Genomic DNA, 72,089 nt, shown 5'->3' on the forward strand with positions numbered 1-72,089 from the left:
GGATTTCTCATCTTGCCTCCTACTTGTGACCTTCGTGCTCCTGCACTAGTGTTAGCCAACAATTGGAAAATTTGTGTTATTGATTGAGCTACTAGATCTTGTCATTTTTATTTTCATTGAAGACACCAAGGACTAAGGATCCAATGGACTTCTAATATAGGGAGACTCTACCTTGCAAGTGGACTCCACTTCACAAGCCCAATCCTCAAACTTAGGGTACTCAAACAACTTGGATCAACACCTAGGAACTCCCTGCCACCAATAGGCCTACAAAGGAAAATACTTCTTAAATGGTTTCAACACTCAACTTTTCAAATGGAAATGGTTATTATAGACTCAAAACAACAAGAAAAATCCAAAACTTGAGGTTTCTCAACACTCAACAATCAAATTTCAAAACTCTTACTAGTACTTCCTACTAGGACAATTTCTAGTTTTAATGGTCAAACTCCCAAACCATACAAAGGACCCCCAACTATTTTTGCATTTTAAAATATTCTTCAACAACCCCTAAGATATTCCAAAATATTAACCACCAACTCAGCTCCTACATCAAGTTATGCCCACTTTGTGTCACAATCCTAAATGGCCAGTTTAGGCTGGGTTACAAGGAAAACATAAACAAATAGGTTTACAGACTTGGTTCAACCCCTTGGATCTCTGCTATACATCAAACTTTTCCTTCTACACCCTTCACCTATGTCAGATTAATCAGTTTGGGAGCCTGATCTTTCTTTGTCCTTCAAATCTAGACTAGACATAAGATTATGTTCAGTCTAGGGCTTGCTGGTAAAAATAAATGCCATGCTCCTACAGCCATAAATCTATTCCATCTCAAAGAACCCTCTCCTAACTTTTATTCCACAAAGAAGCATTGAAATCCCACTATGGGTTTGCAAATTAGGATTCCATCTTGCTGAAACTCTCAAATTTGGAGTAAATCTGACCTATCTGCACTAAAAATGATATAACTTTTGTTGTATACAAGATAAATACCTCAAACCAATTGAAATGGAATCCTAACTAAACCCTCTATCCAAAATATAAGACTTTTACCACCAAAAATCTATACAGGCCATACAGAATTGAAAAAATAGTAAAAAAGGCATAAAATTTGAGTTTTTTATTCACCAATGTTGTCCACCATCTATACAATGACCTTTCTCACGTGTGGGGATCTTAAGTACATGCCTTAAAATAGTTATAACTTCCATTTTGATGGTTGGAACACCATACAACCTCATTTTCAGTTTGACAACTATTATTTGCAAAAATAGCTCTTTAGCAACTTTTTGCATTTTGCAATTTTTTGCACTTTTTTGCAATTTCTTGTATTTTTTAAGTTTGGTTTAGTGGTTTTGAGTCCTATAATAATCATTGATATTGATTAGGATTCATTTCGGTTGTATCTTAGTAGAAATTCCAAAAAGTGCAAAAATTGCAAAGTTGCATTTGCAACTTTTGCAACAATTTAGCAACTTTTAGGAAATAACCATAAAACTATCTTTGGACGGTTGAAAATAATTTTAAATGCCTTTATATGCCCTTTGCACTTTAATGAGAGGCATATAAGGAGTTTGATGTTTTTTGCTTCCAAGAATCTAATAAAAAACCCACTATTCCAGCATTTTATGACTGTTTTTGGCTGTATAGTACAGATTTTTAAGATTGAAAGGGTGATGTTTTGCATTGATTAGTTAGTGTATCTAATTTGAAGAATTTTGGAGGTGTTTTTAAGGAGAGATCAATTTCCATTTGGAAGCTATACATTTTTCCTTCCTTACTGCCTGTGAAACCTTGGAACCTAGGGTTTGGCCAAAGAAATGGCACCAGTTTGAGTTCCCTAGTTGGAATTTCTTCAAAACTTGCATGGGGTAGGCTAGGGCTATTTATTTTCATATTTTTATGGTTTTGGAATAGGGGGTTGAATTGGGAATAAATGGGAGCAAGCCCTAGGTCTAATAAGACCCATGTATTAGACCTAGATTTGATGTTTTGGTTAAGTAATGAAAAGAATAGGAGTTGAGGACTTGTCAAATCAGGAAAAAACCCTCATCTAACCAGGAATAATGGTTTGGAGTTGAAGAATGAATTCCATGAACCCATTTCTTGGTCTTTTCTTTGTAAACCATGCCTAAACTTGCTAATTAGGCCTGTGTGCAAGGTAGGGTTAGTGTATGCTGGAGTGGAGTGGAGTTTTGAAACTGTGGTTTCTATGGTGTCAGTTTTCATTAGATGTTGCATATTGAGGTTCCAACCATTGATACACCTTGTTTTGGTCACTTTAAATTTTCTTTAAACCATCTTTAAGTGTGTGGGGAATCTTGAAGTTGCAAAGTCTCATTCTTGTCAGTTTGTGTGAAGAATAATGCCAATTGTTGCATTACTGGTCTATAAATAATAACAGTAAATTTGACCACTATTTTACAGTTTGGATTATGTTGGATGGTTTTAGGTCTCTATTGATGTAGGGGAGGTTGCAATTGCTGATGTCACATTGTGTTAAGGTTGAGTGAATGAGATTTTGGTTGGTACAAGTGCGCAGTAGTTTGTATTCAGTCTTGAATGAAAATATCTATACCAAACAAAGTACCCCATATCTATAGTCAGATCTTACTTCGTACATGTGTATCACTTAGAATATGAAAATATATCAAACTTCCAAATATATTGAAGTGACTAATATATTCAAGAAATTAAGATGCTTTTTCACTTGTTAGAGATTCCAAAAGATCAAACTCCAACTCTGTCCCAACGTAAAGTTGCCAACTACCAAATCTCTCTCACCTTTCATTGTGGGATCGAACTGTCTACTTTGTTAGCTCTGGGTGGCTAGGTAAACCCTATCCCCAACCTCTTCCTATCCTCTTCAGTGCTCAAACATTCTTGGGCACACTAAATCAGAATGTCCCTAAGGGTCGCTAAATGCTATAGGGCTTCGATCTTTGACAGGGCATATCTCGGAGCTCGTGTGAGGTATGGATGCGATTTTAGTTCCTATAGGATTGTGTTTTGGATGCCTACAATAATTTCTCTCACTTTTTGGAGATCACACTCTATTTTAATTTTACGATGCCATCTTGGGTGATGCTAAAACTTGTAGTGTTGGCTAGTACAAAGTTGCCAACTACCAAATCTCTCTCACCCTTTTTCATGGGATCAAACTATCTTCTTTGTTAGCTTCGAGTGACTAGGTAAACCCTATCGCCAACCTCATCCTATCCCCTTCAGCACTCAAACATTCTCGGGCACGCCGAATTGGAACATCCCTAAGAGTCACTAAATGCCATAGGGCTGCGATCTTTGACGGGGTATATCTCAAATCTCGTGTGAGGTATGGATGTAATTCTAGTTCCTAAAAGATCATGTTGCAAAGGCCTACAATAACCTCTCTCACTTTTTGGAGATCAAACTCCATTTTCATTTTATGATGCCATCTCAGGTGATGCTAAAATTTGCAGTGTTGGCCAGTACAAAGTTGCCAACTACCAAATCTCTCTCACCTTTCATCATGGGATCAAACTGTCTACTCCATTAGCTCCAAGTGCACAGTAAACCATATCCCCAACCTCATCCTATCCCCTTTAGTGCTCGAACGTTCTTGGGCACGCCGAATCGAAATGTCCCTAAGGGTCACTAAATGCTATAGGGTTGTGATCTTTGATGGGGCATATCTCAGAGCTCGTGTGAGGTATGGATGCGATTCTAGTTCCTACAAGACCACATTGTGAAGGCCTACAATAACCTTTCTCACTTTTTGGAGATCACACTCCATTTCATTTTAAGATGCCATCTTGGGTGATGCTAAAACTTGCAGTGTTGGCTAGTACAAAGTTACCAACTGCCAAATCTCTCTCACCTTTCGTTGTGGGATCGAATTGTCTACTCCGTTAGCTCTAGGTGGCTGAGTAAACCCTATCCCTAACCTCATCCTATCCCCTTCAACACTTGAACGTTCTAGGGCATGCCGAATCGAAATGTCCCTAAGGGTCACTAAATGCTATAGAGTTGCGATCTTTGACGAGACATATCTCAGAGCTCCTGTGAGGAATGGATACGATTCTAGTTCCTCCAAAATTGGGTTTTGGAGGCCTACAATAACCTCTCTCACTTTTTGGAGGTCACACTCTGTTTTCATTTTACGATGTCATTTTGGGTGATGTTGAAGCTTGCAGTGTTGGCTAGTACAAAGTTGTCAACTGCCAAATCTCTCTCACCTTTTATCGTGGGATTGAACTGTCTACTTTGTTAGCTCTATGTGGCTAAGTAAATCCTATCCCCAACCTTGTCCTATCCCCTTCATCACTTGAACGTTCTCGGGCACACCAAACTGGACTGTCCCTAAGGATCACTAAATGCTATAGGGTTGCGATATTTTATGGGGTATATCTCAAAGCTCGTGTGAGGTATGGATAAAACTCTAGTTCCTACAAGACTGTGTAATGGAGGCCTACAATAACCTCTCTTACCTTTTGGAGATCATACTCCATTTTTTTTATAATGCCATCTTGGGTGATGTTAAAACTTGCAATATTGGCCAGTACAAAGTTGCCAACTGCCAAATGTCTCTCGCCTTTCATTGTGGGATCAAACTATCTACTTTGTTAGCTCTGAGTGGTCAGGTAAACCCTATCCCCAACCTCGTCCTATCTCTTTTAGTGCTCAAATGTTCTCGAGCATGCTGAACCAGAACATCCCTAAGGGTCACTAAATGCTATAGGGTTGCAATCTTTGATGGGGCATATCTTGGAGCTTGTGTGAGATATGGATGCGATTCTAGTTCCTACAAGACTATGTTGTGGAGGCCTACAATAATGTCTCTCACTTTTTGGAGATCACACTCCATTTTTATTTTACAATTCCATCTTGGATAATGTTGAAACTTGCAGTGTTGGCCAGTACAAAGTTGCCAATTGCCAAATCTTTCTCACCTTTCATCGTGGGATCAAACTATCTGCTCCATTAGCTTTGGTTGGCTGGATAAACCCTATCCCCAACCTCATCCTATCACCTTCAGTGGTCGAACATTCTCAGGCACGTCAAATCGGAATGTCCCTAAGGGTCACTAAATGCTATAGGGCTGCAATCTTTGACGAGGCATATCTTGGAGCTTGTGTGAGGTATGCATGTGATTCTACTTCCCACAAGACCATGTTGCAAAGCCCTACAATAAGTTCTCTCACTTTTTGGAAATCACACTCCATTTTCATTTTACGATGCCATCTCGGGTGATGCTGAAACTTGTAGTGTTGGCCAGTACAAAGTTGCCAATTGCCAAATCTCTCTCACCTTTCATCGTGGGATCAAATTTTCTATTCCATTAGCTTCGGGTGGCTAGGTAAACCCTATCTCCAACCTTTTCCTACCCCTTTCAGTGCTCGAACGTTCTTGGGCATGCCGAACCGAAACATCCCTAAGGGTCACTAAATGCTATAGGGTTGCGATCTTTGATGGGGCATATCTCGAAGCTCATGTGAGGTATGGATGTGATTCTAGTTCCTACAAGATCATGTTGTAGAGGCCTACAATAACCCCTCTCATTTTTTAGAAATCACACTCCATTTTCATTTTACGATGCCATCTCGGGTGGTACTGAAACTTGCAATGTTGGCCAATACAAAGTTGTCAACTGCCAAATGTCTCTCACCTTATGTCATGGGATCAAACTATGTGCTCTGTTAGCTTCAAGTGTCTGGCTAAATTCTATCCCCAACCTCATCCTCTCCCCTTCAATGCTCAAACATTCTCAAACATGCCAAACTAGAATGTTCCTAAGGGTCACTAAATGCCATAGGGCTACGATCTTTGATAGGGCATATCTCAAAGATCATGTGAGGTATGGATGTGATTCTAGTTCCTACAGGACCATGTTATGGAGGCCTACAATAACCTCTCTTTCTTTTTGGAGATCACACACCATTTTCATTTTATGACGCCATCTCGGGTGATGCTAAAACTTGCAGTGTTGGCCAATACAAAGTTGCCAACTTCCAAATCTCTCTCACCTTTCATCGTGGGATCGAACTGTCTTCTCTGTTAGCTCCAGGTGGCTAGGTAAATTCCAAAAGGGTGTCTAAATCTACCCATACAATAGTTAAATTTCAACATAAGAAGAATTTAAGTCCAGAAAATCAGAGTAGGAGACCTATAAGGAAATTTATGATAGTCAATATTTTGTACCATATGAAAATTGGAGGGTTAAACCAAGAGTTGATTCTCAATCAGTTCAACATTAGGAAGGTGTCCCAATAGAAACTTGGGGTTGGTGAAGCCATTGCTGAAGAGTTACTGTTATTGGCTTGGAATAGGGCTAGTGTCCCTAAAACAAAAAGGTGCAAGATCTTGATTGGAGAAGTACTCACCTTGGAGGAGTTCACAAATGACCCTACCACTTTGGATAGGCCACAAAAATGATATCCTAAAGGAGTAAGATATTAGGAAGGCCACAAGTTTAGTTTGGTAGGTTAGGAAGAAGAAAGTGCTTAAACCTCACTTCTTGCTCAACATCTCTGCATTAGTGAGGGGGAGATAAAGAGGATAGATGGCTGCATAGATATGGAAAAAAAAAATAGATATGGAAAAATAGAAATATAAAGAGGGGGGAAACAAGAGAGAGTGAGATACAAGGATAGAGTGAGATATTTAGAGAAAAGTTGTATCCATTAAAATTTTTAATAATAAATTAAATCAAAATCAATACAATTTATTACTTAAAGATATTCATAGTTCCATCTAACCACCTCCCAAATCAAAACATCATGGAGCCAAGATTGTAATCAAGGGACAAAAATAGACTTATCCAGAATAGCATTTACATATGTATTGTCATATAGCATAAGACTGCAATGAGCTCTACCTTAGACAACCTCCATGTAAATGTGTTGATCATTAGCATCATCATAATAAAACATCCACTTATCAACCATTAAATCATCCTCAGCTTCTAACTTACAGTACACCCTTATTTTCACCTTCTCACCTCTCTTTGCAACATAAGCATGTTTCTTAACACTATACCTATAACTCCAACGCTTGTTGAACATGGAGAAGATGCATAGAGATAGAGGGAAACAAAAGAAGGTGTAGGTAGACATGAAGATTAAAGGAAATAAAAACATAGTGATAAATGAATAGAGATATAAGAAGAGGATGAATGTGAGATAAAATAGAGAGAGTTAGGGAGATGAAGAGAGACATCTAGATGGTGATATAGATTCATAGAGATCGTCATATTAATAATTAGTTTTCTCTAATTCAAAAAATATTGAAGATATCATGCTAGAACTCTCTAATTGATTCTATATTGACTTCATACTTAATTTGTCTTCTTTAGGTCATCCTTTTTAGGTTTAAGTTTATGTGCATACATTAATTATTATTAGCAATTATAAAACTTGATCTTCTTCTTATGTAACAATATTTCTATGCTTAGATGAATACACTATTTATTTGATTATATATCTATAAAATTGGTCTGTACAATGAAGGCTAGCCATCTACAATCCAAGGTTTTAATTTAGCTAATAAATGGAGAACTTCTCAAGCTACTAATTTCTTTCATGGAGTTCCTAATAAATCTCAAGGTTCTCATTTAGGTGACCAATTCCTAGGAGGTCCACGAATGTTGCCTGATAAAGTTTATTGCCAGGAGGTCCTAATCGATCTTGACTAATAAAGTTTATTGCCAATCAATATTGTATCAAAAATTCAAACTAATTAGGTATTGAATTAAACTTGATAAACAAATGATAGAGAAGGAAAACTTTAAACATGAACAAGATCATAAATCATATGACGATGACATATTGCAAGTGATTAACTTATGCTTAAATAGTGATAAAGTTTAAAGTTTAACCAATAACGTTGATTATGAACAAACATATCATATATTAACCAATAATGTCATAAGTTGAATAATGTCATACATCAAATAAATGTCATACATCAAATATAAAATGTCGTATACATCAAATGTGTATCGAATATGTCCACTGATGCCTATATATATACATGTCTAGATCAACTATATCTTTTCCTTCCCACGAGGGGAAGGAAACAAATCTCTCGACATCTTCTGTCATCATGTGGAGGGAGACGGTGGAGATGATGGGGTCCTCCTGACATGCTCGCTTGTCCTCTTGTTGAGGCTCTTCTCTAACTCAAGCTAATACGAACAAAGTAGATATGAATCAATATTTATTATATGTTGAAATAAAATATATGTACACACAAAATCAATTATTTTCTTACCACCATCAAATAGTCACTCTGTAAGTCCACCTCGAAGGCTTGTGGACGATAGGCATGATGAGACCCTACAACAATTCAATAAATATAATCACTTCTAAATAACATTAGAAATTTTGAGACTAACTATTATAAACAACAACTAAAATGAAGAAAATTCTTTCATACCTCAGTCAATGGCTATGAGCTAGCCATAGCTACAGCCACTTCACGATCAATAGATTGTTGGAGATGAGGAGGGGTGTCCGACATCATGAGCTACATGTCATACAATACATGTTACAGGTAACATGAAACATGAAACAAATATTATCAAATGAATTAAATTAACATGAAACAAATGTACCTGTACATAGCTTGTATGATGTCTATGCTCGGAGTCCATAGTAAAGGTTGATAGTCCAGTAGAGAACTAAAGCACATGCATAATTTTTTCATCAATCCTTAATATGGTTACTTAATAAATATATGTATTAATTTAAATGATTAAATCAACACATACCTCTAGACTTGTGGGGGGGACAAAAAATGAGGCCAAAGGATCGCTGCTAGGCCCGAAAATAGTCTAACCCTCAATTTTGAACAATGTCAATAGATGCTAATTAATTAATCATTCACTATACATATGAAATGTGATCAAATTAGTAAATTATAATTGTAATTTACCTATGTGTCAATGCCAAATGTTTCGTTTAGGAATTGATTAGTGACGAGCCCATCATCCGCACCATCTCTAGCATGAGTGCCAAATGTGCATAGGGATTTGAATGAAGTGCACATGTGACCATGATGCACAGAAGGCTCCCCCTCAACTAATGTGCTCGTGGAATGGATGAGGGTTTATGTTAAAGCATTAATGGTCCCTAGAGCACTGGCCTGTACATGTTCCTTCACAAGTGAAGGAATAGTCACATGCTCATGATGTGGCTTGACCATAGGTGCCCTAACTACATTAGGGTCATGACGTGCTCCCAACCTCTTAAATGATGACCCCACACCTCTACCCTAGGAGTCTAATATATCAAAATAATTGGGGATCTCCCCAAGGATAAAGTCACAATATAATTTCTTCAAAAAATACATGGGAACCTCGTAATTGTTGCAAGGAGGGGCATCAAAAACCATCTGCCATCTATCCCAAAAATTATTTCTAATAGCATCGTGTATGCACCAATGGATGGGGAACCATTTAGTACCCTCTCTAACAATATTTTTCTCACCGAGTTTTCTAAATAATGCACATATTCTACCTTTTGGTATTTATTTATTTTTAACATCTTCATATGACAATTTATTTCCATAAAATCTTTTTTTTTCATCCCTCTTAACTAGCCAAATATCTAACTGACCACTAACTGAGGCTATCTGAGTCTTAATGGATTGAAGGGATGATGTCAATTGAGCCCTCATTGGATTGGTTTGTCTAAATTCTTTCAACCAAGCAATGAGTCCTTCTAATTCAGTTTTGCCTCTCTTTATTTCATTTATTATATTTTCTTGTGTGCTTGGCAGAGGTCTTGCAATTGGTTCAGGTTGTGGAATTTGTTGTTCTTCTTGGGGAGGGTTTTAGTTTTGAGGGTTTTGAGGTTCTTATGGATTTTTCAATTGATTATGGACATTTCTTGATAAAAAATCAATTGAGATCCAAATAACTAAACAAATTTAAATAAAAATTGTAAAAACCCTACAAAACAATATAAAAAACCTACAAAACAATATGAAAAACATATCAAACAATGCAAAATGAAGTTAAGATCACATACAACGTTGACATGGGTGTGCTTGTGATCTCAAATTTTGCCAGCGAGGAGGCATATTGGCAATCAGGATAGCGAAACCCTTTGTTTCTTGAACCCGTATACGCACTACTAGTGTTGGAATGCAAAAAAATAGAGATGAAAATGATGGGTTGTGGGTATGCAGCCCATCTATAAAAATTCACTTTTTTTAAAGCATGTACCCACTATAGTGTGTACATGCTATAGCACGTAAGCACTATTTAAAATAGAGAAAAAAAAAGAGTTGTCACCTTTTTGGCACCATAACTTGGTGCATATACCCAATTAGATTGTTAGTTAGTTTGTTAAGGTTAAAGATTGGATTAAATATTAGAGTTAGTAAGTTATTTGTTTTAATGTTAATATCATATTAGTTAAGGTGTTAATATTTTTAATTAGTTAGTAATATTTTGAATTAGGATTTTAATGGTTAGTAGATTGTTGAATTTCTTTTGGATTGTTTGAAGAGTAAATTTAAAAAATATATATATTTCTTAAATTTAATTCAATTTAATTAAAATTTATATTATTTATCTTGTGATATTAATTAGTATTGGTAATGCTTGAGTTAAGATCGACAACATTAATCTTATCAATACTAATGTTGTGGAATTAAAATCGACCTTAAGGAGATGAGTTAGTTACCAAAGATAGTTAGTGAGAGTGTTATATTAGGGTCAAATTTAAATGTGAACAAATGTTGAAATCAAATAAATTACGAATGTTCAAATTTAATGATCTATTCCTACACATTGATTATAAACTGAAATGAAGTGTTAAGGTGTTGTTAGATGAACCTATATCTATCCTTTAGTGTACCTATACTTTAACTTGTGAAATAAACATATCGATTACATCGAAACCTAATGGATCATGTAAGTTGTAGTCAACCATTTATCAAAATTAGTGGATGTAATTAATCTTTATAAAAAAAAAATACGTGTGTTTTGCCCATGTACTTTAGGCATGACATTTTGGTATTAGAGCCAGTTTCATGACACTTGAGCAACAATGGGTCCATGTAAGTTGTGGTCATTTTACCTTACGAAGTAGGGATTCTCCTTGTAGAATTTTTAGAAGCTAATGTATTCTTCCTAAAACAATGATATTGATGACTAAACCTAAGCAAAACCTACAATTTGTATTAGCGATTATAAATGGTCAACCATAAATAGATAATACCATCTCAATGATTGGAAACAACTGATTAGATGCAGCAATTTTATATTTATATTAAGGTAGATTATGATCTCATAAAGAATTCAAAATTGTATTGAACATGATCACCTTGAGGGAAAACTAAATTAAGAACCCTAAAACATCTTTCAATCATGCAAGTGGAAATGATTAAATAACCTAGAAAAAAAAGAGACAGTGTCTCTCATCATCTTTAGTAGAAATTAAATTTTGTCTAACTCGATCACTGGTGGAAGAATTGTAGTTTGTGTCAAGTATGGAAGTGATCAAGTAGACCAGTATTGATTTAGACATTACAACATAAGTAAACGAAAGTTGCGATCTTCATAATCTAATTTTGTACCTTCAAGTTGAGATATTGAATTGATTAAATGAATGGTGAATAAAAAGAAAAGTAACACTTGAAAGGTATGCCATGTTACCAAGCTATTGGGATACCTCTAACCTACTACAAATTTAAAATTTATTGTTCCATTAATCCTTGGAAAGGAAACAAGAACTCAATTGGAATCTGCAAGTAACCTTTGGGAACCTTGAATGATAGGATTAATAATGCGAGAAGCTATTCAACAAGCAAGATAGCTAGGAACACACAAAGAAAGGGAGTATCTTAGTCTATTATGAGAAATAAAACCCTAATCAAGGAATAAATCTATCTAAATATGGTGGTAAGAACAAAGTTAAATGGTGAGGAGTTTGTAACATATAGTATCAAACTGGTAAGATAAAAGTGCAAACTTCTAAGATAGGGTTATGTGAGTCTAATTATGTTAGCAGGCTCATTGTATAAGCATGGATAATACCAAATTTTAACTATCAAGTGAATACTCATACACTCTAATATTGAAATTATTGGATTGATTATAACCATACAATATATAGGAAGTAAAGTCATGCTAAGGTCATCAACCCAATACAAACTAAAGGTTCAAGTATCAAAGTTAAGTAATAAGAGGATAATAAGCCACGAGGCATGATAAGAACAATGATGATGACCTATATTGTTGGTAAGGAGATAGTTGTAAGAGTGAATTTAAGTAAACATTGACATTTGGATAAGTAAACATTGACAACATCCTAATAATAGATTTATACATACGTAGTTCCAAACCTACAACCTAAGGATGAATTCATAAGTCATTTATGACTAGGAAAATGTGAAGTATGAATTATTGATAAGAACAATAGCATTTAGTACATTCTCATATGATAATTAGAACTTGTGTAAATTGTGGAATAATACAAGTAGTGATGTGTGTGTGTGTGTGTGTGTGTGTGTGTGTGTGTGTGTGTGTGTGTGTGTGTGTGTAGATATATGTATGTATATATGTACATATATATGTATAGAGTATCATACCATTTGGTGAGAGTGATAACACAACTTCAATCAGTATATTATGGTGGATTTGACCTAAGAAAGATTATGGGTAGGAGCCTTAGTATGTAATTATAAGTGAATTAAGGATAAGAGATTTGGTTTTGCAATTTTAACTCAAAGTACAACTCTACTAACACTAATGTCCCCACATGTTTAAATTCTTCAAAAAGAAACCAATGTAACAATAAGACGATGGATCCTCACATTTGTCCTTTTTGACTAAGTTTTGATCAAGACAAACCCCTTAGTATAGTAAACCCTAGCCATAGGGAAATGTTGATAAAGATAGATATGCAGTTAGTATGTGGGAGAAATCATCGGTTGAGTAACATGGCTATCAGACCACCATCTAATTTCAATTCAAGATCTTTGCAATGTATTTGGAAGACCTAAGATTTCTCCTTTCCTTTAGAGACCTTGGTACAACCACATTATGTTAGTAATCCAAATTTTGTAAGTAATTGGATTTATGTCCATATTTGTCTAATTTCAGATTTTGGTACTTTGAATATTTTTAACTTTTTGAAAACAATGTGATCCAGGGCTATTTAGCCAACTTTATTATTGATGATTCTATTTTACCTCTAGGTCATGTCTTTATTTCTTGACTAAAGTTTTACTATAGTGGCCACTCTTTATTTCTTTTGTTTCTGACTTTTGCATTGGATTTTTCATCCTTGATGTTAAATTTAAATTTTGAGGCAGTTTCTTTTGAATTTTGTTGGAAAAGTTATATATGATGGGCCTACCAAAGGGATTCCTAATAGTTAAGTGGATGTATAACACTAGGGTATGGTGTTATTAGTAAGAGTATTCATGCCCCACCCTCTTCCAAGACTTTGAGAATAGGACTAGTGAATAATTATGGACTGTTATGAGTAATGAAATTGCACCCAAGCATACAACTAGACAAGATTACAAGTTAATTTAATGGACTTTTAGATGCAAAAGGTGCACATGTAGTAATGGACTTGTTTTGTGGCATATTAAAGAATTGGTATGTCATGGAAGCTCTAAAGGAAAAGTGATTAACCCTACAAAAAGAACCAAGTTGCATTATACAAAACCTCATTTGAGGCAGACTCGTACAACTGTTACCTCGATGAGTGGGTATGTGGAAATTTGAATACCTTATGTTATTATTATTAGAGAATCAATAGGTATTATATGGTAGATTAGAATGTTCTTTATATGTGACCTATAAGTTTTAAGGAGTGTTTGACCCTAGAAAATGTAACCATGTTAGAGTTTTGGATTGAACTTCTCTTTTAGTAATGATAATTAGGAAATTAGGTTATCATCCCTCAGTATGTAAAATAATTATTTTTATAGGAGTAAAGTTTGGTATAAGTTTAGACAACATTTATCTTGGAACAAAAATTTTAGTTGTGCGACTTCTAGGAGGAATAAAGGCTAGTGGACGAGGATGTAAGGTCCCTCCTTGCTTGTAAATTTTAAACATGAATTTCTCTATTAAATCCATTATAGGATATTAGAATGGATGTGAAGTAATTTTTTATGGTTTAGATGTCCTAATAGAAACTAAGATCAGCTAATATATCCATTTTTTAAATACTTAGTGATTTGAGACCTACTATGTTATCTCAACTATGTAAACATTAATTTGCACTAATGATGACACAAGGTGTTTTTACTTGATGATGATGATGTTGATTAGGTTATATGCATTCAAATAGTTCAATATTCCTTAATTGGTGATGTTTATGATGTTAGGTATATGCATGCCTAACGATGATTATTCTAGTATTTTAATCCAAATTAATGAATACGTTATGTTATATTGGTTATGTAATTACTGATGTTTAAATGTGAGCAGAAATGAATTAAACAATTAATTATAGGAAAGATTTATGTTTTTATTTATGTGACTATTTAGATGAGTTTTGAATATATGCATGTGATTTTTTCTTAAACTACTGATGTGTGAACTTAGTGTACAGGATTATTAGCTAGGAAATCTAACAGAGAATCAAAACTAGACCCTATGTAATATTTGTGAAAACTAGGGTTGAGTCTAATTAAAGATGCAAACCCAGTTGTTTCATATTTCTTTTGTATCATAAAGTGAATGTGTATCATTCTATAATTGTTAAGTGTTAATGTTTTGTAACAGTGATTTTATATTGTCATTTGACACTCGTAATTCATATATGCATTTCAACATGTTAATTAGGGTTAGTTGAGTAACCTAAGAATTTGAGTTGGACTAGGTTAGTGATTTAATACTAATTATTTAGTAATCAAGATTAATTACCCTAATGATGGTTTACTTGTAAATTTTCATTCTTAGCATTTTTAGAAAGTTTAAATATTTCAAGCAATTTAATAGGTCCCTATTTAGTCCTAGAGGCAAAAAATTATGAAATCTAAGCACCTAGGGGGTATATGTATGGGTTGGGGGCATTTTCCAACCGCCTAGCCACTTTTTTTGACTTTGGTGACCACCCAAATATCCCATTTTTTTGTTATTGCCAAAATTGAAGTTTAACCATGAGTTTGATAAGTTAAACTCCACCATGAGGTTTGCCTTAATGTCAGGATTAAGTTAGAAGTCTCTAGAAACCTTAGTCAAGTAAGAGACTTATTACATTTTGTAGGTGGTTGAGTTGGGATCCTATTCAATGGATGATTTGAGGGTAGAAGATTGTTCACCCAACCCTTTAGTTTTAGAGAGTAAATTCAGGATTGAAGGAGAAGGAAGGATAGCTCTTCTCAAATTTTAGTTTCCATAACCATATTATGAAGGTAGGAAATCCTTCAAGTTCGTGTGTTCGTGTTGTGTTGCATTCTTAAGTAGTTTCTTTTGCATATGTATGTTCATGTTTTTCATGAACATGTTTGATATGGATTGTAATGGGTTTCCTTTAAATGCTTTCCTTCATATTCTACATTTGATTTTCGAAGGGATTGTATGGGTTAAGTTGGAATTACTCACCCTTGAACAGGGTAGAAGGGGCCATGTACAGGAGGATGGATTTAGTTGGACTCTGGTAGTACAGAGTCTCTCCTTAGGATGAGGAGAGGGAGAGAGTAGGGTCTTATGGGCCCCTACTTGTCAATACAAACCATGTTTTGTGTTTTAGAAATTGAGAAATGGAAGAATAGAAGTTCTTATGATTATAGCCCTGAAAGGGCACCTATTATGGTGTTGTGACTAACATCTCCTATATAGAAAAATCCACCTTCTCCCTCATCTGGTTCAGTGATGAACCTAATGTGTAAATTGTGATGGAGGTAAATGTTTGATTTTGTCTTCATGTTAAAATGTTTATCTCCCAGTCAATTTCAATCTCTCCATGGTTACCTTGATGTGTTTGTAGATTTTCATAATGGCTACCCTGTTGTGGAGTCAAACATGAAATTTAGAGTTGTTATTTAAATTTAAATGTGTAGGGAGATTTCTCATTGGGATTAAGATCTTGTTTTAAAAATGTTATTGATAAACTTACCTTTGAAACGATCATGATCTTGTGTTTTCTTCCCTAGTTCTTTCCCGAGGGAGTCCTTGAATTAGATAAATGAATAAAAAGTTGGAATACTTTCCATTCTTGTGATTTTTCCATGTGATTAAATTTATGTGCATATATTTGTTGGAAATGGATGCAATGATGTTTTATGTTTTCTATGACAATCTTAAAGTTCAAATTTGTATTCATGGATTAAATTGTAATTAGAGGAAGTGATGATAAAATAGAGTTATGCAAAATTGATCCCAAATTATGTTAAGAAACTTGACATTATGATTGGTACTTTATTGGTATTTTTTGTGATTGTTAGGAATAACAATATTCCTACATTATTGTATCGACATAACCATTAACCATTATTATAATCAACTTTAGAAAAGAATAATGTCTCCTTTGGTTAATTAAGTAGATTTAAAAATTCAATACATAGAGAAATAAGAGACAATTTTTTTTTTTTTTAAAATCCCCTTGCCATGAAAATATCACTTGCATTCAAATTTTCAACACTTAGAAAAAAAATAGACTTAAATTTTTTTTTTACATCCCAAGAGCATAAGCTCTCTAGAATTTGTATTGAAAAATAAATTTAAATCCCCCCTTTGGATAGAGCATATTCTTTGAAGATTCCTTTTAAAATCCATTTTAATTCATTAAATTAATAAATGTAAAATAAATTGTCAAAGAAAAATAGATAAATAAATAAAATATCCTACCCTATGTCTATCCAAACAATCCTTTCACCAACTAAACTTTTAAACTTTACTCCCTCCTTACCATGACATCACATCGGACATAACCCATTTGCTCCTTCATTATAGTCATTGCATTGCTTGAAAAAGGTAAATATTTAAGTCATGTCATGTTTTAAAGTTGTCTTGGTTATTGTTTAAAACCATTCCCACTTTCCCCTTAGTGGTGACATCGACTCTTGGAGTAGAAGATAAAAAGGGGAGAAAGAAGTTTAAGTAAAACAACTTTAATATTTTATTTTTCTTTTCTCCTTGTATCTTAGCTACCATCCTTTTTGAACATGTATCTTGGTCTTGAGGCCATGTGCCTTGCTTGATCGCTGGGGTTAGGGAGGAGTTAGGGTGTGGGTTGGGTTAGAAAGGTTAAATTAGTAAAAGTTTTAAGTTATTTGTTAAATTAGTATAGTAGTTTTTTATTTTAAATTTTTGTATTTAATATAGTTATTTAGTTATTATATTTTCTTGTAATATTATAGTTAAAGTTTTAATGTTAGGATATGTTAGTTTATTTTTAGAAATTGTTATTTTTTTTTTAAGGATATTAGAAATTTTGCAACATTTAAATTATAAAGTTAGTTTTAATTTAAGTGATTTAATTTAGTATGTTTTAAATGTGGGAATATTGTTAAATGTTAGTAGTTAGTTAGTGAGTTAATAATTAGTTTTTATTTTGTTTTAAATAATTAAAGTTAGGTAGTTTTATTATGTTATTTTAAATTATAATTTATTTATTTTTAAGATAGTTGTTAAATATTAATGTTAGAACAATTTTAATGTTAGAATTAGATTGTTAGTTAGTTTGTTAAGGTTAAAGATTGGATTAAATATTAGAGTTAGTAAGTTATTTGTTTTAATGTTAATATCATATTAGTTAAGGGTGTTAATATTTTTAATTAGTTAGTAATATTTTGAATTAGGATTTTAATGGTTAGTAGATTGTTGATTTTTGTATGGGTTATTTGAAGAGTAAATAAAAATAATATAATGTTTTAAATTAAATTAAATTTAATTGAAATGTATATTACTTATCTTGTGATATTAATTAGTATTGGTAATGCTTGATTTAAGATAGATGACATTAATCTTATTAATATTAATATTGTGGAATTAAAATTGATCTTAAGGGGATGAGTTAGTTACTAAAGATGGTTAGTGAGAGCGTTATAATAGGGTCGAATTTAAATGTGAACAAATGTTGAAATCAATTAAATTACGAGTGTTCAAATTTAACAATCTACTCCTACACGTTGATTATAAACTAAAATGAAGTGTTAAGGTGTTGTTAGAGGAACCTGTATCTGTCCATTAGCGTACCTATACTTTAAGTTGTGAAACAAACATATCGATTATACCAAAACCTAATGGCTCATGTAAGTCGTAGTCAAATATTTATCAAACTTAGTGGATGTAACTAATCTTCAAAAAAAATAAAAAATTACATGTGTTTTGCCCACATATTTTGGGCATGATAGGATTACCCTTTGGTTGTGCCTAGGGTTAAACCCCCGCCTAAAGAGGTTCTTGCCAAACTTGTAGAAGGGAAAAAATAAAAAGAATGAACTTTTGTTAGGTGTAAGGCAAAGGCTCCCTTGGCTCGTAAATAGTCATATGTAGCTGTTATTTTAGTTCCTCCTATCACAATAGGAACACAAAGCCCTGCCAGTGTAGGGATGCAAGTGATGTTTTGGAACCAAACCCTGGTGTTTCACAGGTTTCAAAGCTTGGTTCACAAAGGATTAAGGAAATTGCATAGCTAACACCTCAGTTGTGATTCATACCCCTATTGCTACTTCTTCCAAATTGACTCAGAATGTGCGATGTTCTCACAGTCCTCCCGAACATGTTGAGAAACCAAAGGAGAAATGTGGGGCCATTAGTCCAAAGGATTTTCCTTTTGGATTTAACCCAGTTTCAACTTTCTTGCAGAATAGCTACTACTTTCTCAAGGATGAGGAAGATATGGAAGAATTTTCATGAATTTTTTATCATAGAATGTGTGAGGTCTTACAAACCTCTCTCGACAGTCCTATGTCAAGGATACCTATCATGGACTTGGAAATTTAGATTTTCTCTAAATGCAAGAAGTTACAATCTCTGGTTTCATACTTTCATCTGCATGTTGTGTCATTTGGCTAGATGACATTATGTTTCCCTTTGAACACAATTATGGTAGGGGTGGTGTAATTTCTCTCTTGTCACCTCATCTTCATTCTACTATTATTTCAAATGGTTTTGAACCCATGCGTAGAACCATTTGGCTTTTTGTTTTCATTAACAATCATTCATTTGGAGTGATTAATGTTTATGCTCCCAATGATGCTATGGAAAGATCTCAATCGTGGGGCTTGCTGGCTAACAATTTGCCTCCAGCTACTTGGGTTATGTGTGGTGACTTCAATATGGTTGAGCTAGCCTCTCACAAAGATGGTATTTTATGTTTTCACTAGATAGTTGGGGAAAGGGAAGCCTTGTACTACATGCACAATAAATTGGGCCTTTTTTATCCTAATACTAACCACTGCCAACATAGTGGGATTTGGCACACCTGGTCCAACTTTCGAATTGGCTTTGACTGCATTTTAAAATGTCTCGATCATGCCATGATTAATGCACAATATGTTTTCTCTTTTCTTGAGGATTGAGATTTACCTATCATTCCCTTGTCAGATGAGATGTTATCTGACCACTATCCCATCTAGTTTGCCATTTTGTAGCACATAGCCATCTAGACGGTTGTTAGATATCAATTTTTTCTCAACATGTCACTATTGATGCATGCTTCCACTATTGCTTATATCCTACATGCCTAGAATTTGGAGCCGCATCTGCATTCCCAGATAGGGTGAATTCAGTGGTGGAATGATGCCATTACCAGAACCACTCACTTTTTGCACATCTATGGGCAGCAGTTGGTAGATTATAGAAGGTGGTATTATGAATCCACTACCATTGATCTCAAAAAAGCCTCTAAGGCTCTCACTCGTAACCTATTTGATGTTGGTTTGCAAATTCAACTTGCCAAACTTTGTCATGACAAATAGGTTGTAGATAATTATGTTGCTCAAGGGGCCCAAATCAAAGCTTGCCTCCATTGGTTGGAGGTTGGTGATAAAGCTTCAAAGGAGTTCTTTTAGGCTCTTCAAACTCATCATACCAATTTTGGGATTAAAAAAATCAAACAAGGCACTTTTGTTCTTTCCAATCTCCCTAACATCCTACAAGCATTTCTTCATCACTATGAAAATGTGTTTACTTCGCAAGGAAATTCAGTTTCTCAAGAGGAAGTTCTCAGAAAGTGTATTTTTGTTACTCCAATCTGCCTAGCAGTTGAGCAACATGCTTTCTATGAGCATCTTCTTACCCTCCAAGACCTTAAAGAAGCAATTTTCTCCATGGTAGATGATAAATCCTCCAAGTGTGATGGGTTTCTTTTTGAGTTTACAAACACCTCTGGGAGTATATTGGTCCTAATCTACGCAATGTTTATCTTGAAGCCTATCATTCTAAAAGCCTAGGACCTATTATCAACAAAGGAAATATTAAATTCATACCTAAAGCTGGAGATCTCGAGGATATTTTCAATTGGAGGCCCATTACCCTTCTTAGTGTGTCATATAAGATTATTGCTAAGGCAATCTCTCTCAAAATTTTCCATCTCCTTCTTTTAATTGTGTGGCTCGAGCAAACTAGCTTTATCAAATCCAAATATATTCTTGACAATATCATTTATATTTAGGAAGGTATGGAGTGGGCTCACACATCCAAGTAGTCATCTATTTTTTTGAAAATAGATTTTGCTAAAGCTTATGACCGAATTAAATGGCCTTTCATTTTGGCTATGCTCCAAGCTCTTGGTTTTGGTCCCAATTTCTTGTAGTTTATGGAGATGCTCTTTTGAGATGCTAATGCTTGCATTACTATCTATAAGAATTTGGCTTAGGCCAGAATTCACCCAAGAACTATAGAACTCAACACAAGCACACAGCAGACCAAAATAGACAGAGTATGATCAGAATGATGATATTCATTCAATAACTTGTTAAGAGTACACTAGGAGTGCCTAAATATAAAGGCCTCAGGAGAGATTCTAGAAAGCATAGAAGTTAGTATCATGATATGTCATACAACCAGGCACATGTCCACCAGATATGGGTTATCCTCCATTAAGCATGGGATTAAGTGCGATGATGTGAGGATAAGCCTACAATGGTGTAGCACAAAAATCAATGGGGTAGACAACATGTGCTAAATGAGGAGTGTAGATAATTGTGTTGTCATCATGACAACTCAATGAATGATGCATACTCCTATGTTGTAGACACCATGTGCATAATTAGAGTTGCATAACTCAATGAGAGTACACAAACTCCTAAGTGTCTCACCTAAAATAATAATAAAATAATGAAAAATAATTAAATAATGTATTAACCTAAGTAAAACTTAAGTAAGTGTAATAAGTAAATACTTGTTTACACCAACACCCCCCTTAAGTGCAACTTAGGGGAATGCCCTTAAGCTTATGAAATCTGGGATGGAATGCAATATGGGTCCTGGCTACTAGGCCATGTTAGGTACCCATGTAGATAATGATATGAAATCTCTCATAAAGTGAGGAAAGAGGGAAAATCTCATGGGAAAAACCCTCCCCCAAAAAGAGAGATAAATATGGATGCATGGATGGATGGAGTAATCAAGACCCCCCCATTATGACATACATCTAGTATATACATAAGAGAATGATGAGAAGAGGAAGAGAGACATGATAGGCTCCCCCCCCCCCCAAAAGAAGAATGCCAAATAGTGACTGCTCCAATAAAGAAGCTAATCCAAGACTGTAGAATGGTGTTCCTCCCCTTAGGAAGAAACAAGGCCAAAGGTACAATTGAGATGCTTCTACTATGTGTGGAAAGAATTCCATGGATAAGCAATGTCTTTGAAACTTGCTCAACTGGCTGAAGAACTTGTCCCAAAGAACTGTCTGTCTCTGCAACTGATGAAGAACCCTATTGTAACTACTGATCATAAGTATCCACAATCACTTCAACCTGTGAGGATTGATCAAGTAGAGAATGAAAAAGAGAGTCAGATGGAACCCTCATGACAATTGAAGAAGGTACTTCTACATCAAGAAGAAGAGGAAGATCATCAATACTATCCCCCAAATCTTTCATTGAACCTGTATATGGAAGACTGGATGTACCCTTCTATTTTGGACCTATCGCTATGGCGATGTATGCATGTAGACTGAACTGATGAAGTGATCTCTCACTAGAATTGTCGATAGAACCCCACATGTTTGAATCTGTTCAAGCACTATTACTGAAATCATTATCAGTTTCCACACTGTATGATGTGTGAAGAGGAGTAGAGGACAAGCTTGGAGAACTTTTGTCAAAGTATACATCCTTCTCTAGAAAAATCTGATGTGTCTTAGGATCTAGAAGTCTATATGCTTTCACACTGTCTTCATAACCAATGAAAGTACAAGGCTGAGATGGTTGTGCCTTGCATCCCTGGAAGATCTCTTTGCCCATGTAGGACAACCAAAGACTTTGAAGTGTGTCACAATAGGTTGTCTGCCACACCATGCCTCAAAAGAATTTTTTCCATCTAAGGCTGGATGAGGAGAATGATTAAGAATGTGAGTGGCACTAGAGATTGCTTTGACTTCTAATGATGGATCTAGAGACTTGGAATGAATCATGCAACTTTTCATAGACTTAAGAGTTTGTATCCTCAAAGCTGCAACATCTATCTTATGCAGACTGAATTCTGTTGGAGTCTAAAGATCAATGCCCTCATGTTTGTAAAATTCCTTAAGTCTTCTATTCACATTCATGTTTCCATTGTCCATGTGGAGTACTTTGATGGCTTTCCTGGATTTCTATTCAACATAAGCTTGGAGGTCTAGAAACTTGTCCAACACTTCATTCTTACTATGCAGAAAGTAGACCCAAGTGAACCTTGAAAAGTCATCAACAAAGGTGAGTATGTAGCGACCCTGGTTGAATGCAAAAGGACCTACTAATACCATGTGAACCATCTGTAGAACACTTGTTGCTCTAGAAACTTCCCCTCTGGATGGATATCCACTAAATCTATTGAACATTCACCTTTGGAAAAGTTGATTTGAGGTAGACCTTTCACCATATGGTATGTGCAAAGTTGTTGAAGATATCGATAGTCAAGATGACCATACTGCTCTTGCCATAATTGCATGTTTGAATTGGATTGAGATAACAAGGCCTTTGAAGGAGACTTGGGCAAAAAATGTGAGAAAGAGCGCAACCTCTTGTGATCATTCACTTTCCCCACTGCAACCAAGGAATTGTCTCTAAGACTGTGCACTTGAACTCAGTCAATAAGGAACTCAACTCTATGTCCATCTCCAAGGTGGGTGATTTGGTAGATTGAAAGGAGATTAGAACTTAGGTTTGGAACATAGAGAACCTCTTGAAACTCTCCATTTTCCATCTCCACATTTCCTTTCCCTTCAACTTCAATTTTTCTATCATTCCCCATGAAGATGTGTGGTACCTTGGACTACTTCATTGAAGAAAAATTCTGCTTTGAAGAACCCATGTGATGTGAGGCACCTGAGTCAAATATCCATTACTTTGAAGAGTTTGCATTTGCCATGAATGCTTGCCCTTTGCCCTTTGAATCTGAAGATGACCCTTTATCCTTATAAGCATTAGGCAATGGAACATTATGTTTCTTCATGATGTTGGTCAACTCATCAATCTTTTTAAGATAACATTCATGCTCTTCATGACCTGATTTCTTGCAATAAGCACACTTCTTCTTCTCCTTATTGTTGTTTTCCCTTTTCTTGTTAGAATTTGAGGACTTTCCTTGTTGATTGGATTGTGGTGTTGTCTTTTCTACATCCTCAGATTTGTCTTTCTTCCATTTCTTCTTACCCTTTCCTTTATTTGAAGATTGTGTAGCTGAATTTTGAGAACCCTCATTTTTGGCCACCAATGATTTGGAATGAGGTGATTTGAGAATCCCCATTGATTTCAACTTCTTTTCTTCATCATCCAATAGCTTAGGATATTCATCAAAAGTGACTTTCTTGTAGGCAGACCCTAAGGTTGTCTTTGAGGTGTTAAAAGAACATACAAATGTGGAATATTCTGATGGTAGCTTGTTATGGATGAGATAAATTAGTCTATCATCTTTGATAGAACTCCCACAATCAGTAAGCCTCATCCTTAATTCATTCACCTTGATGATGAAATCCTATATGGAGTCATATGACTTAGGATCTAAGGAAACAAGCTCATCTTCAATTTTGAACACATCGTCTTTAGACACTTTACCATAAAGGCTTTTGAGGGTATCCCAAGCTTCTTTGGATGTAGTACATTTCTTGATTTGATACATGATCTTATCATCTACCCCCAAACATATATCACCTAGGGCTTTTCTATCCATGGCTACCCAATTTGAAATATCACTTGCAAACACATTATCACCTACTAGTTTAGGAAGAGTACCATCTACATATTGTGAAACTCCATTATGCATTAAGTGATACAACATTTTGATTGACCACGAAGTATAGTTATAAGGAGTTAATCTAGGAAACTTAAAGTTACCCATAATGCAAAAAATGAAAGAAATGTGCAGAAAAGAGAGAACACAACACCAAGAATACCCCCCCTTTTCACTAAATCAAGAAACCCACCAAAAATAGATGCTTTGGGTACATTATCAATAGTTCGATTACAATGGGCCACTTGCCAATTTTGGCCTTCGTGAACTTCTGATTTTTCTTGTTACAACTTCTTAATAGAGTACAAATCTGAAACTTTACAATGTGCTACAATTCTAAAGCAATACTAAAGCAAAGAAAGGCCCTATTTCTGAAACTGACAATTTTGTCCATGCACCACTACAATCTGATGTCAGATCTAGAAAGTAGACAAAAAAATATGCACTTTCAAAAAAAAATGAAACCTATTTTTGACTCCAGATGTGCCTGTATGGAGCATTTGAAGTTACAAAATGCAGGATTATGCAAGTATAATTGCCAAAAAATGCAAATTTTGAACAATCCATGCACCAAAACCAAAAAATAGCTGTACTGCTAAAAGATTTAGAAAATTTTACCAAATTTCAAAAAAAATTGCACCTGATTTAGAGTTCGAATGTGCAAGTTATGGCCTCCTGAAGTATGACTGCAAAAAAAAAAAAAGAATCTAGAGAGGGGTTGCATCAGTGAAATACAAGGTTAAATTTGACTTTCATACGACTATCGCAATAGTTGTAATTTGCCATGTTTTGACATCTAGATGGGCATCAATTTTAAGGTAGTGAAAATAATGACATCAATGACTCTAGGCTCCAATGACATCAGCATGATAAATGTCATGTTGTACGGAATGTACAAACTGTCCTACATGTCAATGCTGACTATGCATGACTTGCTCAAGCTAATGGTGTGCCACATGGTAGGAAGGGATTCGCTCTGCATGGCTCTTTGTGCATCTATGTGGCAGTACTGTTGTCCATGTGTCGAGCATGGATTGGGCCATGTGGACCTGTGCACTGATGACTGTGTGATGTGGGCGGTAAATAGTTCATAGATGTGGCACCGCAGAGCAACCAAACTTCACCACGTGTCCATTGTTGCAGGGTTTGTGGGTGCCGAAGTTGAAGACTTCTGATGCCGGAGGTCTATGTGACGATGCCAATTTTTCCTTTTCTTCATTGCCAGATTATGTGTAGTGTACTAGAGGGTATAACGTTGCCAAAAACTTCACTGGGTCCTTTCTGCAATGGTGGAGTATTAGCAAGTGCTAGATTTCCATGGAGAAAGATCCCACATTCGAAGGTAAAGCACACAATTTTTCTTTTTAAATGCAAACTGGCAGACAGAATAGATGTAAGCGAAGCCCACCGAGAAAGTGCCTTGGCTCACCAGGATTTATAGTAGTCGGTGGTCGGAGGGATTTTTATTAGCAAAAATTTGGTAGAGGTTTGTTGTATGACCTGGTGAAATGTTTTCCCGTAGAATTAATTAAAAACCTTGTGAAATTAATAGAGAAATATTCCTCCAAAAAAATACAGAGCTAAGCTAGGGTGTCACTGCTCGGTTCGAGAAATTTTTTTCTCTACCATACAATAATTTCGAATAAAATCCAAAAATTACAAAGATAAAAATAAATGCAGACCTGAAAAAAATTAATCAGGTCAATTAATTGACCATACTCGAACTACAAATCTGGGCCTGTGGCTTCCGATTTGCAAAAAAAATTTGCCTCACGATCAACTTTCACCCAATATAGGCAATTTATAGTCGATCTTCACCAAATTGACACTTTGGATTGAATGGTGAGGTTAGATCTAGCTCTAGACACTCCTAATTTATGTGGATCCTTCAGATTCGCGTTAAGGTGTTGAAGCATGAATGGTCTCAAATGGCTATGTGATGAGAATCTCCCTCAACTCTGATACCATGTAAGAATTTGGCTTAGGTCAAAATTCACCCAAGAACTAAAGAACTCAACACAAGCACACAATAGACCAAAATAGACAAAGTATGATTAGAATGATGATATTCATTTAATAACTTGTTAAGAGTACACTAGGAGTGCCTGGATATAAAGGCCTTAGGAGAGCTTCTAGAATGCATAGAAGTAAGCATCATGATATGTCATACAACCAGGCACATGTCCACCAAATATGAGTTATCCTCCATTAAGTATAGGATTAAGTGTGATGATGTGAGGATAAGCCTACAATGGTGTAGACAACATGTGCTAAATGAGGCGTGCAAATAACTGTGTTGTCATCATGACAACTTAGTGAATGATGCATACTCCTATGTTGTAGACACCATGTGCATAATTAGAGTTGCATAACTCAATGAGAGTACACAAACTCCTATATGTCTCACCTAAAATAATAATAAGATAATGAAAAATAATTAAATTATGCATTAACCTAAGTAAAACTTAAGGAAGTGTAATAAGTAAATAATTATTTACACCAACACTATCAATAACTCCCAATCTGATGCCTATGGGCTTTTCTATTCCATCAAGCAGGGTTTCCCTCTAGCTTTGGTGCTTTATGTTCTTGCTGTTGAAGAGTTTGTTTACTTGTTATCCCACTCTGTGTCATCAAGTTTAGTTCATGACATTTCTTTACCAGAATCCTCTTCCCAGCTAGTTAATGGTCATTTTTCTAATAATTCCTTCCTCACTTTTTTGGAGGATGAAGAAAACATCAATAATTCCTTGAATTTCCTTGACACTTTTTGTCAATCCTCAAGCTCTACTATTCAATGGTACAAAATACTCTATTATTGCCAGTCTTTTTTGCTAGCTCCACCTTGGCTTAACTATTTTGAATGGAAATGGTTCACTCATGAGGATATTTTCTACTTTTTAGGAATTTCTTTTTTCTTTCAAGCATCACCACTGCATCTGTGGAACGTTGTGCTTGCCAAGATTACAAAGAACCTAGATTATTGGCTTACAAAACAACTTTCTCTTGTGGGAAAATTCCATATTTTCTCTAAAATTTTTGTAGCTATGCATGTCTATTATTCTTCTTGTTGGGCTCCTTCAAAAACATCTTATTAAAACTTAGAATGATTTCTCCATGATTTTCTTTGGGATTTTGGTTCTAATCATCATGGCTTTCACAGAGTTTCTTGGGACTTTTGTTGTCTCCCTGAAGAATCTAGAGGCCTTGGCCTTCTCTCCACATAGAAGCAAGGCCTTGATCTATGTGCCAAATGGATTATTAATGCCATCACTAGAGATGAAGCTTGGAAGATTCTAGTTCAGCATTGCATTTCCTCTGAGTTTTCTATTAACAAACTTGCACGGAAGGGGAATGGCTTTCAAATCCTTCTCATCATGCGAGAACACATGCTCATATAGGGCTCCTTTTTTATCACTTAGAGCATATGGAAAGCTTTGGAAGCTATTAAGCCTTGGCTTTGCTGGTCTGGTGATGAGTTCTGTGATGGGCTCTCTTTGAACCAACTTAACATTTGGTGGTCTCCCTTGTTTGCCATCTAGGGTATTCCCCTAGCCAAGACTCAAGATTCTTGTGCTCTGCATTTTTTCAAATGAGACATCAAGACTCCTAAATATCTTTTCTCTAGGGTCTCCATGAGTCTCAAATCTTGGGAAGATATACATGTCCAGTACTGTCTTTCTCATCTAGATCGACAAACTTTTGACTTATTGCTTTTTGCTATTCTAGGTTACTTAATTCATAAAGTGGGTATCCAATTTGTTAGACCTTGGTGGACTGATTGACAGTGGTATCATGCCACTCCTTTCACTAGCTACAAACCATGTTTAGGTTATAGATGGCTTTCTCCCCATCTACTGATGGTGGATATGCTCAATCAACGATGGCATTTGTAATCTTCCCTTTCTTAATGTAGAAAGCACTTTGACACTATTTGGAGTACCATTATAGAACCCAAGATTGCCCATTCTTCTTGGTGCCTAGCTCTTCAAGGTCTTCCCCTTGGGCCTTGGCTCAAGCATATTAGGGTTTTGGATTCTAGGTGTCCATTTTGTGGCCAACTAGAGTCATTCTTGCATATTTTCTGGTTTTGTAGACGTGCTCAAAATTATTGGCACTAGATTCATGATGTTTTAAGTCATTTTGGCCTTAACCTTTTTTTTGGCACATGGTTATTTTGGGGGATTCCCCCAAGATCCCTAGGAAATTTGCCCAAATTTGGCATACCTTTAGGATGGAGATTTTGTTCACTCTATGGAAAGATAGAAATGTTGTTCTTTTCACTCATAGTTTTCTTGATATAAATATTGCTATGTACACTAAGGTGTACATTTGTAATAATGTAATGATGCAGATACAAGTACAAGAAAATGAGGTGGCCTTAGATGTGGCCCACCATCAAGAGCTTCTTAATCACTGGGGTAATGCCCCTTGTACTGTTTCCAAGGTACCTCTAGATGCCTCAGTTGATACAACGATGGCTAGAGACCATCGCCAGAGGCATAGTTCTTTAGGCTACCACTCGCTTAGGTTATGTTTGTAGGCTTCCTGCCACTACTCTCCCATTGGTGCTGATGGTGGGTGAAGACACCGCTGAGTTTCCCCACACTATGGTGGCACTGGCTAGTCTTCGGTTCCTCCTCTTGGTTCTTGGCGAGTGGTTTCTAAAAAGTGGCATTTTTGCCTAGAATTGGCCATCTCTACTCCCTGGCCTGATATGAAGGGTGTTGACCAGGCCCCTAATGATGTTACTGATGGCGGGACTATTCCTAGCTTGCTTTCCAATCCTAAGGATAACTAGGGATTTCATGATCAGGATGAACCACCCCCCTCAGTAGGCACTACTTTAGCTACCCAAGGGGTTGCCTCTTATATGTTTTTTTTTCGATGAATAGTTGTTGATTTTGGCTTTGGCCATGTGAACACTCATAGGGTGATCTTGTATCCCTGGCCCCTTTTTCTATGAATTATAATCTTAGCATATTATTTATTAATAGAAAAGGACTATTCATCAATATATATATATATATATATATATATATATATATATATATAAGTACACTTTAAAACATTTGTTTCTAAGAGAATGTACTTTGAATACGCACATTTCTTTCATAAAAGAATACAAGAGGAATTGAGGGATAGACTGACATTCTATTTCATAATGATTTACAAAAAATTATTAATTAGTATAGGTATTTTACATAAGCTCATTTAAAATGTATTTTTCTAAATATCACTTTTTAGATATTTGCTTATTGAGAAGTTATTTTATCTTACTTTAGAAAGTATATATTATTTATATTTTATATGTTATATTTATGTGAAGAGCTATTAATTTATTTTTTAATCAATAAAAGTAAAATTGTATTATATTGATGTTCAAAAAATTACAATTTTAAATAGTGACCATGAATACAAATATCACCATATGAACAAATATTTTACTCATTTTAAAAAATTTCCTTTTCATGTTGTTATAAAATGTAAGATTAATGAAGTCTCATTGACGCTTTAAATAATGATAAATGATTTTTTTATGTTTCAAGAATTTGGTTTTATTTTCCTAGCTAGGATTGTTGTTTTAATTCTTTTGGTTGGTTGTGGTGTTTGGAGCCCCGTAACAATTTTTTTTCTATCTATGGTTTATGTTGTTCTATCATATGCAAGGGATGACACTTCTCTCCCTTTCTATTCAATAAAAAATACAATACCATGTGACTTATATATTATGCTCAAGTCTTTGAATGTATAATTAGTAGCTTTCATATATAGGTGCATGGAAGAGGAGACATGGATAGAAGAATAAATAGCCCTCTAAAGTGAAAACAAAGTAGGCTCAAATGATAAATGGTTGGATATAGCATCTATTGTGACCACAATAGATGTGTCAAAAGATGAAAATATGTAATATAATATGAAACCATAAAAAAAACAAGTTTGCAAGTGGGGACACAAGTAGTGTGAATATATCAACTTAGACCTAGTTATATGTTGTCTAGATGTGAAATAACCCTATTTAGACTAAGATCCCTCCTTGAGAGAAAATAGAGAATAAATAAACAAAGGTAATATTGGGTTCCTACTACAATTCCATGTTAGATACCTATATATACATATTATCATATAAAAAGTTAGAAAGGAAAATAAAATATAGGAAATAAATATTATCTCTTAAAAAATTATGTATAATATAAAAAAGTACAATTAAAACAATAATAGATAGTAGTAGGAGTTCTCATAATGCCCTTTTATAGACTATTCCTAATTTTCTATATAATAAATGTTTTACCTATAGTAGAAAGGAGGGAAGGCTTGTATGGCCAATAAAATGAAAGAAGGAATGATTTTCATGTGAAGACCCCAACTAAGAACTAAAAAGAAACCATGCAGCATCCCTCAAAATGATACATATTGTGCTATTAGGAAATTTTCATTTGTTGTTGAATATGGTTTATGATCATTGAAAAAAAACTCTCCCAGTAGAAAGAAACAAACCAAAAACGTATGTGTGATAACTTCTATTTTCAATAGGAATATCGAAGAAGGACACATGTATTTAACAATTACATCCAATTAAAATACTAAGGTGACATACATGATGATTTATTCAAATGATCCTCAAACTTATCTAAGCCAATGTTGAATTGTCATAAATTTTAATAAGACTATATAGGTAAATTTATTGATTTATGGCACTAAGTAGACCTGTACAAAATTTTTACAACTACATGTGATATCAAAATGGATTACGAATCTTTCTCTCTAACATTAAACTTTATCACTCATTTATTTTGCCCATGTATAGTTATAATCATTCCTTTTCAACTCATTTTGTATTCCTCTCATGTCTTCCTCACTCTCCTTACTTCTCTATCTCCTCTATTTCACAATCTCTCACTCCCTCAACATGCATCTCTTTTTCTTTCTTATCTTATCTTATCCCTCTCATTCTATCAACTACTCCATGTTAAAAGAAATATTTCTCTTAATAGACTATCCTAGGAAAGATAAATCTATCATCTCACTTAAGTCAACATACTTAATTCTATACATATTCTTCATCAAAATATACATTTGAATTATCCAGAAGCATATGTAGGTTTTGGAATTTTTTATACTATACTTTATAAATTTTCTCCACCACTTAACCATAATATACCCTTCTACATATTAATTTACTATTTATCCACTTTTCTTTACCTCTTAGCCTTTCCATGGAAGTCTTATTCTTATAGCTTTGAACACATGAAACTAGTGATGAGATATTATCCAATGAGGGTGTGGATTGGGTATAAGTAAAAATTGGTGAACCTACTTTACAAAGTACTAGTGAATATAACATGAATGTAGTAGAAAACACTTGCATTGTATACACTTAGATTAACATGCTCGAGAAAATTATAATTAATTTATGTTTTATTTATTTTAAATGTGAAATAAAAGTAAAATAATAAATCATGTTTCTTAGTTATTGTTTAAAACCATGGTCTCTAATTATTTTAAAGAGTTCTTTCATTATTTCTACCCTCTTCATCACAATCTATGTACAAGATTATTTAAAAGAAGTCAGAAAAATAATTTATCATCATAGTCATGGAGATAGTTATTTTTGGATTTATGTAAAAAAAATTGATTAGAAAGACTTATTCAATTATTTTTAGTGAAACTGTTTATTAATTTATATGAGTTTAAATTGAAGCATGAAATGATAATATTTTTTAGTTCTCCTCTTCATCAAATTTCTATTGAATTAAATCCAAAATAGCACCTCAAAATCCTCATAAAAATACAAGAAAATATTTTAATTTAGCTAAAAATGATAGTGTGATCTTGAGACATTAATTACAAGGTTGAATGACATGAATAAAAACAAAATCCTATAGATCCACCCTTAGGGATCATTACAATACATCATTCAACATCTAGTATTAATGAGTACAAAAATATAAAAAATTGTGATGCAAGTATGGGTGAACTAGGACAAGGTAAAGTTCAATTTGGTCTACATGAGTTCTCCAAGGCAATAGCCAATCTTCATGATGGGCCACGAAATAAGCTATATAGGTAATGGTATCTTACAAATCCACCAAATACCTCAAATTACCTTGTTCCTACTCCCATGCTCACACTCCATCTAACTCCAAGTTTATTCCTTAATTTCTCTTCAACCTTTAGAAGCACCTTTATGATATGCCAACTCTAACCCCTCCAAGAAACCTTGAAATCGTAGAATGTACATTGAGAAACTTTCCTAACTTGGCTATACCTATTCTTAATGCTTCAAGATTCAACTCCAATTCTCACAACACAAAATTGTCACTTAGGCCTAAAAAAAATCTAATACAATTAGTGTGAGGCCTTGACCTGACCCATCCTAGAATAGTGATAATTTATTATTTTGATACTCATGACTCGATATGTTGAGACACTATCGGATCCACTAAACATATTATATTATTTCATATTGTGTGATGTTTACTTTCAGATACTTGATTTTGTCTTTTAATGCTTTATGAACATGTATTTTGATGAAGTATGTAAATGCAGAATTAACACTTTGATTATGAAATTTTAATGATTCAGAATATGAGTAGAATGAGATTAACAATTGATTTCTTGAAAATGGATGTTTTAATTTATGTGTTTTCCCTGATATGTTAAATACATGTATGCAAGTGGTTTTCTTGAGCTACTGATGTGTGTGATGAGTGTGCAAGATATTTTAGCCAAAAAATCTAAAGGAGAAATGAAACTGAACCTTATGTAGCATTTGTGGAAACCTTGTTGTATGTATTTTATTTGTATCTTAAGATGTATGAATGTGTCATTCTGTAATTAGTTTATGTTAATGTTTCACAACAGTGTTTTATAGTGTCACTTGACACTCGTGAATTGTATATGCATCCCAACATGATAGTTAGAGTTAACCGTGTAACCTAAAGATCTAAGTCAGACTAAGTAAGTGACTTTTTTGCCAATCAGTTTATAATCGAGATTAATTAGCCCTAATCTACATTAGTGTTAATCTACGTTTTGAAGGTTGTTAGATAGTCCTAAAGATTCCTAGCATTTTTTAGGTCCCAAATTCATTCCTAAGGCTTAAAATCATGAAATCTTAATACCCAAGGGGTATGGGTATGGGTTGGGGGTATTTTCCACCCTCATAGCCCCTTTTGTTGACTTATATGGTCACTAAAAAATCCAACTTTTTCTTTGTTGTGAAAATTGATTGATCCCATCATGAGTTGGATGACTTAACTCCACCTTGAGGTTAGCCTTAGGTCTAGTTGGGTTAGAAGCCTCTAGAACTTTTGGGCAAGTGGGGGAGTTATTTCTTTTAGAGGTGATTGAGTTTAGGATCTTATTTAGAGGCATTTTTGAAAGGGTTAGGTGTGTTCACCCAACCTCTAGTTTTAGAGGGATTTTCAGAATTAAAGGAGGAGGAGAAGAAAGCAAACTCATCTCAAACTTGTTCATTTTCCATACCTAAGTTTTGAAGGTAGGAATACTTAACCTCTTTTTGTTTCATTTTGTGCTTCATGTTTTAGTTTTTATTGCCTATGTTATGTTTATACGTGTGTTGAGTATGTTGGGAGGGATGGGAAACTGATTTTCTTAGATGTCTTCCTTTGTGTTTTGTTTTAAATTTTCAAAGGGATTGTATGGGTATATTGGCATTACTCACCCTCAAACAGGGAAGAAGTGGCCATGTATGGGGGAAGGTCTTTAGTTGGACTCTAATGGTGTAGATTCTCTTCTCAAGACGAGAAGAGGGAGAGAGGGTAGGATGTTATGGGCCCCTACCCTATCAGTACAAACCACATATGAGTTTTGACGTGTAAGAAAGGAAGAACAGAAATTCTTGAGTTATAGCCCTGAAAGGGCACCTATTTTGGTGTTGTGTCTGACATCTCCTATTGGAAGAATCTACCTTTTCCCTAGTTTTGGTTCAATGTTGGATCTATTGTGAAAACCCGATATGGTAATAAATATCTAATTTTGTCTTCATGATATGTTTGATTGTCTCTTGGTCAGTTTTCATTCTCTCCACATTCACTGTAATATATTGCAAAATTCAAAATAAATCCCTTGTTGAAGGCCAAGAAGGAAATTTAACTTGTTATTGAAATTCAGTTATGTTCAGGAATTGAAATCCTGTGTAAAAATGTTATTTAAACTTCTTGTTGAAGTGGCAACGATGTCGAGTTTTCTTATTGGTTCTTTCCTGGTGGAGCCTTTGACTCAGGTGGTCAATAAAATAATGATTAAGTAATATCATTTCTTATGAGGTTTACATATTTTCAACTATATGTATGTGCATAAAAAATGAGATGAAATGATGATGTTCAATTATACAAATTTTGAAGTTCAAATATATTAAGGCAAAAAAATTATGTTATGGTTGGATCGTAGATTCATTTTCATGATTATTGAAAAACTAAAATCAATCTTACATTGTCGTTTTAAATGCATAATTCAAATTCTTGGTTTAACTAGGTATGTAGTAAGTCCTATTAGACTAATACAAAAAAAATACCCGTTGTTAAAAAAAAGAAAAAGTTGCTTGAAAAAATCTACACTTAGCAAATTTCCCAACACCTAAGAAAAAAAAATTTGCCTCCTAAGAGTAAAAACCTCTCTGGAGTTTGTATGAAAAAAAATATATAATTCCCTTGTGTTGATAGGGAATATTCCCTATAGGTACTCCTTTTAATTTTAAATACAAAAAAATAAAAAATAAAAAGGAGAATAGAAAATGCATAAAGCAAATATCCTAACTCTACCCACTTTACTTTATGTCATAAGTTTTCCTACCTTAGTTCCTAGGCATCAGTTTCAAACTTGGCAAAAATAATATTTAAAAACTTAGTCAATATAATTAATGCCAAGATAAAATTTGGCCTTTGTCTAACTTGACTATGGAATTAAGATTTAAATATACTCCCTCCATGCAAATTTTCTACAAGTGTTCAACCTTGGGATCACATGTGTGTGCCCGTCCCCCCCCCCACCCCCCTCCATTTTTCATAGTCAAATCAACTATTAAATATGGGTAGTTTTGGATGTGCATAGGTTAGATTTTATCCCAAACAAATTTTCGAAACCTTTTTCTGTATTACCTTGTACCTCCTCCCAAGACTGGTGTACTTTCCTTGCATCTTGTTGGGTTGCATGGGGAACTTGGGCCTTGTGCCCACATTGAAAAAAGTTGATATGGGTTAAGGGAGTTTAGCGGTGTGTTCGGGGTTAAGTTAGCAAATAGTTTAGGTTAGTTAAGTTAAATTAGTTAGTGTTTTAAATAAAGATTTAAATGTAGTTTGTTTAGTTTAGTAAATGGTTTTTGAATTAAAGTTATATAGTATAGGTTATTTTAAAAAATTAGTTTAAGTAGGATGCTATTAAAATGTATTTAATAAAAGTTAGTTAGTTTCATGTTAAGAGATTTTCTATTAGTGTGTTAGTAATTAATGTTGTAAGTTAACAAATTTGTTTGTTTAGATTTAGTTTTAGTTTAGTGTGCTTTAGATTATTATTATTTGAATTTTGTTGTAGTTAGTATTTTTTAAATAATGTTTTAAATATTATTGTAGTATACGTTAGATCAGTAGATAATGTTTTTTTTTTTGCTTTATTATTTTAGTCATATTTAGTTTAAATTGTATTGTTATTTTATTAGCAATGTTATTTTTTAATAATTCATAGATTTAAATAAATTTTGATTAGAATTAAATTTTAAATGAAGTTTTATCATGGATGAAATGTTATATTAATTAGAAGTTCTTTTTATTTCAAATGTTTGAAATAATTAGACTCATAATTATTCGAATGAACTATTTATCTGGTAACTTAATAATTTTCTTAATTAATGCTACAATAACTAATGTTATCCAAATTATTTAAATGTGTTGTTCATTAATGTTTTTAAAAAGTATATAAAAGTAACAATGTGATAAATTCTTTAATAAATTGAAATTGGATTGTTTAAATTAATTAATCAATTAAATAATTTAAGTTTAAGTTTGATGATCTATGCATACTCGTTGATTATAAACTTAAGGTGAATTTTAGTGAACCTATACTTTCTCTTGCAAGACAAACATATTAAACCTTAGTGGATTTAACCTTTAAAAAAAACATATTTACTATTTAGCCTTGCCACCTAGCCTATCATGCATCCATGATGTGTTTCACATTTCAATACTTAGAGGATACATTTATGATGAGTCTCATATTATAGATTGGGATGCTTTGCACATGGAGTCAGATAGACAACTAGCACTGGAGCCTATCCATATTATTGCCCGACAGACCCTACCTCTTCGAGGCCGAGAGCTGGACTAGGTAAGGGTCCAGTGGGATTGTTACGATGAGCTCACAGCTTCATGGGAGGATGCAACATGAATGCAATCTCAGTACCCTTATCTTTTTTATGAACTCTAGGAGGAAGTTCATGCCTAGTGGCGGAGGATGTGAGGCCTTGCCCTGACCCATCATAGCATAGTGATACTTTATTATTTTGATACTCATTACTTGATATGTTGAGAAACTATCAGATCCACTGAACATATTATGTTATTTCATGTTGTGTGATGTTTACTTTCAGATACTTGATTTTGTCTTTTAATGCTTTATGAACATGTATTTTGATGAAGTAAGTAAATACAGAATTAACACTTTGATTATGAAATTCTAATGATTTAGAATATGAGTAGAACAAAATTAACAATTGATTTCTTGAAAATGGATGTTTTAATTTATGTGCTTTCCCTGATACATTATATACATATATGCAAGTGGTTTTCTTGAGCTACTGATGTGTGCGATGAGTGTGTAGGATATTTTAGCCAAGAAATCTAACGGAGAAACAAAACTGAACCCTATGTAGCATTTGTGGAAACCTTGTTGTATGTATTTTATTTGTATCATGAGATGTATGAATGTGTCATTCTATAATTAGTTTATATTAATGTTTCGTAACAATGTTTTATAGTGTCGCTTGACACTCATTAATTGTATATGCATCCTAACATTATAGTTAGGGTTAACTGTGTAACCTAAAGATCTAAGTTAGACTAAGTAAGTGACCTTTTTGCTAATAAGTTTATAATCAAGATTAATTAACCCTAATCCAAATTAGTGTTTACTCTACTTTTTAAAGTTTGTTAAATAGTCATAAAGATTCTTAGCATTTGTTAGGTCCCAAATTCATCCCTAAGGCTTAAAATCATGAAATCTTAATATCCAAAGGGTATGGGTATGGGTTGGGAGCATTTTTCACCCTCCTAGCCCCTTTTGTTGACTTATATGGTCACTCAAAAATCTAACTTTTGCTTTGTTGCGAAAATTGATTGATCCCATCATGAGTTGGATGACCTTAACTCCACCTTGAGGTTAGCCTTAGGTCTAGTTGGGTTAGAAGCCTCTAGAAATTTTGGGCAAGTGGGAGAGTTATTGCTTTTAGAGGTGGTTGAGTTTAGGATCTTCTTTAGAGGCATTTTTGAGAGGGTTTGGGGTGTTCACCCAACCTCTAGTTTTAGAGGGATTTTCAAAATTGAAGGAGAAGGAGAGGAAAACAAGATCATCTCAAACTTGTTCATTTTCCATAACCTGATTTTTGAAGGTAGGAATACTTCACCTCTTTTTGGTTTCATGTTTCAATTTTTATTTCCTATGTTATGTTTGTACATGTGTTGAGTATGTTGGGAGGGATGAGAAACTAGTTTTCTTAGATGTCTTTGTTTGTGTTTTGTTTTAAATTTTTTAAGGGATTGTATAGGTGCATTGGCATTACTCACCCTCGGACAGGGAAGAAGTGGCCATGTATGGGGGAAGGTCTTCAGTTGGACTCCAACAATGTAGAGTCTCTTCTCAGGACGAGAAGAGAGAGAGATGGTAGGGTGTTATGGGCCCCTACCTCTCCACACAAACCACGTATGAGTTTTGGCATGTAAGAAAAGAAGAATGGAAGTTCTTGAGTTATAGCCTCGATAAGGCACCTATTTTGGTGTTGTGTCTGACATCTCCTGTTGGAAGAATCCACCTTTTCCCTAGTTTTGGTTCAATGTTGGATCTATTGTGAAAATCAGGTATGGGAATGAATATTTGATTTTGTCTTCATGATATGTTTGATTGCCTCCTGGTCAATTTTCGTTCTCTCCACGATCACCATAATATATTGCAAAATTTGAAATAAGTCCCTTGTTGAGGGCCATGAAGGAAATTTAACTTGTTATTGAAATTTAGTTATGTTCAAGAATTCAAATCCTGTGTAAAAATGTTATTTAAACTTATGTTGAAGTGGCAACGATGTCAAGTTTTCTTACTGCTTCTTTCCCGGTGGAGCTTTTGAATCAGATGGTCAATAAAATAACAATTGAGTAATATCATTTCTTATGAGGTTTTTGTATTTTCAACTATATGTATGTGCATCGAAAATGAGATGAAATGATGATGTTCAATTATGCAAATTTCAAAGTTCAAATATGTTAAGGCAAAAAAAAAATGTTATGGTTGGATCGTAGATTCATTTTCATGATTATTGAAAAACTAAAATCAATCTTACATTGTCATTTTAAATGGATCATTCAAATTCTTAGTTTAACTAGGTATGTAGTAAGTCCTATTAGATTAATAATAAAAAAATCCCCCTTGTTAAAAAAAAAAAAGTTGCTTGAAAAAATCTACACTTAGCAAATTTCCCAACACTTAAGAAAAAAAAATTTGCCTCCTAGGAGTAAAAAACTCTCTAGAGTTTGTATGAAAAAAAAAATTAATTCCCTTAAGTTGATTGGGAATATTCCCTATAGATACTCCTTTAAAATTTAAATACAAAAAAAATAAAAATAAAAAGGAGAATAGAAAATGCATAAAGCAAATATCCTAACTCTACCCACTTTACTTTATGTGATAACTATTCCTACCTTACTTCCTAAGCACCAATTTTGAACTCGGGGAAAATGATATTTAAAAACTTAGTCAATATAATTAATGCCAAGATAAACTTTGGCCTTTGTCTGACTTGACCATGGAATTAAGATTTAAATATATTCCCTCCATGTGAATTTTCTGCAAGTGTTCAACCTTGGGATCATGTGCCCCCCCCATCCACTTGTCATAGTTAAATCAGCTATTAAATATGGGCAGTTTTGGATGTGCATAGGTTAGATTTTATCCCAAACAAATTTTCAGAACCATTTTTTGTATTACCTTGTCCCTCCTCCCAAGACTGGTGTACTTTCCTTGCATCTTGTTGGGCAGCCTGGGGAACTTGAGCCTTGTGCCCACGTTGGAAAAAGTTGATGTGGGTTAAGGGAGTTTAGCAGTGTGTTTGGGGTTAAGTTAGCAAATATTTTATGTTAGTTAAGTTAAATTAGTTAGTGTTTTAAATAAAGATTTAAATGTAATTTGTTTAGTTTAGTAAATAGTTTTTGAATTAAAGTTATATAGTATAGCTTAGTTTAAAAAATTGGTTTAAGTAGGATGCTATTAAAATTTAATTAATAAAAGTTAGTTAGTTTCATGTTAAGAAATTTTCTATTAGTGTGTTAGTAATTAATGTTGTAAGTTGCCAAATTTGTTTGTTTAGAATTTAGTTTTAGTTTAGTGTGCTTTAGATTTTTATTATTTGAATTTTGTTTTATTTAGTATTTTTTAAATAATGTTTTGAATATTAGTGTAGTATACGTTAGATCGATAGATAATGTTATTTTGTCTTGCTTTATTATTTTAGTCATAGTTAGTTTAATTTGTATTGTTATTTTATTAGGAATGTTATTTCTAATAATTCATAGATTTAAATAAATTTTGATTAGAATTAAATTTTAAATGAAGTTTTATTATGGATGAAATGTTATATTAATTAGAAGTTCTTTTTATTTCAAATATTTGAAATAATTAGACTTGTAATTATTCAAATGAACAATTTATCTTGTAACTTAATAATTTGCTTAATTAATGCTTTAATAACTAATGTTATCTAAATGATTTAAATGCATTGTTCATTAATGTTTTTAAAAAGTATATAAAAGTAAAAATGTGATAAATTCTTTAATAAATTGAAAGTGGATTGTTTAAATTAATTAATCAATTAAATAATTTAAGTTTAAGTTTGATGATCTATGCATACTCGTTGATTCTAAACTTAAGGTGAATTGTAGTGAGCCTATACTTTCTCTTGCGAGACAAACATATTAAACCTTAGTGGATTTAACCTTTAAAAAAAAAATTACATATGTTTTTGCCCTATTGTTTTGGGCATGACAATTAGACCTCTATTCAAGTTTTTGGAAATCAAATTTTAATTTACTAACAAAAATCTCAAAACCAATTTGACATTGGGACACCAATTTGAGAGCTATCCAAGATTTAAAATTTGCAGGTCTTCAACTTCCTTCTAAAGCACTAAAACCACAAACACCCTAGAATTGAGGGTTTCAAGCCTAACTAGGTAGGGTTTCAACAAATTTGGTATTTTAATGAACCCCTAGTTGAAAAAATATCATAATAACTTAGGGGAAACCCTATATATAAAGGCTTCAACCCTCAGTACCATTCTATAATTCATATGATCTCTGCTTCTACATGTTGTTATGTCTTACCAGGTTAGTCACATGTGTATGCCTAAACTTAAAATCATTGAGGTTTACACGAAGAAATGGTAATAGGGAAGAAAAAATAAATTTGATCATATAGTACAAATTTATTCCCTTCTCCTTTTAATTAAAATAAACTTTTCGATGGTGAGCTTGAGAGGGATAGGCCATTCCTCACTAAACCATAGTTATGGACCAAAACAAGACCAATGAGGAAAATAACTTTATTTAATATTTCAATTCTAGATACCACACTCTATCAGTGAATAAAAAATAAATATAATCCAATTTACCACATCCTCACTACATTCACAAAGATAAAATTCTATGGAAATTAGTGCATTGAAACAAATTAATACTAACTCATTATCATAGTCATGAAAAATCTAACCAAGTCCAAGCATTAATTCATTAACCTCCAAATATATTTTCCTAAGTTCATATTCCTCATTGGAGGTGGCCTTAAAGCTCTCCAAATTAGTTTTGATCACCAAAAATCAAAATGAGGAACTTCAACTTCATCAAAAATACTAAAGTTGTGATTTGCAACACTACAATATCTAACAAAATTTCAACTTTTAAATATTTTACCTAGAAAAACCATAAATGACCCAAACTAACATGACAATTTGGTGTCCAAACCTTCCAAGGCCATATTTATAACATCACATGCCAAAATTACCTTTGATAGACCCTTTGACCAACATGTTGACTTGTGCAAACCAATGAGAAAACAATACAATTCAGAGGTATACACATGTCCAAATGATTACTACTTAAACAAACAAATGACTCCAATCTAATAAAGCACGCAAAGAAAACTATATATAGACCACAAACCAAAATTTGAATAAAAATTGTCATGATCATCCATGTGTTGGAAAGACAATAGGAAAGTAAACTCTAAGAGGGAAGAAGGGTGAATCGACACTTAAAAATTTTAACCTCTCAAACTATTCACCACACATCTATCTCACAATCAATGTATATAAACTGAAATACTAGATTAAACATATACAACCATAGCATGAAAGTAAATATTCAACACATGTATGACACAAGATATTTGGTTACCTAGAAACCCTCAAGGAGAAAGTAAAACTGGGGTGGGGATGACACCCAAAAATCTTTACTACTGTAGTAATAAAGCGTATCCAATAAGGTTTACAATGTTTGACCATGAAACATGATCTACCCCACAAAAGGTTTGCCCTATTAAAGGCTTACAAGATTGTTAGATCTTACCCTGTTAAAGGATTTAAACACCTCACTAAAAATGTGCCTAGTAAGAGGACTTTAACTTACAATGAAGTAAGAAATCTATTAAAATATTTACAACAACCTATTAAGACTCCTCTATTAAGAGATTTAACTGATTCACCTATTAAAATGTCTTAGTAATAATCCTTCATTTAGCACTCTATTGCTTGATGTTAGATCACCTCTATACTAATGTGTACTTGATCCTTTCTGATCAGATGTACCCCTGCTGTCCTCTAATTCCTTTCCTCTATTCTCCTTTAATTGATTCTACAATGTAACTCAATTAATAACACCTTAATCACCATAGATGCTCTATTTGTGCATGCAAACTCTCTTCAATTTGAGTTTATTTTCCTTAAGAAGACCTAGGTAATATAGGGTTATGTATGAATCAATAGTAGTGATCGACCCATATTTTTTCTTAAACCTTTCCTTTTTATGATTGGATACATGTAATACATAGGGATTCACAATTAAGATTCATCCTTACTAACAAAGATCATAAAACAATACTTAAGTCAACTCAAAAATGGTTTACATAGTAGTTTTTGCCAATACAAAAAACTATGTCAAAACTGTATTACTTAGCATCTAAAGTCCCTGGTGCTCAACACTAATTGTAACTTCAATGTTGTCACTCAACATTTGAATGACTTAGCATGCACTGCTTGCTTGGCTCTTGAACCACTTGGCACATATTATCTGCTCAACATTTGACTGACTCAGCACTTGATTGGCTCGGCACTCATTTTTTACTTGGCATGCTCTATCTTATATGTTATGCTCGACATATGTTACATGTTCAGCATGAACTAAGTAAATGACTTAAGTGTAGAGACACTCATTTGTCAAAACCAATCTAAGATCAACAATCTCCCACTTTGACATAAGTGTCAAAAACTCTTGGCCATGCATTAATGATCACATTCTTATGAGCATAACTTAGATAACTAATATCTATTTGGCTTCTATACAAAATTTTCAAAATATCAAAATTTTGCAACACATGACTTATTAGTCATACCTCAAAATTTCATAACTCCCTGTAAGTTGATTGTTCAGTGCTATACTCTATATCCTTCTCTGTCTCCCCCATACACTTTCTCATTATTACTCCCCTTTTTCTTTTACTCCCCCTTTTTCTTACTCCCCCTTTTTGACACTTATGTTAATGGGTTATACACTAATAGTGTGTTTGTCCAAAAATTGTTTGTGAATCCAAAAGTTTGTATGAGAGAGTTGAGCAAAAGTGGCACTATTCTCTGGATACTAAAAAACAAAATTGTTTGTGGATCTCCAAACGTTTCAATCTTCCCAAGATTGTCAAACTCAATGTAAGAGAATCTAGATAAATCAACATTATTTCTAATATTCTCAAATAGATTATCTAAATCTGAAGAAGAACTATAACTTACCACTTGAAACTGGTTGTTGTCATCAGATTCAGTCTTCTCTTCATTAGATTCATCTAGAGCAACATATTTTCCCCTCGATCATTTTTGAGATTCTTTAACCTTGCTAGCTCGACTAGCTCTCTTCTCCTTTCGCTTGGCTACTTCCTTAGTCTTTTGTGCAATAGCCCTTGTGCTAGCCCTTGTTGTAGGTACTATAGGCTGAGTAGGTTTTGCAACCTTCTTTGATTTTATTGCTAGTGCTTTAGCTTTTCTTTTCTTCTTTGCTTGAGATTACAACTATTTCGGATAGATATATAGTAAAGGTGTGAAAGAAGTTTCAGCCTATAACTAACATTCTTTTGAGATTTTTCAACTTATGAATAATATTTGAAGCTCGGGTGGATTTTTTTTGACTTTTTTCCCCTAATTAACAAGAATAATGTAGAATTTGAAAGTTTCAAAAGGAACAATGTATTTTAGTGTAATTAAGGCGGTCAAAAGAAGGCAATCGAGGAAAACGCCATAACACAATCAAATCAAACAGAACTAGTTTATTAGACCAACAAGAAGTTCTAGTTTAGTGAAATGGTTACATTTTACTGTGATGATGCAAATTAGATTGATTCTTGTATTACGTGGATGTATTTTAGCTATCATTAATTACGCACTGTCTCTTTTGCTATCTGCCAATTTCTTTGTCAACATTCAGCGAGATATCTCAATTTTAAAAATATAAAATTTGACTCATGAGAGATGGATTCATCACCTAGATCCAATGAGTGCTAAATGTTCCATTTATTCTCATGAGAGATGGATTCATGTTGAATCACTAATCATGAAACGTGGGTCAATGAGTTTGACTCAAAATCACACAGTTAAATCTTGATAGCAATATCACAATATAAAATTTGATATCATTCATAGTTTTCTTTAGAATTTTTATGATGAAAGAATCAAAACACTGATCATGTTCATTAGTCAATTTCATCTCATGAAACGTGGGTCAATGAGTTTGACTCAAAATCACACAGTTAAATCCTGATAGCAATATCACAATATAAAATTTGATATCATTCATAGTTTTCTTTAGAATTTTTATGATAAAAGAATCAAAAGACTGATCATGTTCATTAGTCAATTTCATCTGGAGTACACTATTTATGATGTAATCCCATTCCATCAATTTGGCTAAAAACATTTATTAAAAAAATAGTGCGAATGACTTTTTCGTACGTGTCCATTAAATTCAAATTCAGAATAAATTAGTGTCTATTTCATCACATCCAAAATTTCAGTCGCTATTGTCTTCTGCCACCTATCTTTCTAATATAAACAAAAATGAAATTGAGTTAATCCACATTTGACCATTTGTTGCTGTATTTTCTGGATCACTCGTTGGAAATGTAAGATGCTTTGAATTACATTTTTGGAAACATGTCACAAATGTAAGAAGCGTTGAATGGAGACTCCTGACTTTAAGATAATATTTTATCTTCAATCTCTGACCATATAAAAACAAGACCTCTCGATATGGATTATGAGATTTTTACGTACTACGATATTTTAAGGATTATAAGAATGCTTTGCTTAAATTTTTAATTATTTTAGAATGGTATTTTGAGTACTGTATAATTGCTTTAAAAGAATAATAAAATATTTACTATCATCAAATTTTAAAGATTGTAAGAATACTTTTACGTTTAATTATTTTGAAAAAAAATTGAAAAAAGATATTAAATAAATGGTTCAAAATGGAAAGTACAAGTTTCCTAAGTAAGACTTTGAAGAAATATATAAATACACTTTAAAACATTTGTTTCTAAGAGAATGTACTTTGAATACACACATTTCCTTCATAAAAAATTAGAAGAAGAATTGAGGGATAGAGTGACATTCTATTTCATGATGATTTTAAAAAATTTATTAATTGGTACATAACTTCATTTAAAATATATTTATGTATATATTACTTTTAAGATATTTGCTCACTCGGAAGTTATTCTATCTTATTTTAGAAAGTATTTACTTATTTATATTTTATATTTTATATTTATGTAAAGAGCTATTAATTTATATTTTATCAATAAAAGTAGAATTGTATTATATTGATGTTCAATAAATTATAATTTAAAATAGTGACGATAAGTATAAATATTATCATATGAACAAAATATTTTACTCATTTAAAAAAAAATCGTTTTCATGTTGTTGGAGAATGTAAGATTAATGAAGCCTCATTGAGGCTTTAAATAATGATAAACGATATTTTCTCGTGTTTGGGGAAATTGGTTTTATTTTGCTAGCTAGGATTGTTGGTTTAATTGTTTTGGTTGGTTGTGGTGTTTGGGGCCCCTTCACTATTTTTTCTTTCTTTCTTTCTATGGTTTATGTTGTTCTATCCTATGCAAGGGATCACACTTCTCTCCCTTCGAATTCAATAAAACAACACAATACCATGTGACTTATATATTATGCCTAAGTCTTTGAATGTATAATTAGGAGCTTTCATATATAGGTGCAAGGAAGAGGAGACATGGATAAAAGAGTAAATAACCCTCCAAAGTGGTAACACAAGTAGGCTCAACTTATAAATGGTTGGATATAGCATCTATTGTGACCAGAATAGATGTCTCAAAAGATGAAAATATGTATCTTAATCATATAATATGAAATGGTTAAAAATAGATTTTGCAAGTGGGGACTCAAGTAGTGTGAATATATCAACTTAGAGTTGGTGATATCCTGACTAGATTTGAACTAACCCTATTTAGAATCCTTGAGAGAAAATAGGGAATAAATAAACAAAGGTAATAATGGGTTCCTACTACAATGCCATGTTAGATACCTACATATGTATATTATCATATAAAAAGAAAATATGGGAAATAAACTTTATCCCTTAAAAAGTATTGTATAATATAAAAATGTACAAGTAGAAAAAAAGATGGTAGTAGGAGTTCTCCTAATGGTCTCTTAGGGACTATTCCTATCATACTATATAGTAAATGTTTTAACAATAGTACAAAGGGGGAAAGGCTTGTACAACCAACAAAATGTGAGAAGGAATAATTTTCATGTGAAGACCCCAACTAAGAAGTGAAGAGAAACCATGTAGTGTCCCTCAAAATGATATATATTGTGCTATTAGGAAATTGACATTGGGTATTGAATATGGTTTGTGATCATTGAACAAAAATTCTCCCAATAGAAAGAAACAAACCAAAAATTTGTGTTTGATAACTTCTATTCTGAATAGGAATATCTAAGAAGGGTATGTTTATTTAACACCAACATACAATTAAAATACTAAGGTGACATACACGATGATTTATTCAAAAGATCCTCAAATTTATCCAAGGCAATGCTATTTGTCATAAATTAATAAGACTATATAGTTAAATTTATCGATGTGTGACACTAACTAGACTTGAAACAAATTGTGACAACTACATGTGTTATCAAAATGGATGCTCTCTCTCTCTCTCTCTCTCTCTCTCTCTCTCTCTCTCTCTCTCTCTCTCTCTCTCTCTCTCTCTCTCTCTCTCTCTCTCTCTCTCTCTCTCTCTCTCTCTCTATGACATCAAACTTTATCACTGATTTATTTTTTCCATCCATAGCTATAATCATTGTTTATCAACTCATCTCTTGTTCCTCTAATTTCTTCCTCACTTTCCTTACCTCTTTATCTCCTCTATTTCATGATCTCTCACTCCCTCAATTTCATCCTCACTCTCCATAGCTATAATCATTGTTTTTCAACTCATCTCTTGTTTCTCTAATTTCTTCCTCACTCTCCTTACCTCTTTATCTCCTCTATTTCATGATCTCTCACTCCCTCAATGTCAACCTTTTCTCTTTTCTTATCTTAGCCCTTTGATTCTATCAACTATTCCATGTTAAAAGAAACATTTCTCTCAATAGACTATCCTAGAAATGATAAATCCATTGTCCCACTTAAGTCAACATACTTAATTCTATACATATTCTTCACCAAAGTCTACATTTTAATTATCCAAATACATATGTAGGTTTAGGAATTTTTTCACATATATTTTATAAATTTTCTCTACCACTTAACCACAATAAACCCTTCTACATATTAATTTACAAGTTATCCACTTTTCTTTACCTCTCATCCTTTCCTTGGAAATCTTATTCTTATAGCTTTGAACATCTAAAACTAGTAATGAAATACTATCTATTGAGGGTGTGGATTGGGTATATGAAGAAATTGGGGAACCTACTTTACAATGTACTAGTGAATATAACATGAGTGCACAAGCTAGAAGTAGAAAAAACACTTGCATTGTTATACACTTAGATTAACATGCTTGAGACAATTATAATTATTTTACGTTTTATTTATTATAATGCAAAATAAAAGTAAAATAGTAAATCATTTTTTTGAGTTATTGTTTAAAACCATGGTCTCTAAGTATTTTGAAGATTTTTTATGTTATTTCTTCCCCCTTCATCCTAATATATTTACTAGATTATTTAAAAGAAGTCATAAAAATAATATCACCATAGTCACAAAGATAGTTATTTTTTTAATTTATGTAAAATGTTTTGATTAAAAAGACTTATTCAATTATTTTTAGTGAAACTATTTATTAACTTCTATGAGTTGAAATTGAATTATGAAAAAATAAAAATAATTTTTTTTCTCCTCTACATCAAATTTCTATTGAATTAAATCCAAAATAGCACCTCAAGATCCTCGTAAAAATACAAGAAAATATTTTTATTTAACTAAAAATGATAAAGTGATCTTGAGACATTAATTACAAAGTTGAATGACATGAATAAAAATGAAATCCTATAGATCCAACCTTAGGGATCATTACAATACATCATTCAACATCTAGTATTAATAAGTACAAAAATGAAAAAAATTATGATGCAAGTATGGGTGAACTAGGACAAGGTAAAGTCCAATTTTGTTTATGTGACTTCTCCCAGACAATAACCAATCTTCACAATGGGTTAGGCCATAAGGTATATAGGTAATGTTATCTTCCCAATCCACCAAATACCTCAAACCCCCTTGTTCCTACTCCCACACTCACACTCGACCTAACTCCAAGTTTATTCCTTAACTTCTCTTCAAGCTTTACAAGCATCTCTAAGATCTATCAACTCTAACCCCTCCAAGGAAGCTTACAATCATAGAATGTACATTAAGAAACTCTCCTAACTTGGCTATACCCATTCTTGAGGTTTCAAGATTCATCTCCAATACCTACAACACAAAATTTTCATTTAGGCCTAAACAAAACCTAATACAATTAGGTCTCTAATTCAAGTTTTTGGAAAAGAAATTTTAATTTACAAACAAAAATTTCAAAATTAATTTGACATTGGGACACCAATTTGAGAGCTTCCAATATTTAAAATTTATAGGTCCTTAGGTTTCTTCTAAAGAACTAAAACCACAAATACCCTAGAATTGAGGGTTTCAAGCCTATCTAGGTAGGGTTTCAAAAAAATAGTATTTTAATAAACCCTTAGTTGAAAAAATTAAATAATAACTTAGGGACACCCTATATACACATCCTTCAATGCTCAATATCATTCTACAATTCATCTGACCTCTGTTGATGCATGTTGTTATGCATTACCAAGTTAGTCACATGTGTATGCCTAACCTTAAAATCATTTAGGTTTACTTGAATTAATGGTGAAAGAGAAGAAAGAAAAAGAAAAAATCATATAGTACACATTTTTACCCCCTTCTTTGTAATTTACATAAAATTTTCAATAGTGAGCTTGAGAAGGATAGGTCATTCCTTACTAAACCATACCTATAGACCAAAATAACACCAATGAGAAAAATAATTTTATTTAATATTTCAATCCCATATACCACACTCTATTAGTGAATTAAAAAGTAATATAGTCAAATAAACCACATCCTCACTACATTCACAAAGATAAAATTCAAAGGAAATTAGTGCATTCAAACAAATCAATACTTACTCATTATCATAGTCATGAAAAATCTAACCAAATCAAAGCAATACTTCATTAAATCTCCAAATTTATTTTCCTAAGTTCATATTTGCTCATTAGAGGTGGCCTTAAAGCTCTCAAAATGAATTTCAATCACCAAAAATAAAATTGATGAACTTCAACTTCATATCTTGCAAAAATTAAAACACTGCAATATCTTGCAAAATTGCAACTTTTTTATATTTTCTTTGCAAAACCACAAATGACCCAAGCTAACACGACCATTTGGCCTCCAAACATGCCAAGGCCATATTTATAACATCACAAGCTAAAAATCACCTTTGACTAACACTTTGACCAATATTGACTTGTGTTGTCCAAAGAGAAAACAATACAATATTGAGTTATAAACATGTCCAAATGATTAAGACTTACAAAAAAATGAATCCAATCTTAAAAGAAACTATCTAGTGACTACAACCAAAATTTAAAGGAAAATGGTTAGGATCATCCATGATGCTTATGGACCAAATTATCTCTAAAAATGTGAAGAACTCGTATATATTCATCCAAAGGAAATCATATAATGAGCAGTATAAACTATATTATTATCATGTTGAACTATCTTAGATGAGAACTTAAATATGTTAAACTAAAATTTACATGGGTGGTTACAAGGATCTTCAGGAAAAAAAATAAAAATTAAATGGACGAATATTCTCAAAATTTTACATGACTACTTATCATAAGAAAATATGCTTGAAGCTTCAACATTGTGAAGAAAATTCCCAAGAACTAAAATGAATTAAATGGAATTCATTTTTATTTCAAGACATGTAGTTAAGGGGACACAAAGAGAAAGATTTGAAGCTTGAAGTCTTGTGCCATTACATGACCAAGTCAAAAATTGAGAAAAAGTGTCCAAAAAATTAAGGACTTCTTTAATAGTTTACTTATCTTTTATTAAAAAATTGAAAGAGTTGTTTTCATAGTGGTTAGTAATAATTCAAGAGTCAACAAATTGGAAATGAATTGCATCTCACCTACCCTTAAGATATAGAGTTGACAAAACCTTTGAAAACTAATCACATAAGAGATCATCCAAAGATGAATCTTCTTAAAAGAAAGAAAGATCCTAAAGGAATTGGATTGTATTTAATTAATTATAATATAGCTTGAGGTATTAGTGAAGAGAATTCTAGAATATTGGGTAAATGGAGGTAAAATTTATATAGCTTAAGACATGACCAAAATTAAAGGTCATTTGATATGAGCATATACATTGAATTATTTCTATTGAGGATTGAATAATTTTTTTGAGAGTGCCAAGGCCACTGCATGCCTCTATAAAAATTGCACTATTTTTATCTCTAGTGTTCTTCTAGATTTTATGAAACCAAATTTATTTGGTTGACCAATGTGCAAAAGATGACACACTACAATAGACAACTTTTGGTGATGGTTTCTTTATGAGTCATTGAGTATAATATTCAAACTATAACTTTAAATATGTACTAAATATTGAATCTTATCCATATAATTCATATTTTCTTTATTAATAAAATTCTCCAAGGATTTAAAATGAAAATCCTCCATTAAGATTTATCCAAGTCCTCACACACACAATCATAGGGGGATTAGATAATTCACAATGGAAATAATCATAGATAGGGACCTTTTCATCAAACATGGTGTGAAAACACTTCTTGAGATCAACAAGGGAGAATAAATTATTGAAGTAATCTTATTGTGTGTAGAAAAACTACCAAGGAAGAAGGTGAGGCATTATTAAAGGGCATGATCTCATTCATGAGATTTTTGTTGGCATATAAAATCTTATATTTAAAATAATTTGTAAAGTCATGCATAATATTTAACAAGATTATTTCAATGTAGCTTAATTATAATTGAAATACTTAATGCCATGAGAATATTGATAGGATTTGAGAGCTTGGAAAAACACTTTTTTTCCAAGAATTTCTATAGAAATTTGCTAATTGGAAACTATATATGAAAAGAAGTTGGACATGTGTCTAATTAATCTATTTTACCAATCAATATAGCTAGTTGGTTGGATGAGATAGGATTCAATTTTCTAAATGGTTGTGATGTGCGCTACTCAAGGATGTTAATTTAGTACAAATATTGTTTTACAACATTGATGAGGCATTGTTTCCCATTGAACTTTAAATGACATGGGAAAGTAATCGAGCATAATGACACCTTATGATGGAATCAAGAGGGAAAAGGAACCCAAAAAGAAAAAGAGTAAATAGAAATCACAAGTGTCATCAAGGTGTATAAAGCCCAAAATAGACCCAATCTAGAAGTTAAAGTTAGTATGCCAAAAATTAGTTGTGTAACCAATTGATGTTTAGATGAAAAGAACCCATTCACTATACATGTAATAATATATGTCTTACTTACTAGTGTCCAACATATGGTTAACATCCCATATTTATCACAGACCATGTCAACCATGTTGAAATCCTTGTACATAAAACATGCTTTGTATATATTAAATCAACAATCTATTGCCACAAACAATATATCTCAAAATAATTAGAAGCGTAAAAGTTTTACAATTTTTTTAAAAAATGATTGTTCATATATAAGGTAATCTAGATTGCATGGTTAGTGGGTGATAGTTATGGTCAACAAGATGCATACTCCATCTAGATAAGAGAAAAATGACAATTCATCAACATCCAACATTATTATTGTTTTGTTACATAGTACTAGCACATCATATGACATGGAATAAATGGCAAGAACAAAACCAATATTACTCACTTCCTACAAATAAAGATCATCTAGATTTGAGTACTTCTAAAGAGTATCCCATACAAAATATTATTTCAAGGGGTTAGTTAGGCCTAAAAGATTCCATAAAAAAAGTCTATTTGTGGGATATGTGTGTATCTTTATTTTTAACTCATGGAGAGTGGACTAAAGTTCTACATAAACTCTAGGGAGAAAGAAAAACTTAAATAAATGTTAGGCAATGTGAACTTCCATTATGAGATAGCTTCTTGTCCTTTTCCAAGCATAAAGGTGGCTTGCAAGACTACCACAAGTACTTTGCTACTTTGCTCATAGGAGAGTAATATAAAAGTTATAATCATGAAAATAAATTTGATCTTGGTTGTTGCATTTGAGAGAACCTGATTTGGGGGAAAGGCTCTCACGAGGATGAGATAATGACCTTGAACATCTAGTAGTTGTATGTTACTAGTTGAGAATTCAAAATGATCTTTGCTTTTCTTTGCTTTGCTTTATATCTTGCTAGTGTCAACAATTATTACATTAAAACAAGAGCAAATATTAAATACATTTTTCATTAACTTTGAAACAATAATCACAAAATAACATTAATCATTTCAAAAAAAACTACAAAGATCAAGAGAACACAAACGAAATAAATCTTTATTATTATGGTCAATATGAGGAAAAAGAGTATTAGACACATTAACTCAAGGAATCCTTTAAATGAAATAAAAGTTGTGAAGCCTTTCGATAAATCAATCCAAGTACAAATACATTTTGTAGAAGGGTTGAAAAGTAGCCAGATTCAATTCACCCTAGAAAACGAAAGTCAAATAAATGTTATTGAGTTCACATGACGAACACTAGAATAAGGGAAAGAAATGGGTGCAGTCGTACTAGAGTTGTAGACTTTTGCTTGATGTTGTGTTGGGAAGTGTTGAAATACAAGTGAGAGAGAATCGAATCTACTCTTTTCATTCGAACGTCTTTTATGATATGCTGACACGCGCAGTCGCCAGTCTTGGTCCATTCTGTCGTCTCAGTAAATTTCTACCTCACTATTCCAAAAATTCAAGTAAGAAACGACAATGCGTGCAATTCTGTTAAGTATCTGATGCTTTCGCCATTCGAACACCTAGTTTCTTTCCACATCCTCGGTTTTCAATTTTTTAACAAAGAAAAGTTAAGCTAAATAGAAATATTATTTGGAAGAGGTCATTGTTCAAGTAAGCTTATCTACTCATATAGATATCATTGTTAAAATAATAAAATGTTAGTAAAAAACAATTAGAGGTGAAAATAGTGAATATAGTTTTTAGGGAGACAAATTCAATTAAGCACACAATCGTACTTATAATGTACACAAATAAAGGTTTTGTCTTATAAAAGAACTTGTCTTGTTGATATAGAGTAACATTAATTATTTAAAATATGGATAATTATTCAATTTACTCAAGACCTCCAAAACATGAAGAAAGTATCTCTTGATGCTTTCAAACTAGAAGTCGAGGCTACTAAGCCTATGAAGACTTTAAATTAGGTCTCTTATGTTTTTCTTTTCCTCTCATTTTTTTTTCTTATTATGTAGATAATGCATCGTTTACTCAATGGATGGCTTACTATTTACTAATTGTATGTTGTTGGCAACATTTTGTGTGAAACCTATTGGATTTTTATTAAAATTATTGATTATCCAAACACATTTTTTCATTATTAAGAGTTTGGCGACACAACAATAGATTTATGTAGTAACTTAATATTTTTTTACATACTCATTGTACATTAGAAAATGGTGATCGATGATGGGTCACCACTTACCGCATGTACATTGGAAGGACCTAGAATGTGACCCCTTTTGAAATAAATCTCATTAACACAAACTCAAAGAGGTGAATGGGTGCCAATGCATGATCTAGTCAAATGAGATATGCTTCTAGGTTACTTTACCCTATATGGACTAAAATGTAGTGTATATGCATGTCAAAATAATTAAACACTTAATGATAGAAAACAAGATATCATATCTAATGTATCAAAGAAAGTGTTATGGAGGAATAAACTATGATAAAGTACTCACCTTTAGGGATAATATAGGAGGGAGCTCAAATCTATATAAACCTTATCAAATGCCATTGGAATTAAAAACTATTTGAGATCCAAATATATTAAGAGTATATCTGCTAATTATCAAGATCTTAAGGCTAGTGGAACAAATTGAAATAGGATCAACTACAACCTAGAAGGGATGAAACTAAAGAATTCTTGTAGGAAGTACACCAAAATGGTGGTAAAAGACGTGGCCACATGATGGAAAAACCACAAATTTTCAAAAACCCTATGTGTGTTAATTAAAATTGAAACAATACATGCAGGTTATGCCTTGCCAAAACTAAGCCTAAATTTTCTCAAAGTATGGTATAGATTTCAAAGAACTAAAAAATCTTCAAAATGCATATATGTTTTGAAGAACTAAGAGTTTATAAGAGAATATACTTAAGAATAACTATATGTTCTTTTATTTGGTGAAACTATATCTATAGTTTTATAGAATCCATTTGTGTGTGTGTGTGTGTGTGTGTGAGAGAGAGAGAGAGAGAGAGAGAGGTGTATATATGTATGTATGTATGCACACACACATATACACATATGCATATATATATTCTTATACATATAAATACACACACACACACACACATACATACATATATGTGTGTGTGTATGTATTTATATATCTATATATACACATATGCACACACACACACACATATATACATATACATATATGTATATGTATATATGCATACATATAGATATATACATGTGTGTGTGTGTGTACACACACACACACACACACACACACACACACACACACACAGAAAATGGTGGTTGCACTAAAAATATGGATCCAAAATGTGGAGACAAAATCAATAGAAAAAAAATTTCAATACAAAATTTTAATGATTTTTAATCTCATGAATGCATAAACTCAAAGACATATAACTGGGAAAAAATGATTTCACTTCTTTAAAAATATTTTTGAGAGTTATTGAAAATTTTCAAGTAGGTGTATAAATAATTTTATTCAATGTTTTTGATTAAAGGTTAAAATAGGTTTTCTATAGGAGAGTCAAAACCCAAAACATTTTTTAAAAACAAGAGTTAAATGTTAACATAAATAAGAGTACTAGAACAACAACCAACACAAAAGATTGATATTTTGTCTAGTGCATAAATGGCACGTGGAGAGGGAGTAGGAGTAGGAACGAGAATTGGTGAGATCAAAAATTTGAATTCTACTTTAAGTGAGTCAGTCTAGGATGGTGCAGAGAATGTATTTGGGGCCTGCTAGGAGGATGAAGACCAGGGGAATAACCTAGTCTCTAGGAATGGGGACCCATGAGAACCAAGGAAGGATCCTAGGAAGGATGCATTGAGATTTGGTTAGACTATATTAGGCCCGCTCTTTTCTCAAAAAGTCCTTGGTGAGGTATGTTGGGCATTCAATTTGCACAAGGTCAATGGTAGGAATCCATAGTGTAATTCCTCTCTTGAAAAGAAAATCTTTTTAAGGATCCACTCCAAGGTTCAATATTTGTCTTGTGACATACCAAAATCTGCTTAGTAGAAGATAAATGTGAGTGTTCACGAGGAGGCCTTTGCTGGTTCTAAAAAAAGTCTTTTTTAATCTTGGAATTGAAGTAAAATATGTTCGCTATCTCAAAATATCACACCAAAAGAACAATGTTTTTGTATTTTTCTATTTTTTTAATGAATGCAACTCTAACAATGCAACTACTATGAGGTCCTATTCTAACAGGGGGTGAGAAAAGAAAATAATGAAACTGAAAGAAAATAACATGAAATCAAATAACTTGAAATTGAAATTCCTAATTGGACATAAGGTACAGAACACAACACGTTGCGAGTTAAACCTTTGAAGAAATCGGTAGAAAACTAATGAAAATAGGAGCAGTGCTTCCTAGAATCCACTAATGCAATCATCGGTGAGAATCTTTAACAAATCAAATGATGTTTCACTCTTCATCAAATCACAAGGCCACGAAAATTGCACTCATGCGAGATAAAAAGCTATGTAGACACAATTGGATGATCTCTTCTCAAGCTCGTTATGTCAGCAAAATTTATATATCTATAGAAAACACCAGAACTAAAAGATCGCACATCCAGAAACAACACAATAAACCTTTGGCTCAATCACAATCTCATGAATAAAATCCACAAAAAAATGACACATTCAGGCAAGAATAACTATACTCTGAATTCTAGCACCAAAAGCATAACTTTATTGCATAATAATGATGGCCCTTCTTACATTTTACAATGGGGTGTTTATAAGAAATAATCTCCTCAATTTGTGTTGAGAGTGAGAGATATCTTGATGCAATAAAATGCTTTTAAAATATTTAAACAAACTAAATATATACAAACTGATAATCCAATTGGTGCTTAGAGGAACTCCATCCATATTTTATTCATTAATTGGATGCATGAGTCCTTTAAATGTCAAAAATAGAGAAAGAATGAGAGAGAAAGTAGGAGGAAGCCATCAGTCAAGGTAGAAGTGCATGGAAACACCAAAACTAGAAGCTGCCCCTTCACTAGACATGTGTCAAAGTTAAACTGTTGTCAGAATGCACTCCCGATGCATGGAAAGTGTTATTTTTGGAACTGGCAGTCAACTATTGGTGCGCCTCTGAATTGCGGACCTGTAGAGCTGTGGACCTTGAATGGGTCAAAATCTCAAAATTTTACTAAGTGTCAAAATTGAAATTCTAGCATTTGGGTTTTGCTCATCTTTATCCTAAAGATATGTTTGGATGTTTGCCCTTGAATTTCTCTATAATCTCAGTAATCTTAGTAGCATCCAGAAGATCCAAAGCCTCATACTTTTCTTTGAACTTCTACTTGTAGTTGTCCACCTCAATTCGAGTTTCTGCAAAATCTCTGAGTTTGGTGTCCAACTCTAACAATGCTTCCTCTGTCCTGAAGGCTTGTCTGATGTCTTCATCACTGGATGCTTCCTCTAAAGTCTTTTTAAAATTTTCCACAACTACCTCAACTGGAAAAAGCTTCTCTCACTCTTCATCTTCAAAAATGTCCAAGCATGCATCGATGTAAACCTTTTCTACTTCCAAATTTCTCTCTTGGGCTTGGTCCTTGAGCCTATGTATCTCATCATGCAATGTTTCCATCACTTTATTTCCATCTGCAATCTTTTATATCCAATCACCTATCATGTCTAACTCCTCTCCTCTATATACATCAATCAAAATGTGGTACCTTTGCCTGTTATGGCTTATAGAGTTTGTAAATCCTTTCTCCATACCCGTACCTCATCCATGATACTGAAGTCGTGCTTCAAAATTGCCACGATCTTATCAACATTCTCTTGTGCAGCATGCAATAACTTTAGACTTCCTGTGATTATAGTAATACCCCTATTCTCAAGGATGTCTCACCAATCCTGACAAGCTCTCAAAACTAGACTGAGCCATACACCTTCCCCTTCTCTAAGAATGGTACTAAAAGTCTCCTCAGGGTGTTCAGAATCAAGAGGACCAATCATTTCAGCTAGATATCCCTTTAAGATCCAATCAAGAGAACCTCCTTGACTCCCATAGTCATCATCTGTTGGGATGTATCCCATGTAGGCTTTCCCAACATGATATATTTCACTTTATAGTCCTGAAGGCTAACAACTTCCTCATCTGTACCTTCTGGAGGGTGAGCCACTTGTGCAAATAAGTCCTAGTTTCAGGTAGTAGTAATGAATGCAAATGGCATTGCATCATGTAATGGATACTTAGGCTTCTTCAAAATCTCCACAATGTCACAAATATCATCCTCTAAAGCACGGAATTTCTGTTTGGCACTTCTCATTATTTCCTTTCAAAACTATCTTGGAATATGTCTTTCTATAACCTTGACTCTGGATGATGAAGGGATGTGTTCAACTACCTCCTTCCCTCTATCACTCTTGCTTGGAGTCTCCTATTGTAAGGGTTCTTCTTCTTTAGTCTTGGTTTTTGTAGATCCCATAGTTTGATCCTCAACTTCCTAAGGAGGTTGTTGTATACATTCTACTATCTGTGCCTCTTTTGATGGCTCATCAGTAACCCTCTGTTTTGGTTTCCCTTGTAATGACGGTTCCTTCTGAACATATTCTTCTAAACTCAAAGGTGGAGGTGTTACTAAAACCTTATCTATCATCATAACCTGAGGTGAAGATGGGAAAGTGAGATGAGGACCTTGTGTCTCAAGTGGCATCTGCATCTAATCTTGCTATTGAAGTTCACCTGTAGGGGTATCTCTGATCTTATCTCCAACTAATTTTGTACCCATTGCAATGAAATAAAAATTTTGGATGGAGAGAACATCATCACCTAGCTCCCTTTGCTCATTCACCCATCATTGTACTTCATCTTTCAAAGAAGATAGTTCTACCATTTCAGGTTGGGTGGGTGGTGGGGTATTTGTGACACTCTTCCTTCTTTCCAATTCTATGGCTTTGGCTAGCTAAGTTCTCCTTTGTAGAGGGACTTGCTCCTCCTCTTCATCTAATTTTATTTCCCCCTCATCTGATTCTTCCTCTTGAATGGTTTCAGGAATAGATGGGTTAGGCACTAATCTTTTATGAACTCTTTGCATCTTCTTCATTCTAACCTTCATCCTCTTTTGTTTCTATGGAACCATAGGAGAAGTGGACTCTTCATGCACCAGATGAATGGATGTCTCTATAATTTCTCCCTCTTCTTGTTGACTTGACAAAATAGGAGGCAATGGAAATTCAACCTGAATATGAGGAGCTCCACCATCTTGGGACTCTTAGGGACTGGATTCCTGTCACTGGGAATGGGCCTGTTCTTCAACATGCTCTGCTTGAAACCTCTAAGGAGAGGCTCTCTTCCTCTTTCCCTTCTTCTCTGAAGGATGGTAGTATCCCACTGGATGATCTAGCTGGTAGATTGTTTCTGGCTTGATATGAGACTAGAGCGCAAAGATAGGAACTGTGACTTTCTTTCCCTTTCCCCATCCTGGATGACCATGTGCATGGAATATCATTGTATCCAGAATTGGATCAAATGGAAAGGGTTTCTTGATCCAACTCTTTGTCATTTTGATGACATGTCTCACTCGATGATTAATATCATCTCCTTCCTCTCTATCAATTTTTGCATTTAGAATGGGCCTCTTGCCAACTTTATCTGTATTGAATAAGGGATCCAATAGCTCCTGTGAGTCCTATAGCCTTATCTCATCCAAGATGGTAAAATGGAGAGCCTTCTCTACTAAATACAAAGTCATTCTATAATAGTCTCTGATACAAACATCATAGTAATTTGTGGCATTCATCCAATGATCTTTAATGGTGTCCTCATGGTAGAACTCTTTTCCTACCAGGTTTTCCACTTTACCAATATTCTCAAATAATGGCCGAGGAGAGTTATATTCTTCAAGAGGATAATTCTCCCATTCCTAATCGAAAGTTAGGATATCTTGCTTTCTCTTTACTTGGTATGCTTCTATTACAAAAGGCCAATCCCAACAAGGCCTCTGTTGTCTTTTAATTGTCTCATAAGCTAACTCAATGTGCCGAGATATTTCCATCAAAACCAACTTGTCACTTGGGTACCTTGGGAGTTTCTTTGGATTGATGGATGCACCACCAACCCAAATGTATGTGAATGTTCGAAACTAGATGAAATATGCATCGAGAGCTGTGATTTGCATCTTGGCTTCATCAGAAAACCTCTTCCCATAATCCCCTTCAATGAATCAAATGATGGAAAAGACAAAGGCATCGTTCACAATTATGTACTCCTTGCTCTATGGTGAGAGCTTCTTCTTCACTAGCTGAGGATAAACTATATACAGCCATGCACTAGGTTCCTACATACTGCCCTTCTTGTACAACCTGGGATAGTCGGTTGCCCTTGCTGTGTGTAGATACACCACATAAGAAGTCATATAGAATGTCTTCTTGTCCTTTACTGTTCACAACTGGTCACACAAGTTCTCACTAAGTGTGGTGGCCCGATCCAGTGGCATCTTTGCGTGTCTGATGGTCTCAATGAAGTTGACCATGAATGGAGCAAGATTACCCGTTGCAGGAAATCCCATAACTCTGCTCAGGAGAATGATTGAATATCCAATGTCATCATTCATGTATCCTTGTGTCATATCCACTTTGTTGATTGTCTTCTCCCAAGGTGGTTTCTCAATGAAGTATGAGGAATATATGATGTCAATGGCCTCCTGATAATGCTCTTTATGCCACCTCTCAATTGCTTCTTATGAAAGTTTGATGAATTGATCGGCCCTAGGTAGATGAAAAACCCTCTCAAGATTATCAGGTCGTAGATCCAAGACCACTTCCCCAGTGATGCTCTTTACCACCCTTTCATCAGGAATGAAATGCCAATATAAGGTCATAATCAATTCAGTTGATTGCATGGTCCCGGGATGTGATGCTACATTTACTAATCTAGAATGGATTAGGGCAGATCTCAAAGATGACCTTTCAGTTAGATTGTTACAAACTCTCAAGAACTCTCCCAAGTCTGTGTATTCGAGGTCTGTGTCTTTGATCTCAGAGTAATTATCATGTAACCATGATTTTGGGGTTATGCCTTGGAACTTGTACACAACTAGTTTTGCTACTGATCCAGATGTGGATGCCATCTGATTATATTACCTGCGCATCATGGGAAAAAGAAAGCATGATTAATTATTGGATATTAAAAAACGTAAAAAAGGAAAAAAAAAATCCCCATTAAGGACTTTTTCTTTCTTTTTTAAATTAAAAAAAAAATGGTTGATGAAGTGGGCACGGGCACGAGGGTTTGTACGAGGGTGCGGGTGCCTTATGCATGCCCAAAAAGGGTTACAAGCGGTGCTGTCGCACAAGCACCACACGCGTACCTGAATAGGGTGCGCACAGCGCTGCATGAGCGACACCGAGCAGGCACCGCGCTCGACGCCCAAAAAGGGTGTGTGAGTGGCGCTGCCATGTGTAGCCCATAAGGGTAGGTGCTATGCTGCATCGTGCGCACCCAAAAAGGGGTGTGAGGCACTGGTGCTGCACAGGAGCATCGCGCACACCCAGAAGGGCACTGCTTGTGTCATGCCTCTCAAGCATAGCGTGCGTGCACACCCAAAAGGGCACTACACACTGCCTTCCATGCATGTGCTGCATGCACACACTTAGCTAAAAAAAAAATGGGGAAGGGGGTGTATCCATACCTCTCCCTCCTTGCTCTTGATACAAAAAAAATTTAAAAATAAGCAAAACAAAAGGGGAGGGAGGGTTATAAAACCCTCTCTCTTGTGCAAAGTGCATTGTGCTTCGTTGCATGTGTGCGTGAGATTTTATTATTATTATTATTATTATTATTATTTGACTCTAAAATTATAACTACAATACTAATTTCTTCTCCCAACCCTCAAATAGTGAGTCTAGGAGTCAAAACAAGTAGGGGGTCCCCATTCCTAGTAAGGAATGGGGCATGTGTTGTGGACGCCAAAACAAGGTATCAACTAGTTGGTGGTCTTCTTTCTTTGGTATCAAACCCATAGGCAAGTCTTCCTTCCTAGAGATAAAGGATATCTTGGATAAGGAAAAGGGGAAATATGCTATTGAGATTCTTGATGAACTAGTAGACCATAATATTGCTACTATGGCCTCTTCTCTAGTTGGGAATTTCATTGGGGCTAGGCCAAATGTTGATATAATGCAAGCATATTCTAGGAACAAATGAGACTTGAAAGGTCATGTTGAGATTGCAGCTATGGTAAAGGGTTTCCTCTCCTTTGAGTTCTCTTCTCTAGAGGATCTCATAAGGATCCTCTGTGTAGGGTCTTGGACCTTTGGTCAATCCACACTTGCTCTATAGAAATGGACCTCAAAGCTAGATCTTAATGACTCTTTCATTGTTCAAGTTCCTCTATGGGTGCACCTTGTTGAACAACCTATGGAGTTTTGGTACGAAGATGTTTTTGATGGCATAGAAAAAATTGTTGGAGAGCTTCTTTCCATTAACCCCGTAATGGTGTCTAGAACTAGATTAACCTATGCTCAAATATGTATTAGGGTTAGTAAGGGCAAAGACATGCTGAAGGTTGTGTATCTTCACTCCAAATTGTGTAAGCATATTCAGAAATTGGACTTTGAAAGTGTCCCATTTGTGTACTTCCATTGCAAGAAAGAAGGGCATGTGGCTAAGAAGTGGCCTAGATTTTTGGACAAAAAAGCCAAGAAATTGTCATTGAGTAAGAACAAGACCAAGGGTATTTCTAAGGGCAAAAACAAGAATACTAAAGAGGGAGATAAGGTATGGAAATAGAAGGAAATTGTGAACCATGAAGGAGGGCCTAATATACAACATGAGGATTTAATGGGATCCCAACTGTTGGTTGCTGAAGAGGCTCAAGGAATAGAATCAAGAGGAATCTCTATTATGGAAACTGATAAGCTTCTACCTTTTCCAACTCAACAGATGGCTACAGAAAAGGTAAGCACTAAGAGTGTTTCTCTTGGAAAATTTTCTGAGGATATCTCCTTTGAGGATGATGTTATCCTTCAAAAATCTATTTCTATGGAGGTAAATAACAAGGTGGGTCTTTTCTCTAGGGAGTTATGGGTTGTCAGCATGACTCATGCATAAAATGAAGCAATATCACAAGTTCTTGACTCCCAAGGTCTTGAAGGAAGTGGGGATGCTTCTCAAAAGAGTAGGCCCTCCCCTAAGGAATCTATTATCAACCACAACCTAGAGGTTTCTTCCCCTAGTAAGGTTTCAAGAGTGATGTAAATGGCTAGATCCTCATTGAAAGACTAATTAATAAGAATGGAGGCTCTTTTTGTGAGTTATGCAGATGAGCAATAGGGGGAGCGGACTACGGATAGAAAGAAAAAGAAAAGTAGAGGCCCTTCTCTAGTTTCCCTAGCTATTTCCAAGAGTGGAGAAAAAGATGATATTGGACAAAAAGCTAAAACCCTTGGAAAGAATAGTCACAAGCAGCATAGGAGAGAGGAAACTAGAAGGAATCTAGTGGGTGCAAGCCAAAAGACTATCTAAGAGGCCTACCTTGCAAAGAAGAAATGAAGTTTATATCCTAGAATATTCATGGGCTAAATGGATTCCACAAACAAGTGGTGATTATAAATATGATTAGGGATCATAGACCAAATTTTATGCTTATTCAAGAAACCAAAATGAATAAAAATGAGTCTATGGAGAGAATCTCTTTCAGTAGTAGTTTGGAGGGGCTTTCCATGAACCCAAATGGGGCCTTAGGGGTTCTGACCACCCTTTGCAACAATAATATTTTCAAGCCCCACGTCTTATATGGTGAAGGTAATATTCTACTCATTCAAGTTTTTAATGTAAAAAATAATGAGAGCTGGTATCTTTTGAATGTTTATGCTCCTAATTCTAAGATCGGTAGGAGGAACTATTGGGTAAATATCATAAATATTTTAACTAGATTCTAAGTGGGAAATTGCATCATTATCAGGGATGTTAATACCCTCATAAGAAATGATGAGAAACAAGGTGGTTTGGCCCCAAATCTAGATAGTAGGTAGGACCTTTCCAATTTCATCAATGATTTGGCTTTGCTAGATGTTGAGCTTCAGGGAGGCTTCATCACTTGGTCTAATAAAATATTTGGTAGAGGTTGCATCCAAGTGTGTCTTGATAGGGCTCTCATATCTTTAGATTGAATGAATTCCAACATCTACAATTTCTCCTTATTGGCTCAGACTGGATTAGATCACTCACCTATTTCTTTAATTCTTGACCCTTTGTCCATCAAATGTAACTTCCCCTTTAGATTTGAATGAATGTCGACTTCCCACCCAGATATCTCTCTTGGTATCTTGGAGTGGTGGAATATTCACATAGAGGGCACTACTAGGTTCAAGGTGGCCAAGAAGTTGAAACATATAAAAAAAATCAAGAAGTGGAATAAGTTGGATTTTGGTAATATATTCCAGTCCAAAGCTAAGATCTCAAGGGACCTCAAAAACACTCAGGGAGTAATTCAAAAGGATGGTTATAATGAGGAGTAGTTGGAGGATTAGAAAGTTATTTTTTTTGAGCTTTGCAACATTATTGGACAAGAGGAAGCTTTCTAGAAATAGAGATTGAGAGTTGTTTGGTTAAAAGAGGGAGATCAAAATACTAGATTCTTCTATATCTCCATCTTGAAACATAGAGTCCATAAGAGAATTATTAGAATGAAAAAGGAGGAATTTGTTTTGGAGGAAGAAAAAGACATAGCTACTAAAGCCATCTCTTCTCTAATCTTTTGTCTAGAGACCTCAATCTTTTGGACAAAGATCAATAGGACATTATCTCCAACATCCCAACTTTGATCCAGCCATAGCACAACTCTATGATTGAGGCTATTCCTTCCCCTATAGAAATTGAGCTAGTAGCATTCTCCCTCCCTATGGAAAAATCCCTAGGACTAGGTGGTATTCCCACTTTCTTCTTCCCAATGTTCTAGTAAGTGGTTCAATAGGATCTTGTCAAAGTGGTCCAAGAGTTTTTTGGAGCTAAAAGTCTTCTCAAGGAGGTAAATGTAACATTCTTATTTCTTATCCCTAAAGTTTTGGGGGTGGATTTTATGGATATTTTCAAACCTATCAACCTTTACAAATCTTTCTCCAAGATTATTTCTAAATTATAGGCTAATAATATTATCAAGATCCTCCCTATTATCATTGCTCCTCAACAGTCTATTTTTGTTATGGGGAGGCAAATCCTGGATTCTATCATGATTGTTCATGAAGTCATCCATTCTTTGGAAGAAGGCAAGTGGAAAGTTTTTCTCCTCAAGCTTGACCTATCTAAGGCTTATGATCAGGTCAACTAGTCTTTTCTCATCAAGGTTCTTAGAGTCATTGGGTTTGATTCTAAGGTCTGCAAGATTATCAACTATTTGATTTCTACTCCCTCTTTGATTGTATTAGTCAATGGTTCTGCTTCACCTTTCTTTAAGACCTCATGGGGGTTAAGGCAAAGGGACTTGTTATCACTCATTCTCTTCATCATTCTGGCTGAGTCTCTAGGATGTATGATTTTGGCTAAAAGAATTTTAAGGGCTTTAAAAGGAGTCAAACCTTCTTGTGGTCCCCTAGTTTTCTCTCATAAAAAATTCATGGATGACACCATTTTGGGGGTTGAAGCGTTGGTTGTGGAAGCTAAGTTGGTCAAAAATATTTTGAGCTCTTACACTAGGGCAATGGGGCATCTTATCAATTGAAACAAAATCTTTTTCTCTTTCACTAATACTCCATATGTTAGATAGAGGAAGATGATCACTATTCTATAATGTGGCATACATAGCCTTCCCTCTATTTATTTGGGTCTCTTTATGGGCATCAAACCCCCTGATTCTTTCTAGATTAGTCTTCTTGATAGGTTTAACCAAAATCAGGCTGGCTAGAAGGGTATCACCCTAAGCCAAGCACACAAAATTTAATCGGTCAAATCCACCCTCCAAAGTCTTCTTTAACCTTTGTGTTGAGCCTTTTTGGGATTCCTAGCAAGTATGCCAACCTTCTGAAGAAAATTTAGACGAATTTTCTATGGTCTGGTTTAGATGATTAGAAGAGATTTCCTCTTAGTGCTTGGGATAATACCTACCTACCCAAATATTATGGTTGTTTGGGTATCTAAAAACTAAGACCTTTCAATAATGATCTTCAATCTAAATAGATGTCGAGAATATTTTATAGCAATGAGGATTGGAAAGATATCATGGAGGATAAATATCTTTGGAGACCTTCCATTTGATACCTATTTGATGAAGAAACTATTCCCATGGCTCAAATATATGGAATGGCATGCTCAAAGCTAGAGATATTTCCAAAAGCAATGTGAAGTGGAGAGTGGGGAATGGTAATGACATTCTTTTTCGGCATGATAATTGGTTGTTCTAGGGGCCTCTCCTCTATTTTCTAGCTTTTGACAAATGGGCTAATGATTGCATTCAGATGTGTGGTATGAAAGTTAGTGACTACAGATTAGGCCAAGAGTGGAGAGACATTTCTTCTATCTTTGAGCATCTCAAACCTCTGATTACTATCCTCCACTTTGTGATTTTGAACAATGATCAGGACAAGTTAGTGTGGGAGAAAACTTCTAATGGCATTTACTTAGTGGCTTCTAGGTACCAATCTCTAATGAAGAAAGATTCCAAACTAGTATGGGAAAATGCTTGGTATCCTAGCCTTATTGTTAAAATCAACATCTTCTTTTAGATTTTCCTCAAAAATAGGGTTCTAACTATTGATAATCTCTACAAAAGGGGCCTCTATATTCCTAATAGATGCAATCTATGCAAAAAATAGGAAAAGTTTGTGGATCACTTGTTTATTCATTGTGTTTTTAGTAGAGAGGTGTGGTCTAGTTATAGTTAAGGTTTTGTTTTGAATTGGTGTGCCCTAGCCATGACTAGAGAATTATTTAGGTAATGGGAAAATTATTGGAAGGGAACTAGTCTTTATACCATTAGAAAATGGGCTCATCTCCACTTTGGTTGGGGAATATGGAAAGAACATATTAATCATATCTTTAGGGATATCAACCTTCCTACCAAGGTTGTGTTAGGTAAAATTCTTAATTCCCTTATGGCAAATTTTCTTTTTTGTAAAGACTAGATAACCCATTTGTAGGAGACAAAAAAAGAAGTAATGATAGACAAAAAAGAAGAAACAAATGCCAATGGTTGTTGCCCCAGATCGGTGGCACAAAGCTAATTTTGATGGGTTGGAAAAAGGCAATCTAGGAGAAGCTAGAAGTGGTGGGGTGATTAGAAATTTCTTTGGTTATGGCATAACAGTTGTCACCTTCCCTCTAGGGTACAAACCAATCACTTTGCTGAGGCTTGTACTGCCCTTCACATTACTAAGCTTGCTAAAGAAATTGGCATAATATGCCTAAGGATTGAGGGGGATTCTAATAACATCATTAAGTGCCTCAAAGGTGAACATTCTCCTTTGTAGTCTATCGAGAATATGGTGGAAGAAACTAAACAAATTCTACTTCCATTTGAAAGGGTCTACATCTCGCATGAATATAGAGAAAAAAATTTGATAGCTAACTAGATGGATAACAAGGCAGTCAAAAGGGACATGTCAACTAGGTGGATTAATGGTGATGGGCTACCAGAAGTAGTTAATTGGGAAGGACTGGTAGTATAAAAAGTAATGATGAAAGGTATTATTGTTAGTTCAACATACCATTTAATAAAAGCTAAGCATGGGTCAAACATGAGGAAAATTAATTTAGTGGCTTATTGGCATGCTTTCTAGGTATTTTGTAATCACAATTGTTGTAGTATTCCTGAGGGCAAAAGCAAGCTTAGTTTTGGTGAGAAATATCAATGGTTACAAGATCTTTTCTTCTAGAGTTTGCAAAGAACCATCCAAACTCTTAATAGCACTATGGTGGGACAAAGACATCACAAAGAGATAGAGGATGAAGTTGTGAAATGGAAAAGGAGGTTGAAGGTCTGGGAAAAGATGAAAGAAAGAGACATTTCAAATTACATTGAGAAATTGCATGGATGGAACCCAACGGTGACTGAACTTATGGTCACTTCTTTGAGAGAAATGAAAGTTGAAGTTGATGGAGTTGAATTCCAAGTTAATGAAAGTGTTACTATGGATGTCACTAACTCCTCTTCTAAGGCCATCAAATTATTTAGAGATAAGAAGGCTTCCCTCAATACTATCAAAGATTTTTCCAAGTATGCTAAGGAGATGAAGGATTTGGTGAAGACATGAGGGTACTATGAACTACCTTCTATAGAAAAACTCTGGAGGTTTGTTCTTAGGGTGATAATCTCTTACATTATGTTGGAAAAAAGGTGTGATAGATTTTGTACCCATCACTTTGTCATCCTTAACCACTTTAGGTATGCCACTAAGATTTCCATCCCTTGTTACCTCTTCTTATGCATTAATAAGAATATCAAAGGATATAAAAAGAAATCTTATGCCAACCCTACTTTCCATGAGGGCTTTTTGTTACTAATTTATGAGCACTTTAAGGCTGAAACCTATGGTAGATCCATAGCCTAGAAAGTTGAGTCCTTATAGGACACATAAATATCCTATCTCTTGTCTGACACTAAGGATAGTGCTAGGCTTCATTTGGATGATGAAGAGGAGGTAACCAAGATTATAAAGGATTTAATAAAAAACAAGAAGAAAAGTGAACAAAAGAAGAATATATAATCAAGGTTGGGAAAGGCTCGGCAAGTAAAATCATTAAATTTTAAGGTAATTGCACAAAGGACTATAATGAGGTGGATAAGGGAATTGGCATGGAGGAGAAGAATAATGTGAAAAAGGAGGTTACATGCAAGGTCCCAGTTTGTAGGAAGGTGGAAATCCCAACCAAGAAGAGAAGGGGCAATGACATGGACATAGATCAAGATTTTGGTAAGGGATAGGAACCCCTCCTGCACGCCTAGGAATAGAGAAATGAGGATTATGGCATAGAAAAATTACCTATATTTTCATCTCAAAGGGTAGGAAAATGGTCTAGAGAAACTCTGAAACTTGCATAGTGAAAATGGGCATTATCAAAGAAACTATTCAGCTTAAGGTCTTGGAGGGAAATGATGGCAGAATTTAGCTAGAGGAACACATTGATCTAGCCAGTCAAGATGAATCTCCTCAATAATGCCAAGAATAGCATGGCATGAACAACTTGTAGTCTATCAAGTGCATTTTTAATGAGATTGAGGAGATAAAAACTAGGTTCTAGGGTCCTAAAAGGAAGGGTGGGGAAGACAGGAATGAAAGAATCAACAACCTGGATAATAAGGTTATTGAGGTGGCAAAAAGAATGGATAGAATGGAGAGCTCTCTCCATAGTACTACTAATTAGAGCTTCCATATTATCAAAGCTTTAAATGATAATATCAAATAATTGCATACTATGATGGAGGTTAGTATGGGGGTCAAACAAGACATGAAAAATGAAGACAAAAAAGACACAAAAGATGAAGTCAACACACAAGATGAGTACCCTAGAAATAGAATGAGATTGACCAAGAAGAAGAGGGACATGGAAGACTCTCTTGATGACATCCATCTAATTAGTGAAGCACTTGAGACTATGGAAATGCTGGAGCTCAATTTTATTGAGCTGGTCAGGAATATGGTGCCCTAATTGGTTCCCTTAGCTTTTTAGGTTTTCCTTTTATTTTTTCCTAGGCTTTCCTTCTCTTTCAGAGCCTATGTTTTATTTTGTCATGTTCTCTTGGCTTTCTATGGCTTGTTGTTTCTTTCTTGTTAGCTTCATGCTCTAGACCTAATGTAGGTTTCTTTTGTTAACTGTTGGGTTTTAGGTACTCGTTAAAACCTATTTTACTTAATAAAAAATAACCAACAAAAACAAATAAATGACTAACTATGTGAGTAAACACAAAAAGGCCAAAAAATCAAAGGACAATTAACCAAACCAACATTATGTTGGCTCCAATGCTATCACCTCTTTCAATTCCAAAACCAAAATGTTGTATGCCTACATATTCACATTTTTGGCAATTTTGTTCTAATTTTCCACCAAGGCTTCCAAATTTTTTTTGGAATTGTTGATCAAAGTAGAAGTCTCTCTTTACAAATTCTCAATTCTATCTACTAGACCTTGAATCTTCTCTTCCACATTATTATCAAAATTACTAGTCCTTGCATACCCACTAAGCTTGTTCTCAATTTCCTCCATTTTAGCTTTCTGGGCTCTCTAATTGATATTGCATTTTTTAATGGAGCTGAAAATCCATTGCTCCATTCTAAAAGTGTACATAGAAATCACATTTTCCATTTGGAGAACTCCACTTAGAGGTTGGATGTCAATACCTTTCAAGTCACCCTTAATTAATTTGACATGTACCTCTTTCACACTCACAATATTAACAATAGGGAACTTCCTCTCTCTATTTTCCTCTATCTTCTCCTCATACTCTAAAGGATCCATGTGGAGAGGGGAATTCTTAATCTCAACTTACACATCATGAGTGCCATTATCCTTAAAGAAATTAAAGCATGTATCCTCTTTATCGTAATCATCTTCTTCTTCCCCCATCTCCCCATTTTTTATTTCCTCCTCTTCTTCACCAATTTCCAATTTTTTTCTCCCCTCTCCTTGTTTTCCTAGGACAAAACCTTCATCTCCTCAGAACAAACATATATGAGAGAAGGACATGTACTTGATATCTTAAAACATTTTTCCACCTACTCAATAGCAAAATATATCTCAAATTTCTCCTCTATTTCCATAATTTTAACATTATCATCACTAGGTTCATCTAAATTCTACTCCATTTCCTTGTAATTGAAACTCTTTTAATTCTTTTAACCAACTACCTTGTCACCTATCCCAAATATATCATGAATTTTTTTCCTATGCCTTTACTACTAGTTGGGGTTTAAGGGCATTTTTTGTAATAACTTGGATAGGCAAAGGGAGAGATTCCTTTACCTTATCCATCAAAAAATCATAAATTAACCAAATCAACCCTTGATGAAGAATAGATTTGTTGGGTTTCTCCTTATACTCTTTGATACTATGAGAAAGTGAACACAAGAGGTGGAAAGGAAAAAAAAATCCTAATTTAAGGAAAGAATTTATTAAGCAAGAAAAAATGATAGTTATGAGCCTTGTCCTACCTCTCAACACAAGTTACATATTTAGATTCTTCTATAAGAACAATTTTCCACAAATTTTTAATGGAAGAAGCAACCATAGCCACCCCCCCAACTAGCCCACCCCCCTCCCCCCGTAACACCTTATTATGATCAATTGTAGCTTTGGTATTTTTGAACCCTAATAAATATTCATTCCACATTATGGGTTTCAAGCCATGAACAATAATATTGGCAAGAACATCTGTCACACTATTTGTTTCCCTATACATGTGGTTTATGACCACTTCTTCAAGATTAATAACAATAGAAAAAAAACTCTAACATTATATTATGTTCAAATCAACCATGAACCGTTAACCTTTTTAAAAATAGTTTAGAATATTCATGGAATCTCTTTTTATCCATAACCACTTGCAACTACACTTGATGGAAAGCCTCAAACTATAGAGAAGATGCATTGCTTCTGCTAATTGGTTGGTTTGAGATCCAAGTGAAATTGTCATAGCTTTGACCATATTGCCATGTTCATTATGAATTATAGCCCTACATCCAGTAGTTGCTAGGGTCCCCTTGGATATGCTATCAAAATCAATTTACTCCACCCTTTAGGAGGACAATTCCACCTTGAATTATCTCTTTTAGTGTTATTATTGTCTTTAGGTATTTGATAAATATGAACTAAGATCCTAGTCCCAAAATCCAACCTACCTTTGAAGCCACTATGATAGTTTTCCACTACATTAAGTTTGATTGAGGAAACAAGAACAACTAGATTTTGAGATACATCCCTGAAGACTCTATTGTTTCTCTCTTTCCTGAGGTTCCATAAGACATGGTGGAAAAGACACTACGAGAAGCCTTTTTGTACAAAAGGGAAACAACCATGCCATATAGACTAGAGTTCAGTCACCTTACCTAGTAGAATCTATTAAAGATTCCAACATTCAAACATAAACATCCAAGTCTCCTAGGCTTAATGACACTATAAAAAAATATGATCCCTAGAGTCCAAGGTACCTTCACAAACAAAGCACCTATTAGAAAAAGACATACCTCTTTTCATCAGATTGTTAATTGTAAGGATCTTA

The sequence above is a fragment of the Cupressus sempervirens genome, chromosome 1 (genome assembly GCF_028749045.1).
Source record: "Cupressus sempervirens isolate cs-2001-9-10 chromosome 1, ASM2874904v1, whole genome shotgun sequence".
NCBI classification, from domain to species: domain Eukaryota; kingdom Viridiplantae; phylum Streptophyta; class Pinopsida; order Cupressales; family Cupressaceae; genus Cupressus; species Cupressus sempervirens.